Source organism: Lycium barbarum, chromosome 7 (assembly GCF_019175385.1).
Source record: "Lycium barbarum isolate Lr01 chromosome 7, ASM1917538v2, whole genome shotgun sequence".
Classification (NCBI taxonomy): domain Eukaryota; kingdom Viridiplantae; phylum Streptophyta; class Magnoliopsida; order Solanales; family Solanaceae; genus Lycium; species Lycium barbarum.
Window position 1 is genome coordinate 42,366,241 of NC_083343.1, and position 72,089 is coordinate 42,438,329.

At 40.7% G+C, this 72,089-nt stretch overlaps 1 long non-coding RNA gene across 1 annotated transcript; it reads left to right on the plus strand.

Moving 5' to 3' along the window:
* The first annotated feature begins 37,106 nt into the window (after positions 1–37,106).
* Positions 37,107–39,126, plus strand: LOC132602258 (uncharacterized). Its single transcript, XR_009567694.1, has 3 exons — positions 37,107–37,346; positions 38,097–38,220; positions 38,938–39,126. It is a non-coding gene; the product is annotated as an uncharacterized LOC132602258 (long non-coding RNA).
* Positions 39,127–72,089: the final 32,963 nt, after the last annotated feature.

Sequence of the window (72,089 nt, forward strand, 5' to 3'; positions counted from 1 at the left end):
TTCATTCAAACTTCACAATACCAAACTAATGTCCACATTATTGTATTCATTTACTCATTCAAGGTTATCCAAACATATCCCAATTATGTTCCAAACAATATACATAAATTCAAGAAGTTCATCACTTTCCATATTTCCATCCGAAACGTCGACAACTCCGACGAACATACTAACTCGTATTGTTTCATCCACATTCATTAGCAACAACCATAATTCACATTTAAAGTCTTAATGTCATATTTATACAACAATATACATGAATATACAAAAGTCATATACTTTCCCATAATAATCCACAACCATTTTCCAACGCCAATTCAACTCATTAAACATTCATTTACATTATAAATGTCACAACGACGCAACTAACGAACTAAATAGAATTCAATTCGCCTTCCCTTCCAACCCACCTAACTCACGGCCACTACACCATATTCACACACACCCACGGTTTCATACACATATCAAAACTACGAAATTCTCGTCTATTCTCAATCCTTAACATATTCATACAAAATTCCATAACACTAAAAGGGCAAAAATTCTTACCTTTTCTTAAAAATCCGACTCGTCGCAAACGTGCTCCTTTCGACAAACTAATTATTTCCCGTTAAAGAGCGTCTTGAGTACACTACAAATATGGGAGGAACAAGATTTTTGAGACACAAACAAAAGTTAGAAATTTTTTCTTTCTTTCCCAAAGGGGTTCGGCCGAGAGAGCTTCAATGCTCAAAGTTGAGTTTGATTTTTCTTGTTCTAGATAATTCTAAGGATAGGTATGTATACATACATGATTAGTTGGTCACATGGTGGTGACATGACCACTTAAAAATGGGTTGGGCCTTGGCCTCTTGGCCGACCACCCCAAAGACTTGGGCCTCAATTTTTGTTCCAATTTTTTCTTGGACCAATTCGATGAAGGCTCGTTTTGTAATTCCCGAAATTAATTTCCGAAATTCCAAATTTACCCTCGGCTTTCCCCAATGTATTTACGCCAATAATTTCATAAACGACATAAGCATAATGACTAAAATCAATTTATCTCCTTATAACATACAAGTCTTAATTATTTTTCTAGATTTCCAATTATGCGAAAACACGGGACATAACATTCTCCCCCCCTTAAGAACATTCGTCCCCGAATGTTAAATTAATCTTATAAAGTCTTATGATCATGGCGGGGGAGTCCCTTTTAATAATGGCATACTTAATTCATTTTGTCAATCAACATGACAAACTGAAAAGTTTAAATTACCTGTGGACGTCGGGAACAAGTAGGGGTATTTCTTCTTCATCTCGTCCTCCGCCTCCCAAGTCATCTTTTCCCGGTTATTGTTGCGCCACAGGACTTTAACGGAGGTCACTTCTTTAGTGCGTAGTCTCCTCACCAGTCGATCCAGAATAGCTATAGGCTGCTCGTCATAAGACAAATGCTCCGTTACCTGAATGTCATCCACTGGGAATATCCTTGAAGGATCACCAATACATTTTCGCAGCATAGACACATGAAATACCGGGTGTACGGCCTCCAAATCGGATGGTAAGTCTAGCTCGTAGGCGACCTCGCCTATCTTTCGAACAATCTGATACGGCCCAATATACCGCAGGCTCAACTTACCCTTCTTACCGAATCTCATAACACCCTTCATGGGCGACACCTTCAGAAACACCCAGTCGCCAATCTGGAACTCTAACGGTCGACGTCGTCTGTCTGCATAAGCTTTCTGTCGACTCTGAGCAGCCAATAATCGCTCCCGAATAAGTTTTACCTTATCCACTGCTTCCTGGATCACATCTGGCCCAATTAGCTTAGTTTTGCCTATGTCAAACCAACCAATAGGAGATCTGCATTTCCGACCATAAAGGGCTTCGTACGGTGCCATCTGAATACTGGAGTGATAACTATTATTATAGGCAAACTCAATAAGTGGCAAGTGATCATCCCAGATGCCCCTGAAATCAATAACGCAGGCCCGCAATATATCTTCCAGCGTCTGAATAGTGCGCTCAGCTTGCCCGTCGGACTGGGGATGAAAAGCTGTACTGAGGCTTACCTGAGTCCCTAATCCCTCCTGAAATGACCTCCAGAAATTTGCCGTAAACTGGGCACCTCGGTCAGTAATAATAGATACAGGGACTCCGTGAAGTCTAACTATCTCTCTGATATACCATCTAGCATAGTCCTCAGCCGAATAAGTAGTCCGGACCGGAAGAAAATGGGCTGATTTCGTCAATCCGTCAACAATAACCCAAATAGAATCGTACCTGCGTGGAGTGCGCGGTAACCCAACAACGAAGTCCATATTAATCATCTCCCATTTCCAGGCTGGAATTTCCATCTCCTGTAGTAATCCACCGGGCTTCTGATGTTCAATTTTAACTTGCTGGCAATTCGGGCACTGACTAACAAACTCGGCAATATCTTTCTTCATACCGTCCCACCAATACAAATACCTGAGATCATGATACATTTTAGTGGAACCAGGATGAACAGAATACCGTGCATTATGCGCCTCGCCCATAATCTGCCGCTGTAACCCTGCAACGTCCGGTACTCAGAATCTGCCGTCATATAATAATACCCCTTCAGGAGAAATTTCAAACGGAGTCTTTGCTTTATTAAGGGCCACATCTCTGTACTGAATAAGAATAGGATCTTCGAACTGACGCTGCTTTACCTCCTCTATAATAGATGATTCAGCAACTGCACGAACAGGAATCCCAGAATCTCCAGAATCTGCCAAACGAACTCCAAGGCTGGCCAACTGATGAATCTCACGAACCAAGTCTTTCTTACCAGATGGTACATCAGCTAAACTACCCATGGACTTGCGGCTAAGCGCATCCGCTACCACATTCGCTTTCCCAGGATGGTACAGAATATCAACGTCATAGTCTTTCAATAATTCAAGCCATCTTCTCTGCCGTAAATTCAATTCTTTCTGCTTAAAAATATACTGGAGACTCTTATGGTCCGTATAAATATCAACATGGACCCCATATAAATAGTGCCACCAAATCTTCAAAGCATGAATCACCGCGGCCAACTCAAGATCATGAGTGGGATAATTCTTTTCGTGCGGTCTGAGCTGCCGGGAAGCATAGGCTATAACTCGACCGTGTTGCATTAACACACAACCTATCCCAATACCAGAGGCATCACAGTAGACAACATACCCATCTGATCCTTCTGGAAGAGCTAAAACCGGTGCTGTAACTAATTTTTCTTTCAACATCTGAAAGCTGCGCTCGCAGGCATCGGTCCACTGAAATTTCACTGCATTCTGAGTAAGCTTCGTCAGTGGTGCTGCTATGGAAGACAAATTCTCCACGAACCTCCGATAATATCCGGCTAATCCCAGAAAACTGCGCACCTCTGTCGGAGTAGTAGGCCTGGGCCAATCCTGTACAGCCTCGATCTTCTGCGTATCGACTCGAATACCATCTGCGCCGATAATATGGCCCAAGAATGCCACAGAAGTTAACCAGAATTAACATTTGGAGAATTTAGCATATAATTTCTGTTGACGGAGAATACCAAGTACCGTCCTCAAATGATCCGAATGCTCCTCGGCTTATCGCGAGTAAATCATAATATCGTCAATGAACACAATAACAAACATATCCAAGAAAGGCCGAAATACCCGATTCATGAGATCCATAAATACCGCTGGAGCATTAGTCAACCCGAAAGACATAACTCTGAATTCATAATGCCCGTACCGGGTCCTGAAAGCAGTCTTCGGGATATCTGATTCTCGCACTCACACCTATAACCTGAGCGCAGATCTACCTTCGAAAAATATTTAGCACCCTGCAACTGATCAAACAAATCATCAATCCGGGGAGGGGATATTTATTCTTTATAGTCACCTTATTTAGTTGCCGATAGTCAATACACATCCGCAGTGACCCATCTTTATTTCTCACAAATAATACCGGCGCTCCCCAGGGTGATGTGCTGGGTCTAATGAAGCCTTTATCTAACAAATCTTTCAGCTGCTCCTTCAACTCCTTCAATTCAGCCGGTGCCATTCTGTACGGAGGAATAGATATAGGCTGCGTATCTGGCACCAACTCTATAGTAAAATCGATCTCCCGCTCGGGCGGAAGGCCAGGAAGCTCCTCAGGAAATACATCTGGGAATTCATTAACGACCGGAACAGACTGAAGGGTAGGTGTCTCAGCTGCAGTATCGTGCACACGAACCAAATGATAGATATAACCTTTCTGGATCATCTTCTTAGCCTTGAGGTACGAAATAAACTTACCCCTCGGCGATGCTGTAGACCCGAACCACTCTATAACTGGTTCCCCTGGAAACTGAAAACGGACTACCTTTTTCTGGCTGTCGACATTAGCATAACAGGAAGCTAACCAGTCCATACCCATAATGACATCGAATTCCAGCATATCTAATTCTATCAAATCAGCTTTAGTGCAGCGATCACATATAGTCACAGAATAATCCCTATATACCAGCCTTGCAATAATACAATCCCCGACTGGTGTAGCGACCTCAAATGGCTCTATAGGCTCAGACACTATCCCAATTTTACTAGCCACAAGCGGGGAAATATATGATAATGTAGAGCCAAGATCAATCAGTGCATATACAGATCTGGAGAAAACCAGTAATGTACCTGTGACGACGTTCGGCGAAGCCTCCTGGTCCTGGCGGCTGGCCAATGCGTATATGCTGTTCGAGGGACCGCTAGAACCTGAAGCACTGCCACGACCTCGACCGCATCCCGCCGGTGCAGGCATACCTCGCCCCGCAGGGCGTGCAACTGATGGAGCAGATGATGAACCAGCGGCTGATCCTGTCGGCTGAGCTACACTACCAGAACCACTCGCCAACAGACAATCTCGCATAATATGGCCCTGACCGCCGCATGAAAAAAAGGCTCCAGTAAGTCGATAACACTCTCCCGGGTGCGACTTCCCGCAATGGGAACAATGAGGCCTGGGTGGTCTGGGCTGACTGGGACCTCTGGATACCTGTGAACCTGACGCTCTGGAACTCTGACCGGCCCCAGACGGTCCTGCACTGTCAAATCTCCTACCGGCCGGCTGTGTACCCCGGCCTGACGGAGGAGGATGTCTGCCTGACTGCTGCTGCTGAGGCTGTCCTCCTCGAGAATCTCCAGAATAGCCTGCGGATCTGGCCCTCTTGGGCGGCCTCCTGTCCCGATCTCTGCTGGAATAATCAGCTCTATGTCGGTCCTCCATACCCAGGGCATAAGCCTGTAGTTGGACAATATCCATGTCTGTCTGCAATGCCACCGCCATACAACCATCTATCAAATAGCGGTCTAACCCCATCACGTATCTGTGCATCCGATCGGCCATATCTTCTACTATGGTAGGTGCATACTGGGCCAAAGAATCAAACTCCATATTATACTCACGGACGCTCGGACCCCTCTGCTGCAGATGCAAAAATCGGTCAACCCGTGCCCGCCGTAACTCTGGAGGTAAAAAGTGACGGGTGAAAGCAGTCACGAACTCGTCCCAAGTGGCTGGGGAAGCACCCTCACCCCTGGATAGCTCCCACGACTCATACCAGTGAGCAGCAACATCCCGTAGTCTATGCGAAGCCAGCTCAACAGACTCAGTCTCTGAAGCCCTGACCAAGTCTAGTGAGCGCCGCATCCCCCGAATAAAGTCATGGGGGTCCTCGTCGGGCTTAAACCCAAAAACCTCTGGGGGGCCACATGATAGGAACTCTCGAACCCTCAGGCTGTCACGCCTGTCGTCATCATCATCATCTCTCCGCCCGCATCTGCGAGCCTGCCCCGCTACCAATGTGGTCAGCAACTGCACAGCCTCCCACAGGGTCCTGTCCTCCGCCCCTGGCTGCGGAGCTGGAGTCTCAAGAGCGGGTACTCGGGCCTCTGGAGTTGCTGATGGACCTGCTCCAGGCTGTACCAATGGTGGTATAGCGGACCCCTCTGAGTGGGGCACGACCTCAGGCAAATCATAAACACGAGCCCGGGTAACTCGCTATGCCTGACTAGTGCCTGCCATCCCTGCCTTGCCCTTCTGGGCCACCGTTGCCTTCTTCGGAGGCATCACTGGAAACACAATAACGAATCAGATCAGAATCACCTTAATAGCACAGCTCTACCGCACGATCTAAGATTCCAAAGAAAGGTAACACCCTAAATGCCCTGTAGCCTCTAGTTTATAGATGTGGTGCACAACACATCGATAAACAAGACTCTACGAGACACGACCTGTAGACATTCCGAGGACAAACTGCTCTGATACCACTTTGTCACGACCCAACCCCGTAGGACGTGACTAGTGCCCGATCTAGGCACCCAAACCCATCTATCAAACGCATTCAAATATATAGCAGAAGCCGACAAGGCTATATTCCAAATTTAGACAATTTCCAGAAATATTTCGGCAGAGTTTCCTTTGTTTATCGAACTATCCAGAATAATCCTGCACACAGCAAACACCAGCAAAGGCCACCCAGGGCTAACAAAGCAACATATAAACATATGCGGACCGGCCGCCTCGGCGTATGGGATCGCCCAAACAACATATACACATATCCGAACAGAAAGACCATAACCCACAGACATGTCCACAGACCTCTAAACTGACCGACAGAATCATATGACGGGACAGGGCCCCGCCGTACCCAAATAGTCAAATATGCAGAAATATATATATGGCGAAAGATATATATATATATATATACCAAAAGTGGACTCCGAATCAAACGGAGTACTCCGAAATAGCAGAAGTGGAGCCTACAGTGGTGGATCACCGGCGTCTGTACCTGCGGGCATGAAACGCAGCCCCCGAAGAAAGGGGGTCAGTACGAAAGATGTACTGAGTATGTAAAGCATGGAGTACAAAAACATAGGCCACAACTGAAAGCGAACAGAATACAAAAGAGAGAAATGCCGAACAGTATATCAAAATGTTTATCAAAATCATATATATATAATGCAAACAAAATCATGCAAAGTTCAGGAACGTGGTCACCACTCCGACGCTGGTGCCACACACAGCATAACACCAGAAGATTCAAATCTCCGTACATCCCCGAGCACACACATATCAGCATATCATACCACCAGCCATATCACAACATAACTCCAAACGGAACCCGGCCCTATGGCGAGGTCTCGGGAACCGTAACACAGCATACGGCCGAATTTATCAAAGTGCGCACGAATCATAACCGGGCCGGGAACCGGTGAACGAAGTCATAATAAGGCACGAGCGGAGTCGTGAGCAAATAATGCAATTTATATATCAAAATAGCCTTTCAAAACTTGATTACTTCATAAGTCAATTCATTAATCAAAATAGTCGAATAATTAGTTAGTACAGAAGTTCATTTCACCAAAATGTTTCCAAAGTGGTACGTATGGCTCAAAACATAGCTTAGTATATTATAATAATCAAAACATTATTTCATAGAGGACAATTTCAACATTGAAGACCCCTTGTCAAGATTTTTCTAAAAAGGAGAGCCTAATAGAACAAACAAGGCATCTCGGGGTTAGCGGGCCCAACTCGGGTCAAGTCGAAGTGGCGAACATAATTTACGGACCTTTAGGGTCTATGGGATCATACATAAAGGTTTCGAAGTAATCCGATCACATTTACATAAGTTTCGGACGTTGATTGCTTTCTAGCCAAAATAGGGTGATTAGGCTTCAATTGAATTGAATGAATAGTAGCCGTTTTCCAATTCGGATTTCGAGGAGCAGGATTGCTCCCGGGGTTCCGATATAAACCTAGCATACTAAGACATGCCAAAAGAAGAAGTGGGCAGCCTTACATACCTTATAAACGTCTTATGCTCACCCCAAACTCAGATCCCGTTTCGTCCAGAATCTGCAAATGGTCAAAGTTACCAATTAGAGATTTTAAAGCTTAAGAATTCCTTTAACTTCATTTTTGTCTACCGAAATTTTGGCAGCACTTCCCCTATATATATAACACCCCCGAGACTTAGCTCGGCTCAATAAACATCAACACAACAACCCAAACATCATAAACAACATAACCCAAAGCTAACTCACTTTAACTTCAATATTCTTCCTTTTTATATAAGTTGACAACTTTCATTCAAACTTCACAATACCAAACTAATGTCCACATTATTGTATTCATTTACTCATTCAAGGTTATCCAAACATATCCCAATTATGTTCCAAACAATATACATAAATTCAAGAAGTTCGTCACTTTCCATATTTCCATCCGAAACGTCGACAACTCCGACGAACATACTAACTCGTATTGTTTCATCCCACATTCATTAGCAATAACCAAATGTTATGTCCCGTGTTTTCGTATAATTGGAAACCGAGAAAACAATTACGACTTGTGTGTTATAAGGACATAATTTGATTTTAGTGAATATGACTATGTTGGTTATGGAATTATTAATGTTAAGACCCCGGGGAAGGCCGAGGATAAATTTGGAATTTCGGAAATTAGTTTCGGGAATTACAAAACGGGACTTTTCTCGAATTGGGCCAAGAAAATTCAATACAAAATAAGCCCAAGAGTTGTAGGGTGGCCGGCCCCTTGTCATTGGCCCAAACCCATTTTAAAAGGGTCATGTGCTATGCACATGACCCCTAAGTGGATATATATGAGAATACACTTAGTAATATTCAAGGAAAAAAAATCACAAATCAAGAACACCCCAAAGAAGGGCTTCGGCCAAACTCAAGGAGGAAGAGAAAGAAAAATTCCAAGCTTGTGTGGTTATTCAAAAATCCTAGTTTCTACATATTTGTGGAGTACTCAAGACGCTCTCCGACGTGGTATAATTAGTTTGGCACGAGGACGACGTTTTCGACAAGTCGGGTTTTCAAGAGAAGGTGAGAATTCTTACCCTTTTATGTTATAGAATTGATGTGAATGTGTTAAGCATTGGAAGTAGATGGAGATCCCGTAATTTTTAACGTAAATAGAAAGTCGTGGGTGTGTGTGTATAGTGTGTTTGGCCGTGAGCCATAGAGAGGAAACAATGATGTGAATTGATTTTGTTTAAGTTGGTATAATGTGTTGTTGTGACCCTTATGTCGTAAATGATTAATTGGTGAATGAAATTGGCGTTGAAAACTGATTTTGGATATTATCGGAAAGCGTATACCCTTGGTATCATTATGTATATCATTGTATATTTAGGGTGCTAGATACTTTAGATATGAACTTATAATGATGTTAATGAATTCGGAATGAAACGACGTGAGTTAGAATGTTCGTCGTGAACTTTTGATTGTTTTGAAGAATTATGGAACATAATGGATTTTGGTGTAATTTCGGGTATGGCTTGAATTGTAGTTAGGTTGTGATTGTATAAGTTTGAATGTGGAAATGAATACAATTATGTAGATGTAGAATTGGAGTTTTGAAAGTTTGAATGGAAGTTGCCAACTTAGATAACAAAGTGGAATTTTGAAGGTAGAATGGCTTGATTGTTGTTTGTGTTGTTTGTTGATGTGTGGGCTGTTGTTGTTGTTGTATTTTGAGCCGAGCTAAGTCTCGGGGATGTTAGATTTATAGGGGAAGTGCTGCCGAAATTTCGGTAGGCAAAAATTGGAGTTAAAGGCATTTTTTTAAGCCTAATAATCTCAATTGGTAACTTTGACCATTTGCAGATTTTTGACGAAACGGGACTGGACTTTTGGAAGAGCATACGACGTCTGTGAGGTATGTAAAGCTTCCCCATTTCTTTATTTGGCATATCTTAGTGTGTTAGTTGAATATGAGACCTTCCGGAGCATTTCTGCTCCTCGAAACCCGATCCACAGGAAAGTTACTATTCATTCAATTCGATTGAAGCCTAAAGGCTCCCTTTTGGCTAGAATGCCATTATTCGTCCGAAACCTATCGAAATGTGGTCGGGTAACCTAGAAATGATTATGTATGACCCTTGGCATATTACTGCTCGTAAAAATATGTTCGCCACCTCACTTCGACTCGAGGTGGGTCCGCTACCCCAAAATGCCCGATTTGCCCTTCGGGCCATCTTTGAGAATAGAGTTGAACGTACCACTTCTGATCTTTGGAACATCCTTCCACGGGGTATGTTTGGACTATTCTATGCACTAATCCAGGTTTTGAACTATATGGACCAATTTGGAATCATTTCGCAAAATGAAACCTTATGTCGACTAAGTATTCGACTATTTTGTAATAGGATATGATTTATGAGTTTACTTTGTTTTGAAACACTATTTTGAAATACGATTTGCATTTGTTTGCTCACGACTCCGCTCGTGCCTTATTATGACTTCGTTCACCGGTTCCCGGGCCGGTTTTGATTCGTGCGCCTTATGACAATTCGGCCGTATGCTGTGTTACGGTTCCCGAGGCTTCGCCATAGGGCCGGGTTCCGTTTGGAGTTATGCTGTGATATGGCTCGTGATGCGATACGCTCACCGATGATTACGATTATGTTCGGGGATGTACGGAGATTTGAAACCTTCTGGTGTTATGCTGTGTGTGGTGCCAGCGTCGGAGTGGCGACCACGTTCTTAAGCGTTTGCATGATTTTATTTGCATAAAATATATGTATATGATTCCGATACAGATTTTGACATACCAGTTTGTACCCCACTTTGACATTTGATTTGCTTTCGGTTTTGATCCATAATTCTGTACTCCGTGCTTTACATACTCAGTACATATTTCGTACTGACCCCCTTTCTTCGGGGGCTGCGTTTTATGCCCGCAGGTGCAGATATCGGTGATCCTCCGCAGTAGGCTTCACTTCTTGCTATTCCGGAGTTCTCCTATTTGATCCGGAGTCCACTTTTGGTACTGACTCTTTTTGCTTTGTATATACTTTGTATATTTGACAGTTTGGGTACGGCGGGGCCCTGTCTCGCCTTATGTTATGTTTTGAATTCGTAGAGGCCTGTAGTCATCTTTGTGGGGCGAGGGTCCTATGTGTTTATTGTCTGATTTTGCTTTCGGGTCTTAAAGCGGTCTGTTTGATATGATGGCCCCAAATGGCCCTTTTGTATATATTTGTATTTTGACCGGCGATGTCTATTCCGCCGCTTTGTTTGAGTTTGATTTGATATGACCGCTTAAGACATATTTTCGATATAAATTATGTTTGATATAGCTTCTTGAAAATTCTGAAATAAGTATGGATTCGGAAATGAATATGCGATTTGGTCTGGGTACCCAGGTAGGGTGCCAGTCGCGGCCCACGGGGCTGGGTCGTGACAAAAGTGGTATCAGAGCGGTTTGTCCTCGGAATGTCTACAGGCCGTGTCTCGTAGAGTCTTGTTTATCGATGTGTTGTGCACCACATCTATAAACGGGAAGCTACTGGGCATTTAGGATGTCACTTTCTTTGAAATCTTAGATCGTGCGATAGAGCTGTGGTATTAGGATGATTATGATCTGACTTGCCTTTGTGTTTGCAGTGATGCCTCCGAAGAAGGCAACGGCGGCCCAGAAGGGCAAGGCGAGGATTGGAGAGACTAGCCAGGCACAGCGAGCTACCCGGGCTCGTGTCTATGATTTGCCTGAGGATGTGCCTCATTCTGAGGGGTCTGCTACACCCCCACTAGTACATCCTGGAGCAGGACCTTCAGCAGCTCTAGAGGTCCGTGTACCCGCACCTGAGACTCCAGCTCCTCAGCCAGGGGCGGAGGATAGGACCCTGAGGGAGGCTGTACAGCTGTTGACTACACTGGTAGCAGGACAGGCTCGCAGGCGCGGGCGGAGGGATGACGATGATGATGACAGGCGGGACAGCCTGAGAGTTCGGGAGTTTTTGCTATGTGGCCCTCCAGAGTTCTTCGGGTCTAAGCCCGACGAGGACCCCCACGACTTCATTCGGGGGATGCGACGCTCACTGGGCTTGGTCAGGGCTTCAGAGACCGAGTCAGTTGAGCTGGCTTCGCACCGGCTTCGAGATGTGGCTACCCACTGGTACGAGACTTGGGAGCTGTCTAGAGGAGAGGGTGCCCCTCTAGCCACTTGGGATCAGTTTGTGACAGCATTCACCCGCCACTTTTTGCCACCAGAGTTACGGCGGGCACGGGCTGATCGATTCTTACGTCTGCAGCAGAGGGGTCGGAGTGTTCGCGAGTATAACCTTGAGTTTGATTCTCTGGCCCGATATGCACCGGCCGTGGTAGCAGATATGTCCGATCGGATGCACAGATATGTTATGGGATTGGACCGGTATTTGGTTGATAGCTGTATGGCAGTGTCATTGCAGGCAGACATGGACATTGCCCGACTTCAGGCCTATGCGATGGGTATGGAGGACCGTCGCAGGTCTGATCCTGCTGGCAGAGATCGAGATAGGAGGCCGCCCAAGAGGGCTAGGTCCGCAGGTTATTCTGGAGATTCTCGAGGCGGACAGCCTCAGCAGCAGCAGTCAGATAGGCATTTTCCTTCGTCCGGCCGGAGTACTCAGTCAGGCAGCCGGAGATTCGATAGTACAGGACCGTCTGGGGCCGGTCAGAGCTCCAGAGTAGCAGGTTCACAGGTACCCAGGGGTCCCAGCCAGGCCAGACCACCCAGACCCCGTTGTCCCCATTGCGGGAAGTCTCATCCCGGGGAGTGTTATCGAGCGACTGGAGCTTGCTTTTCGTGTGGTGGTCAGGGCCACTTTATGAGAGACTGTCCTTTGGCTAGCGGTTCTGGTGGTGCTGCTCAGCAGACAGGGTCAGCCGCCGGTTCGTCATCTGTTCCATCTGTTGCACGCCCCGGAGGGCGAGGTATGTCAGCACCGGCAGGACGCGGTCGAGGCCGCGGTGGCGCTTCAGGTTCTAGCGGTCCCTCGAACCGCATATATGCTTTGGCCAGCCGCCAGGATCAGGAGGCTTCGCCAAACGTCGTCACAGGTACATTGCTGGTTTTCTCCAGATCTGTATATGCATTGATTGACCCTGGCTCTACTTTATCATCTATTTCCCCGCTCGTTGCTAGTAAGATTGGGATAGTGTCTGAGCCTATAGAGCCATTTGAGGTAGCTACGCCAGTTGGGGATTTTATCGTAGCGAGACAGATTTATAAGGATTGTTCTGTGACCATTTATGATCGTAGCACTAAGGCTGATTTGATAGAGTTAGACATGCTTGAGTTTGACGTCATTATGGGCATGGACTGGTTGTCTTCCTGTTATGCTAATGTCGACTGCCAGAAAAAGGTAGTCCGTTTTCAGTTTCCAGGGGAACCAGTCATAGAGTGGTTCGGATCTACAGCATCGCCGAGGGGTAAGTTTATTTCATACCTCAAGGCTAAGAAGATGATCCAGAAGGGGTATATCTATCATTTGGTTCGTGTGCACGATACTGCCGCGGAGGTACCTCCCCTTCAGTCTGTTCCGGTCGTCAGCGAGTTTCCAGATGTTTTTCCTGAAGAGCTTCCTGGCCTTCCGCCTGAGCGAGAGATTGATTTTACTATTGAGTTGATGCCAGATACACAGCCTATATCTATTCCTCCGTACAGGATGGCACCAGCTGAGTTGAAAGAGTTGAAGGAGCAGCTGAAAGATTTGCTGGATAAGGGTTTTATCAGGCCCAGCACATCACCCTGGGGAGCGCCGGTATTGTTTGTCAGGAAGAAAGATGGGTCATTGCGGATGTGTATCGACTACCGGCAGCTGAATAAGGTGACTATTAAGAATAAATATCCCCTCCCCCGGATTGATGATTTGTTTGACCAGCTGCAGGGTGCTAGACATTTTTCAAAGATAGATTTGCGTTCTGGTTATCATCAGGTGCGAGTACGGGAGTCAGATATCCCGAAGACTGCTTTCAGGACTCGGTACGGGCATTATGAGTTCAGAGTTATGTCTTTCGGGCTGACTAATGCTCCAGCAGTATTTATGGATCTGATGAACCGGGTATTTCGGCCTTTCCTGGATATGTTTGTTATTGTGTTTATTGATGATATCCTGATTTACTCGCGATCAGCCGAGGAGCATTCAGATCATTTGAGGACGGTACTTGGCATCCTCCGTCAGCAGAAGTTATATGCTAAATTCTCTAAGTGTGAGTTCTGGTTGACTTCTGTGGCATTCTTGGGCCATATTGTCGGCGCAGATGGTATTCGGGTCGACACGCAGAAGATTGAGGCTGTGCAGAATTGGCCCAGGCCTACTACACCGACAGAGGTGCGTAGTTTTCTTGGATTGGCTGGGTATTACCGTAGGTTCGTGGAGGATTTCTCTTCTATTTCAGCACCACTGACAAGGCTTACCCAGAAAGCAGCAAAATTCCAGTGGTCGGATGCCTGCGAGCGCAGCTTTCAGATGCTGAAAGAGAGATTGATTACAGCACCAGTTCTGGCTCTTCCAGAGGGATCTGACGGGTATGTTGTCTATTGTGACGCCTCTGGTATTGGGATAGGATGTGTATTGATGCAGCACGGTCGAGTCATAGCCTATGCTTCCCGGCAGCTTAGACCGCACGAGAAGAACTATCCCACTCATGATCTTGAGTTGGCCGCGGTGATTCATGCTTTGAAGATTTGGCGGCATTATTTATATGGGGTCCATGTTGATATCTATACGGACCATAAGAGTCTCCAGTATATTTTCAAACAGAAGGAACTAAATTTGCGGCAGCGGAGATGGCTTGAGTTACTAAAGGATTACGACGTTGATATTTTGTACCATCCGGGGAAAGCCAATGTGGTAGCTGATGCGCTTAGCCGCAAGTCCGTGGGCAGTCTGGCTGATGTTCCATCTGATAAGAGAGATTTGGTTCGTGATATTCATCAGCTGGCCAGCCTCGGAGTTCGTTTGGTGGATTCTGGAGATTCTGGGATTTCTGTTCGTCCAGTTGCTGAGTCATCTATTATTCAGGAGGTAAAGCAGCGCCAGTTTGAGGATCCTCTTTTGATTCAGTACAGAGATGTGGCCCTTAGTAAATCAAAGACTCAGTTTGAGATCTCGCCTGACGGAGTATTATTATATGACGGCAGATTCTGTGTACCGGACGTTGCGGGCTTACGGCGGCAGATTATGGGCGAGGCCCATAATGCACGGTATTCTGTTCATCCTGGTTCCACTAAAATGTATCGGGACCTCAGGTGTTTGTATTGGTGGGACGGCATGAAGAAAGATATTACTGAGTTTGTTAGTCAGTGCCCGAACTGCCAGCAAGTTAAGATCGAGCATCAGAAGCCCGGTGGATTATTGCAGGAAATGGAAATTCCAGCCTGGAAATGGGCGATGATTAATATGGATTTCGTTGTTGGATTACCGCGCACTCCACGCAGGTACGACTCCATCTGGGTTGTTGTTGACAGGCTGACGAAATCAGCCCATTTCCTTCCGGTTCGGACTACTTATTCGGCTGAGGACTATGCCAGATTGTATATTAGAGAGGTAGTCAGACTTCACGGAGTCCCTATATCTATTATTACTGACCGAGGTACCCATTTTAGTGCAAATTTCTGGAGGTCATTTCAGGAGGGATTAGGGACTCAGGTGAGTCTCAGTACAACTTTTCACCCCCAGTCCGACGGGCAGGCCGAGCGCACTATTCAGACGCTCGAAGATATGTTGCGGGCCTGCGTTATTGATTTCAGGGGCAGCTGGGATGATCATTTGCCGCTTATTGAGTTTGCCTATAATAACAGTTATCACTCCAGCATTCAGATGGCTCCGTACGAGGCCCTTTATGGCAGGAGATGCAGGTCTCCTATTGGCTGGTTTGACGTGGGCGAGACTAAGTTGATTGGGCCAGATGTGATCCAGGAGGCTGTAGATAAGGTAAAGCTTATTCGAGAACGATTATTGGCTGCTCAGAGTCGACAGAAAGCTTATGCAGATAGACGACGTCGACCGTTAGAGTTCCGGATTGGCGACTGGGTATTCCTGAAGGTGTCGCCCATGAAGGGTGTCATGAGATTCGGTAAAAAGGGTAAGTTGAGCCCCCGGTACATTGGACCGTATCAGATCGTGCGAAAGATAGGCGAGGTCGCCTATGAGCTAGACTTACCATCCGACTTGGAGGCCGTACACCCGGTGTTTCATGTGTCTATGTTGCGGAAATGTATTGGTGATCCTGCCAGGATATTCCCAGTAGATGACATTCAGGTGACGGAGCAGTTATCTTATGACGAGCAGCCTATATCTATTCTGGATCGACAGGTGCGGAGACTACGCACTAAAGAGGTGCCCTCCGTCAAAGTCCTGTGGCGCAACAATAATCGGGAGGAGATGACTTGGGAGGCGGAGGACGACATGAAGAAGAAATATCCCCACTTGTTTCCGACATCCGCAGGTAATCTAATTTCTTTTTCAGTTTGTTGTGTTGATTGATAAAATGAATTATGTATGTCATTATTAAAAAGGGACACTCCTGCCTTGATCATAAGACCTTATAAGATTAATTTAACATTCGGGGACGAATGTTCTTAAGGGGGGAAGAATGTTATGTCCCGTGTTTTCGTATAATTGGAAACCGAGAAAACAATTACGACTTGTGTGTTATAAGGACATAATTTGATTTTAGTGAATATGACTATGTTGGTTATGGAATTATTAATGTTAAGACCCCGGTGAAGGCCGAGGATAAATTTGGAATTTCGGAAATTAGTTTCGGGAATTACAAAACGGGACTTTTCTCGAATTGGGCCAAGAAAATTCAATACAAAATAAGCCCAAGAGTTGTAGGGTGGCCGGCCCCTTGTCATTGGCCCAAACCCATTTTAAAAGGGTCATGTGCTATGCACATGACCCCTAAGTGGATATATATGAGAATACACTTAGTAATATTCAAGGAAAAAAAATCACAAATCAAGAACACCCCAAAGAAGGGCTTCGGCCGAACTCAAGGAGGAAGAGAAAGAAAAATTCCAAGCTTGTGTGGTTATTCAAAAATCCTAGTTTCTACATATTTGTGGAGTACTCAAGACGCTCTCCGACGTGGTATAATTAGTTTGGAACGAGGACGACGTTTTCGACAAGTCGGGTTTTCAAGAGAAGGTGAGAATTCTTACCCTTTTATGTTATAGAATTGATGTGAATGTGTTAAGCATTGGAAGTAGATGGAGATCCCGTAATTTTTAACGTAAATAGAAAGTCGTGGGTGTGTGTGTATAGTGTGTTTGGCCGTGAGCCATAGAGAGGAAAAAATGATGTGAATTGATTTTGTTTAAGTTGGTATAATGTGTTGTTGTGACCCTTATGTCGTAAATGATTAATTGGTGAATGAAATTGGCGTTGAAAAATGATTTTGGATATTATCGGAAAGCGTATACCCTTGGTATCATTATGTATATCATTGTATATTTAGGGTGCTAGATACTTTAGATATGAACTTATAATGATGTTAATGAATTCGGAATGAAACGACGTGAGTTAGAATGTTCGTCGTGAACTTTTGATTGTTTTGAAGAATTATGGAACATAATGGATTTTGGTGTAATTTCGGATATGGCTTGAATTGTAGTTAGGTTGTGATTGTATAAGTTTGAATGTGGAAATGAATACAATTATGTAGATGTAGAATTGGAGTTTTGAAAGTTTGAATGGAAGTTGCCAACTTAGATAACAAAGTGGAATTTTGAAGGTAGAATGGCTTGATTGTTGTTTGTGTTGTTTGTTGATGTGTGGGCTGTTGTTGTTGTTGTATTTTGAGCCGAGCTAAGTCTCGGGGATGTTAGATTTATAGGGGAAGTGCTGCCGAAATTTCGGTAGGCAAAAATTGGAGTTAAAGGCATTTTTTTAAGCCTAAGAATCTCAATTGGTAACTTTGACCATTTGCAGATTTTTGACGAAACGGGACTGGACTTTTGGAAGAGCATACGACGTCTGTGAGGTATGTAAAGCTTCCCCATTTCTTTATTTGGCATATCTTAGTGTGTTAGTTGAATATGAGACCTTCCGGAGCATTTCTGCTCCTCGAAACCCGATCCACAGGAAAGTTACTATTCATTCAATTCGATTGAAGCCTAAAGGCTCCCTTTTGGCTAGAATGCCATTATTCGTCCGAAACCTATCGAAATGTGGTCGGGTAACCTAGAAATGATTATGTATGACCCTTGGCATATTACTGCTCGTAAAAATATGTTCGCCACCTCACTTCGACTCGAGGTGGGTCCGCTACCCCAAAATGCCCGATTTGCCCTTCGGGCCATCTTTGAGAATAGAGTTGAACGTACCACTTCTGATCTTTGGAACATCCTTCCACGGGGTATGTTTGGACTATTCTATGCACTAATCCAGGTTTTGAACTATATGGACCAATTTGGAATCGTTTCGCAAAATGAAACCTTATGTCGACTAAGTATTCGACTATTTTGTAATAGGATATGATTTATGAGTTTACTTTGTTTTGAAACACTATTTTGAAATACGATTTGCATTTGTTTGCTCACGACTCCGCTCGTGCCTTATTATGACTTCGTTCACCGGTTCCCGGGCCGGTTTTAATTCGTGCGCCTTATGACAATTCGGCCGTATGCTGTGTTACGGTTCCCGAGGCTTCGCCATAGGGCCGGGTTCCGTTTGGAGTTATGCTTTGATATGGCTCGTGATGCGATACGCTCACCGATGATTACGATTATGTTCGGGGATGTACGGAGATTTGAAACCTTCTGGTGTTATGCTGTGTGTGGTGCCAGCGTCGGAGTGGCGACCACGTTCTTAAGCGTTTGCATGATTTTATTTGCATAAAATATATGTATATGATTCCGATACAGATTTTGACATACCAGTTTGTACCCCACTTTGACATTTGATTTGCTTTCGGTTTTGATCCATAATTCTGTACTCCGTGCTTTACATACTCAGTACATATTTCGTACTGACCCCCTTTCTTCGGGGGCTGCGTTTTATGCCCGCAGGTGCAGATATCGGTGATCCTCCGCAGTAGGCTTCACTTCTTGCTATTCCGGAGTTCTCCTATTTGATCCGGAGTCCACTTTTGGTACTGACTCTTTTTGCTTTGTATATACTTTGTATATTTGACAGTTTGGGTACGGCGGGGCCCTGTCTCGCCTTATGTTATGTTTTGAATTCGTAGAGGCCTGTAGTCATCTTTTTGGGGCGAGGGTCCTATGTGTTTATTGTCTGATTTTGCTTTCGGGTCTTAAAGCGGTCTGTTTGATATGATGGCCCCAAATGGCCCTTTTGTATATATTTGTATTTTGACCGGCGATGTCTATTCCGCCGCTTTGTTTGAGTTTGATTTGATATGACCGCTTAAGACATATTTTCGATATAAATTATGTTTGATATAGCTTCTTGAAAATTCTGAAATAAGTATGGATTCGGAAATGAATATGCGATTTGGTCTGGGTACCCAGGTAGGGTGCCAGTCGCGGCCCACGGGGCTGGGTCGTGACACCATAATTCGCATTTAAATTCTTAATGTCATATTTATACAACAATATACATGAATATACAAAAGTCATATACTTTCCCATAATAATCCGCAACCATTTTCCAACGCCAATTCAACTGATTAAACATTCATTTACATTATAAATGCCACAACGACACAACTAACGAACTAAATTGAATTCAATTCGCCTTCCCTTCCAACCCACCTAAATCACGGCCACTACACCATATTCACACACACCCACGGTTTCATACACATATCAAAACTATGAAATTCTCGTCTATTCTCAATCCTTAACATATTCATACAAAATTCCATAACACTAAAAGGGCAAAAATTCTTACCTTTTCTTAAAAATCCGACTCGTCGCAAACGTGCTCCTTTCGCCAAACTAATTGTTTCGCGTTAAAGAGCGTCTTGAGTACACTACAAATATGGGAGGAAAAAGATTTTTGAGCCACAAACAAAAGCTAGAAAATTTTTCTTTCTTTCCCAAAGGGGTTCGGCCGAGAGAGCTTCAATGCTCAAAGTTGAGTTTGATTTTTCTTGTTCTAGATAATTCTAAGGATAGGTATGTATACATACATGATTAGTTGGTCACATGACCACTTAAAAATGGGTTGGGCCTTGGCCTCTTGGCCGGCCACCCCAAAGACTTGGGCCTCAATTTTTGTTCCAATTCTTTCTTGGCCCAATTCGATGAAGGCTGGTTTTGTAATTCCCGAAACTAATTTCCGAAATTCCAAATTTACCCTCGGCCTTCCCCAATGTATTTACGCCAATAATTTCATAAACGACATAAGCATAATGACTAAAATCAATTTATCTCCTTATAACATACAAGTCTTAATTATTTTTCTCGATTTCCAATTATGCGAAAACACGGGACATAACAGTCGGGCAGTAACACACCGCACCTACGTGGTCGGGCAGTTTACTTGAGATTTCTATATGTTATTTCTAGAGGTAAAGTTAAGTTGTATAATACCTGCCTTAAGAGGCAAACAGAGGTACAGGTTATATCCTTTCTCTATGTCGTGTCTCATGTCTTTTATTATGATCTTATGTTACTATTCATGCCTTACATACTCAGTACATTGTTCGTACTGACCCCTCTTCTTCGGGGGCTGCGTTCATACCACGCAGGTACACCCAGACGTATTGAAGCTGTTATAGAAGATGTTCCAGCGAAGTTGGCGAACTCCATTTGGCCCTGGAGTGTAGCCGAGTCAGCGTGCTATGCCATGATGTTTTGTTCGATGTTAGAGACTTTGCAGACAGAGTCGTGGGTATAGAGTGTCAGCGTTGTAGATGGCTTTGTCAGTCAGCATGTTATTATGTCTCATGTCACAGGTCCCACATGATGATAGACTTTACCTACAAAAAGAAAAAAAAAATTCTGAAGGTTTTACTATGTTTTCATTTTTATTAACTAAAGGATTTAAGGAAACTAAGTATATATACAAGAGTCAGCGGCTTCGCTCGGCTCCAGGTATGGGTCGGGTGCCCATCACACCCTAGTAAAGTCTGGGTGTGACAAAGTGGTATCAGAGCAGGTCGGTCTAAGGGTTGTCTGCAAAGTCGTGTCCGGTAGAGTCCTGTTTATGGGTGTGAAGCCGGCCACATTTATAAACAGGAGGCTGCGGGGCATCTAGGAAATGTTGACCTTCTTTCAGTCTCAGATCGTGCGATAGAGCCAAGTCATAGGAAATAAGATTCCTTATACTAACCGTCGATTTTTGCAGACGTCTAGTAGCGACGGAAAAAGGCGAATGACGATGTGGCAAGTCGTTGAGGTAAGACTGGATATTTGTTCTGTTACCCGGAACTGGAAGTCCTGGACGGCGGGAATATGTCATATAGCTGTATATTCTATAAGGCATTGTAGATATTTGTTACGCACAGATCTTAAATAGTAGGAATGGCAAAGGAGATTCTACTAGAATGGATAGGCTTAATAAAAGGAAACATGGAAAGGAGGATCCACAAACAGGCAATAAACGGGATGTGTGGTTGTAGAGGACCTATGGGTCTGGTGTGGTGATGAAGGTGCGATCACTACTATCGGGAATCTCGAAGGCCAGGACGGACAGTAGTCATAGGCACAGATGAAAAGTGAGCATTGGGAATCGAAAGGGGTAAAATAGTAATTATAAAGGAAAGGACGTGTTACGAAAATGTCTCGGGACCTGTAAGACTTCGACTCGCCCAGAACATGTGACAAAGGTCATCTGAGGAAGCGGACGCGAAAATATCAGTATTAAGGCATCGAATTTTATCGAAGTTTCGAGGTTAAGCGTGCTCAGGCGGGAGGATGGGTGACCCCCCTGGGAAGTATGCAAGAATTTTATATCTCCGGACAGAAGAGACAAATGAATAGTTAGAGTAACCTAAGGAAAACTATAGTATACGGGACGGCTGGAAACCTTAAGAGGACGCGTGAGACGAGGTGGATTAGCTCGGTAAAGAGAGACAGAGAGTACATTACAGCCCTAGAATTAGGATAGGCTTGAACAGCATTTGGACGTACTTTGTGGGGTAGCTGATAGTAATTATATACATATATATGTGAAGATGTAGAATATTCTAAAATAATTGCATGGGTGAATCTCAGAGTTCCAGTAACCGGCACTGTGACAAGGAGGGCATTAATCAAACAAAGGAATCGAAGCCCGAGTGATAGCGAAAGTAAATTGTACTGGTGCTATATGGTAAGCTGTTAGTGCCTCTGCGACAGATTAAGACTGGAGAATGTAATACAGTAATAATTGGAAAGGAAAAGGAGTGAGCTAATGGAAAATAAGGAGACCAGAGGGCACGGAAGGGTGAACGATAAGAAATCGCAGTGAAAGAAAAGTAGGAAAATCTAGTGAGGGGAAACCCCGAGAGAAGCTATCGACAAGACACGAGACTACTTGGGCCAAAAATTTAAAAGATAGGTGTGAGAAGGGATAGAGTGTGGCAATATGGATGAAAAGGAAAAAATGTGGAGTCTGAGGACCGATTCCAATAAGTAGGGCCAAAGGAATAGCTCACGAGCTTTAGAACTCATATGAAGAAATAGCAAGAAAAGGAAGGTACTCGAAGGCGGTTAGTATATAAGGAGCCCCCAAAAGGGGGGGAGACCATATTATATTAAGACCTAAAAGGAAATTGCAACACTATCAAGTGTCAGAAAAGGAAATTTATTAGCTTGGAATCAGAGTTTAAAATATATCGGCATGTCGCAAGAATACTTGAGAGAAGAGTAGAAGCGAAATAACAATGAGTATACTAAGAGATAGACCTGAGGATAAAGAAATAACCTACGGCTACATTGAATCGTTAAGTAAGGATTGTGTACTAAGACATGGCCTCCATTAAGGTGCAGTGACGAGACGATAATAGAAAAGGAAGGACCCGGAAAGAACAAGGATAATGAGGTGACACAGTGAGTTAGAAAAACCTACGACATGGAACGGTGACTCATGAAAGGCCAAGGAGTTCGATTATAAGGAAAATAAGGTAAAGGATAAGGAACGGGCATAATGGAAAGAGTAGCTATAAAAATAAACCCATGACATGGAATGAGAACTCATGTAAGGATCCAGGAGTTTGATAGTAAGGAAAGTAAAATAACGGATATGGAGTGGACATGGAGAAAAGGGTAACTATAAGGGAACCCCCTCCCGAAGTGCTAAAAGACCCCACAAGGTCAGTTGAACATTCGAGGACGAATGTTCTAAAGGGGGGGAGGATGTTATAGCCCGTATCTTGTGTGTTTGGAAATTCCAGGTCGTCGTGGAAAGTTAAGGGCGAGACCATTTTCAAAACTTATTTTTGTATACAAGTTGGTTATGAATATTATTGGACGGAAATATTGAGAAAGGTTAAGAGCAAAAAGGAGAAATTACAAAATGGTAAATGGTGGACAAAATAAAAATAAGACATATGGATAAAGCTTATGAGATAAGCTAAGTGGTCATCTTTTTATTTAAGAAAATTTCAAGAAAATGAAGGAAAACTCTAGGCAAAGAAAGAAAGGGAGGCATGTGGTTATTTCATATTAAGTGGGGACTAAAGTGTAAAATATAAGACACTTGGTCTTCTTTGACCAAGTGAGAAAATTCAAGAAAAATCAAGAAAAAAGAAGAAAATTCTAGAGAGGGAACAAGGGGACATGTGAACATACTTGAGGGACCTAAGTACAAATATATAAAGGTGGTGGAGGATATATATATATATAGTCATCTTTTAATTTACCAAATTTGGAAGAAGAAAGAACAAAAAAAAGAAGAAGAGAAGAGGAGAATGGGTTCGGCCATGGCTTCAAAATTTAGCCATGGAAAATTGATGAAGAAAAATTATTTTCTCCTAGTTTTCCTACCTAATGGAAGGTCCTCTACAACATGGAAGAGTTGTTGGAGCAAGAAAATCCTCCACTTGGACAAATCCATAACCTTGACTAAGAGGAAACTTGGAAGGAAAAGGTAAGAATTTAACCTTCTTTTATATGTTATGGGTGATTATGAGTGTTGTAGAATGAAGAAATCCATGAAATTCATGAAATATGCATATGTATGGTGTTTGGCCGAAAATGTGTTGCATGGTATAGAAATGATGAATTAATTTTATGTAGTATGTTGGTTGTTGTTATAATGTATAGAAATGGATGAAAATTCATGAGGATATGTGTGTAGTTGTTGTGGCCGAGAATGATGTTGTTTGGTAGATTCTATGATGAATGAAGAGGATTTAAGGGGTTAGAAATGAAGTTGTGCTTGTTTGAGGATTATGGAAAAAGTTAGTGTGATATTGGTATGGTTTCTTATATGTGATAATGTGTAGGATATAAATGTAATGCATGAACTTGGAAGTGAGGCATTTGTTTGGAAGGTTGTAAGTTGAGTTGTGGTGATTAAATTTGAAAGATGGAATTAAGTTGTTATTGTTTTAGTTAAATTTTGAAGGTGTTGGATGAAGTAGTATGTTGATTGGATCGTTTTGAATATCATATGAATTGATTTGAATTGAATTGAATTGAATAGAATAGAATTGAATATTGAAGTGTTGCTAGAATACTTGTTGGTATTGTTGTTGGTAGTTTAGCCGGGTTGAATTCCCGAATTGTTTTTGATTGAAATTGGCCAAGATAGATTCTTGGGGACGATGTATTTACAGGGGAGATGCTGCCGAAATTTCGGCAGACAAAGTGTTACTTTAAGAATTCAATCCTAAATGCTCTAATCAAGTTTGGTAAATGTGACCAAATTGTAGATTTTGGCGAATTTGCAACTTAAATTTGGAGGAGCAGAAGGAGCGGAAAAGGTATGTAAGGCTTCACCCTTCCTTCTATGGCATGTCTTAGACGTAATATGTTGGATATGAGCCTCGGGGATAACTCTACCCTCCAGAATCCGCACCTAAAGTTTCCCCTTTTTCATTCAGAGGAATTGAATTAGAAATTGTGTAAAATGTTGAAAGAACTTCCTAAATCTCTAGAACTCGCTTAAATAGGACCCGACTAACCTAAAACCCTCACAAGTAATGTCATGACATGTAACATATATAAATTTGGTACGCCGCCTCATTTGACCCGAGGTGGGCCCATTGTTCCCGAATTTTCCTTATCGTTCCGTTTATCAAGTGACAGGTACTATGACTATTCTAATGAGAATATTTCTATGATAATAATGATAATGATGATGTAAGGAAAAGAATATGTCCATGATAAGTATGACAAGAATGATTCCATGACTAAGAGCCTTAAGTCGAGAATTCAAGGTGAGTATGAAAGTGTCCAACTAGTTCTATTCCTTGGTTATGACACTATCTTCTAAAGATTCCAAAGCAGATGAATTGATTTCCATGACATCCATGATTTCATTCTATGTTTCTTTCAGCACTATCTTCCGTTGATAGTCTCGCCTTAAAATACTCGTTCCTTCAAGGTGAGACAAAGCGATCCCGGTTATTCCATAATGCAATCGGAGGTCACCGACCTTACGTCACTCCGATGGATACATGATTTTCTTTGGGTTCTCATGCATGCTTTATACTTAAGTATTTTTTTTTATATAACACCGCGCCGCCCAATGGACGGACGGGCAGATATACACACCACTATAGTGGGCAGCTTATACCCCGGACGCGGGAGGCCTGGACGCCGGCTCACACACCGATTCTACATGGACGGGCAGCATTACACCGCACCTATATGGTCGGGCAGTTTACTTACACATATTTACTTGTTTTTTTGAAAGTTAGCATGCATGGCATCCGCCCTAAGGGGCATTCAGATGTATAGATTACCCCTTTACCCCATGATATGCTCAGATAGAGTTACACCGTACCTATACGGTCGGGCAGCATTACACCGTACCAATATGGTCGGGCAGTAACACACCGAACCTACGTGGTCGGGCAGTTTACTTGAGATTTCTATATGTTATTTCTAGAGGTAAAGTTAAGTTGTATAATACCTGCCTTAAGAGGCAAACAGAGGTACAGGTTATATCCTTTCTCTATGTCGTGTCTCATGTCTTTTATTATGATCTTATGTTACTATTCATGCCTTACATACTCAGTACATTGTTCGTACTGACCCCTCTTCTTCGGGGGCTGCGTTCATGCCGCGCAGGTACACCCAGACGTATTGAAGCTGTTATAGAAGATGTTCCAGCGAAGTTGGCGAACTCCATTTGGCCCTGGAGTGTAGCCGAGTCAGCGTGCTATGCCATGATGTTTTGTTCGATGTTAGAGACTTTGCAGACTGAGTCGTGGGTATAGAGTGTCAGAGTTGTAGACGGCTTTGTCAGTCAGCATGTTATTATGTCTCATGTCACAGGTCCCACATGATGATAGACTTTACCTACAAAAATAAAAAAAAAATTCTGAAGGTTTTACTATGTTTTCATTTTTATTAACTAAGGGATTTAAGGAAACTAAGTATATATACAAGAGTCAGCGGGTTCGCTCGGCTCCAGGTATGGGGTCGGGTGCCCATCACACCCTAGTAAAGTCTGGGTGTGACACCCCACTCTTCATCTACAAGAAAAAAAAAAGGAAATCAAAGATCAATATCAAGAATTCAAGTGAATCAAGTGTATGAAATTCATCAAGTTCATCCAAGCCAAGAAATTCCAAGAGAAGTGAACTAGGGTTTTGGTGCAAGAAGAGTAATACCACTCAAGGCTTGTTCCTACAATATCTAAGGTAAGTTTTATGATATTATCATAATGTTTGAGATATTGTGAAGTTGAAACACTTGGATTGTTGAAGAATATAGAAAATAGGTCATGAAAATGTGAATAGTGACATTGTTGAGCAGTAGTTGGAATGAATCATGAAAATGGATATGTTGAGATTGTAAATATGTTATGAATGTCATGTAGAACGTGGAATAAGTAATATATGTGAGAAAATGCAATAATGAATTATGACCATGATTATGGGGAAATTGAAGAGGAATTGTGAAAAGCGGATATGGTAAATGAATGATGATTGTTGGCTAATATAATGTGAATGTTGTTATGAACGTTTGAGAGTTGATATAGAATATGGGAAAAGTAGTAGAAACAAAGGAAATGCTGCCCAATTTTCCCTAGAAATAGTAACACGTTCTTATTGTCGATTAACTAACGTTAATGCCAATTCTCTCTTGAAGGTAGAAGCGTGGATATTGAAGAAGAACGAGCAACCGATAGATTAGATAAACGTAAAAGGTATGTAAGGCTAATCCCTTCCTTCAAAGGCATGAATCTTCCAAGTTTTTCCATGATCCTCCTATATGATAGAGCTTATGAGTTCGTAAAGATACCTAACTACATTCGAGCATGATAATGATGATGATGAGTTAAAGTATAGAGATTCGAGAGTTCATGGTATGATGATTCGATAAAGTTAATGATGTCATTATTGTTAACACTCACCTTATACACTATTTCCTTCAAGGTGAGGCAGAATACTCATAAATATTCATAATATAACCGGGGGTTCACGACCTTACGTCACCCCGACATAGCCATGGTTGCCTTCAAAATCTAATGTAAGCTGCTAATGATAAATGTGAAATGATATTAAGTCATGATATGTCTATAAGATGATCAATAATGCTAGCCTGTAATATGCCTACGTTATGTATAGAAATGCCAAGCTATGATAAGATTATGATATGTTGATGAGATGTGTATTAATGATGGGTTATGATTGATTACGTGACGATACGATCCCACCTTGCCTAAATGGCCGGGCATGTCACCGCTATCCGGGCTGCGTATGATTCCACCATTCCTAAATGGGCGGGCATGTCACCGCTAAGGCGAGCTGCTATGTTTACACGTAGCCTAGAGGGTCGGGCATGATCACCACTAGTGGGCGGCATATGATGGTTACCCGGATGCGGGTTAACGATTAGGATTAGGATGTGATGATATATGTGATGTGATGACATATGTGCCATGATTATGTAAAATATGATATATGTACGGAATGTATTCGCCTATGAAACTTATGCAGGTTATATCTTTCTCTTATGGCTCATGATCCTTCTATTATATTTGTTTCATTCCTGTCTTACATACTAAGTACAATGTTCGTACTGACGTCCATTTTTTTTGGACACTGTGTTCATGCCCACAGGTAGACAGGGAGGTAAGCTCGACCTAGACTCGTAGGAGTGGTTAGCTGATTGAAAGCACTCCTTTGTTCCAGAGGTGCTTGATTATTCTTTTTTGTACATTTATGTATGTTGGGCATGACGGGGTCCTATCCCGTCCTTATGTCTAGCACTCTAGTAGAGGCTCGTAGATACGCAGTGTGGGTTGTATGGTCTCATGAGGTTGCTAATATGTATATATATTAGTTTGATGGCCGAAAGGCTTATGCATAAAGTATTTAAGTTTTCCAAATGAAAGATGATTTTCTTATAATTTTAGTATGAATTTGATACAAGAACGATAAATGAGCATGATAAGTAGTAGAGTGAGCGGTGCTCGGTGGTTAGCCCAGGGTACCCGTCGCGGCCCTAGTCGGGTCATGACAAAAGTGGTATCAGAGCAGTTCAGTCCTTGGAAGTGTCTGCGAGCCGTGTCTAGTAGAGTCTTGTTTATGGTGTGTTGCGCGCCACATCAATAAAAAGGAGGCTACAAGGCATTTAGGAAAAATGACCATCTTTCTTCTTATGAGATCGTGCGATAGAGCTATGTATAAGATTTTATCCTCCCTAATAGTGTGTTGTGATTTCAGAAAGGTCGCCAAAGGGAAAAGCTACAGCAGCCCAGAAGGGCAAGACAATGACAAAAAGACCGGTAGAAAGAGAGCCTCCGATGAATATAGAAGAGGGCGAATCACATAATGATGCCTTATCTAATTCTTCTTCCACCCCGCCTAATGTGGAAGGAAAATGAGGAGCTCCAGCTCCAATTCCTCCACCAGTTACTTCGGGACAACAAGTGTCCGAGGCCATACATCTATTGACACAGTCGGTTGCCGCTCAGGCACAGCGGCAGAATGCGGGCCCAAGTGATCGGTCAGCTAGTACCTGAGCTCGTGATTCAAAATCCTCCGGAGTTTTTCGGGTCAAAGCCGGATGAAGACCCGCAAGGTTTCATAGATGAGATGTTGAGGACATTGAAAATTATTCATGCCTCCGAGACTGAATCCGTGGAGTTGGCATCGTATAGACTCCGAGATGTGGCGGTGTTGTGGTATAATAATTGGATAGCATCGAGACAAGAGAATGCTTCTCTACCCGTATGGCAAGAATTTGTAGATGTTTTTATCCGTCACTATTTACCACCTGAGGTCCGCCGAGCTAGAGCGGATAGATTTATAAATTTGAAGCAAGGAAATATGAGTGCCTGGGAGTATAGCATGCAATTTAATACTTTGGCTAGATATGCCCTGACTATGGTGGCCGACATGGGAGATCGGGTGCATAGATTTGTTAGTGGCTTGGGCCACATCTGTTTAGAGATTGCTTGTAACACCCCAAAATTTTCTTTTTTTGAAAGTAACACCTTAAATATTTTTAGAAGAAAAAAACAATTTAGTTATGTTTCGGGTGATCTGACTTCGGGAGGTCGTAACCCCATCCGAATTTGGGAATTTGGGAAAACTCCTAACATGAAAGTTGTAGATAATTGAAATACCTTTCCAACAATATATTATGGGCTTATAGGTGACATCTGGATAAAGAGTTATGGACATTTTAATACAGAAAGGTCAAGCTGGACAGCAAAATTCGGCCCAACACGATTCCAAGTCGGGTCAGGCCCAACTCCTTAGCCCATTAAGGGATATTTTCAGCTCCCTTCTTCATTTCCAGACCAAGAAATGTCCAGAACCTCCTAGAGAAAGAGAGAGAAGAGAGTAGAGAAAAAAAACAAACAAGATTTGATCAAAATCTGAACTCCGAATCCCAAAGCTCGTGAAGAGAAAAGTGTAGTACGAGTTGTCATCGTCATTTTAAGCTAAATATTGACCTTGGGGAAGGAGATTTTCGTGGTTGAGCTACTGCTAAGGTATGTATAAGATTTATTTTATGTTATTAAAGTGTTTATTTGGAGTTTTAACGGATTAGAACAGAGAAAATAGCATTATAAACTCGTTTGTTGCCTTATTGCAATTTATGGAATGGGGGCTGTTTTGTTGGATTTAAATGGGTGGAATTAATGGAGTTATGGTGTATAATAATTGTTGATGTTGTTATTGATGTTTTTGATAAGTTGTTGTTCTTGAATTTGGGAGAATAAAGTGTATGAAGATATTGTATACAAACCCGGTTTTTGATTGGGACTGCTGTTAGTGTTTTTAGCATAACCCCTTGTATACAGCTCCGTTTTGAGTGATTCAAGATGTTCTGGAAAGATATTTCATAGACCTAAAACTTTCATCAAGGCTGTAAAACCAGTTTTTCCTTTAGCTACTCGATATATATCTACAACTTTCATTGAGGACACAAAGTCCAGTTTTTTCATTTACCCCTTCGAAACTGAGCAACAATACAAGACAGTAGCGCTGTCCAGAATTTCTGTTTTGATAGTTTGGGCTGATTTTCGTTGATTTCGTGTTTAGTTGTGATGTGCTGGAACTTTTGAACTTAAGTAGATATTTTATTGTGTATTTAAGGTATATATGCTCTTGTACAAGCTAAGAGGAATTATTTGATGAAGTGGACTTTGGTTGGTCTATGGCGTAGATGATTTGAACTCCTCGAGTTGTGGTAGAACTTGTTATGTGATAAAACGCCAAGGTTTGTGTATAAACTTGAACTTAAAATATCTTTATTTTTCTGGAATTTTGAAGTATCTTGATGAGTTATTTCTTTACTCTTTATTTTATATTATTGTATGGTTATTGTCTCAAGTATTGCAAAACTTTTGCTAAGTCGCCCACTTGTACGAATTGCTTGATCATTTTTCATTCTTGTTGGGACTTGGTCCTTCTAGTTATGGTGACTAGTCATCGATATTGGCATGCCCCTCGATTCGGATCTTGCCCATCTTGACTTTGGATTTACATTTCGTCTTGACGATGGATTTTCGTCCATTTTCGAGTACGAGTGGAAAGCCACTTTCAACATGGTTCTTGATTCTCTTGATATTGGGTGACGACCCTTCTTGATATGGGCTTTGGTCCTTCTTGATTTCGGGGCTTCAGCCTGTCTTGATATTGATTTTTCTTAGTGTGATGGCATCACGTACATATTGGGCGAAATTGATTATTTGAAAATTCTCTTGAATTGAATTATAAGCTTTCTTGATACTTGAGCCTTAGTATATTAGTAATGATATTTCTCCAAGGTTTGTATTCGATACTTTGATATACTTGTGCACTTGGGCTTATTGTTACCTTATTGAGTCACCTACGGTAAACAAGGGAATTGGAGAATTTAATGGCTCCAAGCCCAAAGTTTATACACCACTAAGCTTTATGCTTAGCGATAGTTGTTTTCTATCGTAGGTAATGTGCGAGATGAGGTATGAAGATGGCCATTTGGAGTAGACTTTTTGGGAGCCCTTGTGAAGATCACATCTGCATATGCATCTAGTTTTTTTGTAAATGTTTGGGGACTTGTACATGATACATGTGTGGTACTTATGTATGAAATTTTGAAGGCTTGTGGAAAACAAGACCATGTGCTTTTAACTTAAACTTGGTGACTGGTTTTGCTATTTTAGGGTGTGTTTTTAACTCAAGTCATGCCATATATTGAATTTGTATTTTGTCTTGTAATTATGCACAAAGGAAGATAATAGTTTTGTGATAATTACTAGTTTGAGTTTTGTGTATTTTATGAACCGCAATGGTGTAGAATTGGAAATAAAATTTCAAAGCGAAGTTTCTTAAATGTGTTGACTATTTAAAAAGGGAATTACCGTTTTAAAATGATACTCTAATATTGTATTTCATCTAAGAAATTTTGGACGGCGCAATAAAAAAAATGCCGCACTTTCAACTTTTTTTGCATGACCCTTTTTCCGCTATTAAATATATTTGTGTATATCTTTTGGCATAGGTTCGTCTAAACGACGTAAGTGTAAAATTAGGTTTTGTTTCGTAAGTGGTATCCTCCCAAAGGGGATGCTACAAGTGTTGGTATCAGAGCCTAGGTTTGTGATTCTAGGATTTTTGTTGTGATTTGTTGGTATACTGTTCCTTTTTGTCATATGTTTTTTTTTTTTTTTTTTTTTTTTTTTTTTTTTTTTTTTTTTTTTTTTAGTATACAGCTCATATGCATCATGTACATGTCCCTAATGCAATGTGATCTTCCCTTATGTAGGCATCAAGTCGTGGCATCTTCTACTTCTAATAGACTTATGGAAGCCGCTCGTGAGAGTTTAAATAACTCCAATGCCCAACCTCACCTACAAGAAGGGGTTGGAGAACATTTTGCTAATTCTAATCCTCCTAGTGCAAGTGGATCTGAAGCGGGAAATAATCAGGGTAAAAGAGTTGGGCCACACCCTCAGATGAGTCATAGTGCTCCTGCTGTTGATCCCCCTTTTCAACAAATGGCTGATTTCTTTCGTCACATGGCTAGAAGAATGCCTGCCTCTGATGAAATGAACTTTGAGAAAATGAGAAAAATGGGTGGAGTTGAGTTTGAAGGCACTGTTGACCCTACAGATGCCGAGCAGTGGTTGGAACGGATTGAAAGAGTTTTTGAGCAATTAGAGTGTTCAGACGCTGCCAAATTTAAGTATGCTGTCTCATTGTTACAAAAAGATGCCTATGATTGGTGAGTAAGTGTACCAAATGCCAGGGCAAAACCTCCTGTTCTTACTTGGAATGATTTTGTGAAAGAATTTCATATGAAGTATGTCCCACCTGCTTATCATGATGCAAAGAAAAATGAGTTCTTAAATTTAGAGCAAGGGAGTATGTTTATCTCTGAATATCAGCAGAAGTTTCTCAGGCTATCTCGTTATGCTGGGGGTATTATTAATAACGAAAAAGATAAGTGCAGGCGATTCGAAGACGGTTGAATAATTCTATCAGAAAATCTGTGGCGGTCCTACAACATGAAAACTTTTATAAATTAGTTTCAGCTGCTCTCACATGGGAAAGGGTCGACAAGGAACAAGCTAGTAGAAATGAACACAAGTTCAGGAAAGCTGATGTAGATTCAGGAGGTCCATCAAAAAAGGGAAGGTTTGACAGTTCCAAAGCTAACACTGTTCGCAAGTTAGCCCAACATAAGCAAAATAGATCAAGTTCCTCTACTGCCAGCACTCCAAGCTATGGCCAAGGCGAGACTCGTATACCCACTTGTGCACAATGTGGAAAGAATCACTTTGGTACTTGTAGGAGAGCTTCTGGTGCTTGTTTTAATTGTGGGAGCTTCGATCATAAAGTGAAGGATTGTCCTAATCCTAATCCCACTTCTTCTCCGCGTACGGAAGGCTCGGTTCAAAAACCTATTACCACTCCCTCTCAAGGGAATAGAGGTGCAAGATCTAGAAACACACAAGCAACAGGTGCAGGTGGAGCCAACCAAGCTAGTGGGTCAAGAGCTACAACACGAGCTTATGCGATGAGACAGAGGGATGACCAAGATGGAGCAGATGTGGTTGTTGGTAAATTTCACTTATTCGGCTTATGTGTTGTTACATTATTGGATCCTGGTTCTACACATTCCTATGTTTGCTCATCATTGGCTTTTCCTAACAACGTGAAATCTGTGAGACTTTATTGTGGTGTGCTTGTCCAAAGTCCTTTGGGTCAACAAGTCGTTTGCGATCAAATCTATCGGGATTGTCCCTTGGTGATTCAAAATCTAGTCTTCCCTGCTGATTTGATTGAAATGCCTTTCCAAGACTATGATGTCATTATCAGTATGGATTGGCTTTATAGATATCATGCGGTAGTTGATTGTAGATCAAAGCATGTGACCTTTAGAGCTCCTTCACTTTCACACATCATTATTCAAGGTGAAAGATCATTGACATCTAATATTATCTCCGCGGTTGTGGAAAGGAAGATGATCAGACAGGGTTGCGAAGCTTATCTTGCTCATATATTTGTTACACACCTGGAAAGTCCAAGCCTTAAGGATATACCAGTGGTGTGTGAATTTCCTGATGTCTTCCCTGAAAATCTCCCTGGACTGCCCCCGGAAAGGGAGGTTGAATTTCCTATAGAGGTTATTTCTGGAACTACTCCTATTTCTATAACGCCTTATCAAATGGCTCCAGCAGAATTGAAGGAGTTGAAAAATCAATTGCAAGAACTCTTTGAGAAAGGTTTTATTCGCCCGAGTGTTTCTCCCTGGGGAGCTCCTGTTCTATTTGTGAAAAAGAAAGATGGGACTCTTAGGCTTTGTATTGATTACCGACAACTGAACAAGGTAACAATTAAGAATAAATACCCACTGCCTAGAATTGATGTTTTATTTGACCAGTTAAAAGGTGCTAGTTTGTTCTCAAAAATTGACTTGAGGTCTGGGTATTACCAACTGCGGGTAAGGGAACAAGATGTCCCTAAAACTGCCTTGAGGACTCGATATGGCCATTATGAATTTTTGGTGCTGCCATTTGGGTTGACGAATGCTCCTGCGGCATTCATGGACCTGATGAATCGCGTGTTTAAACCTTATCTTGATCAATTTGTGGTGGTCTTTATAGATGATATCTTAATATATTCAAAGAATAGTGAAGACCACAGAAAGCACCTTCGAATTGTTTTGCAAACTTTGCAAGAGAAAAAGCTTTATGCTAAGCTTTCCAAATGTGAATTTTGGCGTAGTGAGGTGGCTTTTCTGGGACATATTGTGTCGGCGGAAGGTGTGAAGGTGGATCCTAGTAAGATTCAAGCTATTGTTGAATGGAAACCACCTAAAAGTCCAACTGAAGTAAGGAGTTTCTTGGGCTTAGCGGGATACTATAGAAGGTTTGTCAAAGGCTTCTCCATTATAGCCTCTCCTTTGAGTAAACTCTTGAGAAAGGATGTCAAGTTTGTATGGGATGACAAATGCCAGGAGAGTTTTGAAAAGCTCAAATCCTGATTGACACAAGCTCCTATACTTACTCTAACAACGGAAGGAAAAGAATATGTGATATATAGTGATGCTTGTCATCATGGTTTGGGTTGTGTCCTGATGCAAGAAGGGAAAGTGGTTGCGTATGCCTCTCGAAAATTGAAACCACATGAATTGAACTATCCTACTCATGACCTTGAGCTCGCTGCCATAGTGTTTGCTTTGAAAATTTGGAGGCATTACTTATATGGCGAAAAGTGTCACATATTTACTGATCACAAGAGTTTGAAGTACTTGGGTACACAGAAAGAGTTGAATTTGAGGCAACGTAGATGGCTTGAACTCATTAAAGATTATGACTGCACGATTGATAATCATCCGGGTAAAGCCAATGTGGTAGCAGATGCTCTAAGTCGTAAAGCCCTTGCTAATTTATCTCTAAGTCACTTGCCTTTGTTTCTTAAATTAAGAGCCATGAATGCTTGCCTTGCATTTAACTCTGATGGCTCTATTGCTGCTAGTTTGCAAGTCAAACAAGTTCTACTTGAACAGGTGAAAGAAGCACAAAAGTTAGACGAAAAGCTTGTGAAATTGATCAAAGAAGTTCAGACTGGAGAAAAGCTTGATTTTAAATTGAGGGAGGATGGTGTTCTACTTTATCAAAATAGGTTATGTGTCCCTAAAGATGACAACTTGAGAAAGGAAATTGTGAATGAAGCACATACTTCACCGTACGCAATGCATCCTGGAGGTACTAAACTGTACCAAACTATCAAAGAACACTACTGGTGGAATGGTATGAAGAAATACATTGCGGAATTTATTTCTAGATGTTTAGTTTGTCAACAGGTAAAGGCCGAGCATCAAGTCCTAACTGGGTTGTTACAACCGGTGTCGATACCTGAGTGGAAATGGGAAAGAATAACTATGGACTTTGTTTCCGGACTTCCACGCACTCAAGGAAATCATGATGCAATTTGGGTTATAGTTGATAGGCTAACCAAAAGTGCTCATTTCTTGGCTATCAGAATGGACTACCCACTTGAACGTTTAGCAGAATTGTACGTTAATGAGATTGTGAGGCTACATGGTGTCCCTGTTTCTATTGTATCTGATCGAGATCCAAGGTTTACATCTATATTTTGGACTAGCTTGCAAGAAGCTTTGGGCACTAGGTTGAACTTTAGTACTTCCTTCCATCCTCAGACAGACGACCAGTCTGAGAGGGTGATTCAAATCTTGGAAGATATGCTTCGAGATTGCATTATGGAATTTGAGGGTAGTTGGGACAGACACCTAGCCTTGATAGAGTTCGCTTACAATAATAGCTACCAATCAAGTATTGGTATGCCTCCCTATGAAGCCTTATATGGGAGAAAGTGTAGAACTCCCCTTTGTTGGAGTGAAGTCGGTGAAAGGAAATTGGTTGGTCCTGAGATTGTCCAACGAACTGAGGATAAAGTAAAAGTCATCAAGGATCGTCTAAAAATTGCTTCGGATAGACAAAAGTCTTATGCTGATCTAAAAAGGCGTGAAATTGAGTATCAAGTGGGAGATAAAGTATTTTTAAAGGTTTCTCCATGGAAGAAGATTATGAGATTTGGCCAAAAAGGAAAACTTAGTCCTCGATTTATTGGGCCATATGAAGTACTAGAGCGGGTTGGACCAGTTGCGTATAAATTAGCTCTTCCACCGGAGTTGGATAGGATCCATAATGTCTTCCATGTTTCTATGCTTAGAAGATATCCCTCAGATCCATCTCATGTTCTTCCTGTTGAATCCATAGATGTCTGCCCTGACTTGACATACGAAGAAGAACCCATCCAAATCTTGGCGCGTGAGACAAAAGAGCTTCGAAACAAGAAAGTTCCATTAGTAAAAGTCCTTTGGAGAAATCATTCTGGCAAAGAGACTACCTGGGAGCGAGAAGAGGATATGCGAATTCAATACCCACAGTTGTTTTGAGGTAAGTATAAAGTAAATTTCGGGACGAAATTTCTTAAGGGGGGGAGAGTTGTAACACCCCCAAATTTTCTTTTTTTGAAAGTAACACCTTAAACTTTTTTAGAAGAAAAAAAAATATATTTTTTTTAGTTATGTTTCGGGTGATCTGACTTCGGGAGGTCGTAACCCCATCCGAATTTGGGAATTTAGGAAACATCATAAAATAAACGTTGTAGATAATTGAAATACCTTTCCAACAATATATTATGGGCTTATAGGTGACATCTGGATAAAGAGTTATGGACATTTTAATGCAGAAAGGTCAAGCTGGACAGCAAAATTCGGCCCAACCCGATTCCAAGTCGGGTCAGGTCCAACTCCTTAGCCCATTAAGGGATATTTTCAGCTCCCTTCTTCATTTCCAGACCAAGAAATGTCCAGAACCTCCTAGAGAAAGAGAGAGAAGAGAGTAGAGAGAAAAAAAACCAAGATTTGATCAAAATCTGAACTCCGAATCCCAAAGCTCGTGAAGAGAAAAGTGTAGTACGAGTTGTCATCGTCATTTTAAGCTAAATATTGACCTTGGGGAAGGAGATTTTCGTGGTTGAGCTAATGCTAAGGTATGTATAAGATTTATTTTATGTTATTAAAGTGTTTATTTGGAGTTTTAACGGATTAGAACGGATAAAATAGCATTATAAACTCGTTTGTTGCCTTGTTGCAATTTATGGATTGGGGGCTGTTTTGTTGGATTTAAATGGGTGGAATTAATGGAGTTATGATGTATAATAATTGTTGATGTTGTTATTGATGTTGTTGATAAGTTGTTGTTCTTGAATTTGGGAGAATAAAGTGTATGAAGATATTGTATACAAACCCGTTTTTGGATTGGGACTGCTGTTAGTGTTTTTAGCATAACTCCTTGTATACAGATCCGTTTTGAGTGATTCAAGATGTTCTGGAAAGATATTTCATAGACCTAAAACTTTCATGAAGGCTGTAAAACCCAGTTTTGCCTTTAGCTACTCGAAAAGGGGCCATGAAGTGCAGGAGGAGGTGCTGTCCATATTTCTGTTTTGAACATTCTACATGGACTGTTGTTAGTATTTTGAGCATATCTTTTTGTACAAAATTGCTGTAGGGGTGATTCGAATTTCTATGAGACCCTAAGACATATATCTACAACTTTCATTGAGGACACAAAGTCCAGTTTTTCCATTTATCCCTTCGAAACGGAGCAACAATACAAGACAGTTGCGCTGTCCAGAATTTCTGTTTTGATAGTTTGGGCTGATTTTCGTTGATTTCGAGTTTAGTTGTGATGTGATGGGACTTTTGAACTTAAGTAGATATTTTATTGTGTATTTAAGGTATATATGCTCTTGTACAAGCTAAGAGGAATTATTTGACGAAGTGGACTTTGGTTGGTCTATGGCGTAGATGATTTGAACTCCTCGAGTTGTGGTAGAACTTGTTGTGTGATAAAACGCCAAGGTTTGTGTATAAACTTGAACTTAAAATATCTTTATTTTTCTGGAATTTTGAAGTATCTTGATGAGTTATTTCTTTACTCTTTATCTTATATTATTGTATGGTTATTGTCTCAAGTATTGCAAAACTTTTGCTAAGTCGCCCACTTGTACGAATTTCTTGATCATTTTGCATTCTTGTTGGGACTTGGTCCTTCTCGTTATGGTGACTAGTCATCGATATTGGCATGCCCCTCGATTCGGATCTTGCCCATCTTGACTTTGGATTTACATTTCGTCTTGACGATGGATTTTCGTCCATTTTCGAGTACGAGTGGAAAGCCACTTTCAACATGGTTCTTGATTCTCTTGATATTGGGTGACGACCCTTCTTGATATGGGCTTCGGTCCTTCTTGATTTCGGGGCTTCGGCCCGTCTTGATATTGATTGTGCTTAGTGTGATGGCATCACGTACATATTGGGCGAAATTGAATATTTGACAATTCTCTTGAATGGAATTATAAGCTTTCTTGATACTTGAGCCTTAGTATATTAGTAATGATATTTTGAAACTCTCCAAGGTTTGTATTCGATACTTTGATATACTTGTGCACTTGGGCTTATTGTTACCTTATTGAGTCACCTACGGTAAACAAGGGAATTGGAGAATTTAATGGCTCCAAGCCCAAAGTTTATACACCACTAAGCTTTATGCTTAGCAATAGTTGTTTTCTATCGTAGGTAATGTGCGAGATGAGGTATGAAGATGGCCATTTGGAGTAGACTTTTTGGGAGCCCTTGTGAAGATCACATCTGCATATGCATCTAGTTTTTTGTAAATTTTTTGGGACTTGTACATGATACATGTGTGGTACTTATGTATGAAATTTTGAAGGCTTGTGGAAAACAAGACCATGTGCTTGTAACTTAAACTTGGTGACTGGTTTTGCTATTTTAGGGTGTGTTTTTAACCCAAGTCATGCCATATATTGAATTTGTATTTTGTCTTGTAATTATGCACAAAGGAAGATAATAGTTTTGTGATAATTACTAGTTTGAGTTTTGTGTATTTTATGAACCGCAATGGTGTTGAATTGGAAATACAATTTCAAAGCGAAGTTTCTTAAATGTGTTGACTATTTAAAAAGGGAATTACCGTTTTAAAATGATACTCTAATATTGTATTTCATCTAAGAAATTTTGGACGGCGCAATAAAAAAAAATGCCGCACTTTCAACTTTTTTTGTATGACCCTTTTTCCGCTATTAAATATATTTGTGTATATCTTTTGGCATAGGTTCTTCTAAACGACGTAAGTGTAAAATTAGCTTTTGTTTCGTAAGTGGTATCCTCCCAAAGGGGATGCTACATTGCTTGACGACTTCGTTGCAAGAAGGGGTGGATATTTCCCGAATACAAGCCCATGCCCAGAATTTAGAGGGGCGACAACAACAACAAAGGGGTGATCGCGACATTGATAGAAGGCAAAGCAAGCGGGCCAGATCTATGGGGACCGGTAGAGACTATAGAGGGGGATCGAGGCAGACTTATTCCCGACATTCAGGCCAGTCAGTGACTAGTGCGCCTCCACGATTTGCAGATAGGAGATTTGACCGCTCCTTTCCTTCAGGACAGGGTCAGAGTTCGAGAGCTTCGGGTTCTCAGTTTGGGGGTGATTATAGTCAGAGGAGACCACCAGTTCCACGATGTAGCCGGTGCCGGAAATTGCACTCAAGGCCATGTCGCCAGGACACAGATGCTTGTTATGTTTGTGGACAGACTGGGCATTTGATGCGAGATTGTCCCTCGCGGTATGGTAGAGGTGGGGTTCAGCCTACAGGTTCGGCTGCTGGTTCTTCCTCAGTACGCCCGATGGGGAAAAATCCCAAGATGTCAGCAGGTCGAGGTAGAGGCAGAGAGGCAGCATCTACTTCAGGTGCCACTCAGTCCCGTGTATATGCTTTAGCCGGACGACATGATCTCTAGTCCTCCCTGGATGTGGTTACAGGTATATTGTCTATATTCTCCCGTGATGTGTATGCATTAATAGATCCGGGTCTACATTTTCTTATAGTACTCCATATGTTGCTGGTTGTAATGGGGTGAAACCTGAGCCAATCAAACCTTTTGAGGTATCCACTACGGTTGGTGATCCTGTGATAGCTAGACATGTGTATAAAGATTGTGTAATTGTGATATATGATCACCAGACCAAAGCTGATTTGATTGAGCTGGAAATGTTAGATTGCGAAGTAATTATGGGTATGGATTGGTTGGCCTCGTGCTATGCTAATGTTGATTGCCAAATGAAAATAGTTTGATTCCAATTTTTACGAGAGCCCATGCTTGAATGGAAGGGTAATGCAGCATCTCCGAAAGGTAGGTTTATTTCCTACCTTAAGGCAAGAAAGATGATAGCCAAGGGCTATATTTATCATCTAGTCCGAGTTCATGACACCGAGGCAAAGTCGCCAACTTTCCAATCAGTTCCGATAGTGAATGAATTTTCGAATGTATTCCCAGATGAACTTCCAGGCCTTTCTCCAGAAAGAGAAATTGATTTCGCCATTGATGTGTTGCCGGAAACCAAGCCTATTTCTGTTCCTCCTTATCGAATGGCTCCGGCAGAATTGAAAGAGCTAAAGGCACAGTTGAAAGATTTACTTGAGAAGGGGTTTATTAGACCCAGTTCATCACCGTGGGGAGCACCAGTCTTGTTCGTGAGAACGAAAGACGGTTCTCTACGAATGTGCATCGACTACAGGCAGTTGAACAACGTGACGATAAGAACAAATATCCTCTTCCAAGGATTGATGATTTATTTGATCAACTACAGGGTGCCAAATGGTTTTCTAAAATAGACTTGAGGTCAGGTTATCATCAAGTAAGAGTTAGAGAAGAAGATATTCCCAAAACATCCTTCAGAACGAGATATGGCCATTATGAGTTTCGGGTGATGTCGTTTGGGCTGACTAATGTTCCAGCCGTGTTTATGAATTTGATGAATAATGTGTTCAGGCCACTCTTGCACTTATTTGTGATAGTATTCATTGATGATATTCTGGTGTACTCTCGCACAGAATCAGAACATGCAGATCATTTGCGAATTGTTCTTGGCATTCTTCGAGCCCGGGAGTTATATGCAAAATTTTCAAAGTGCGAGTTTTGGCTGAATTCCGTAACATTTCTAGGCCATGCTATTTCAAATGATGGTATTCGAGTCGATACTCAGAAAATTGAAGCTGTAAAGACTAGGCCAAAGCCTACGACGCCTACAGAAGTTCATAGTTTTCTGGGATTGGCAGGTTATTATAGAAGATTCGTAGAGGGCTTCTCATCTATTTCAGCCCCATTGACGAAGCTAACCCAGAAGTCGGCTAAATTTCAATGGAACGATGCTTGTGAACACAGCTTCCAAGAGTTGAAGGATAGATTAACCTCAGCTCCAGTCTTAACACTTCCAGAAGGGTCAGATGGTTACGTGGTGTACTGTGATGCTTCCGGTGTTGGGCTAGGATGTGTGTTAATGAAACATCGTAGAGTCATTGCTTACGCTTCGAGACAGCTGCGGAAACATGAAAAGAACTACCCAACTCATGATCTTGAATTGGCTGCAGTCATTCATGCGTTAAAATGTGGAGACATTACTTGTATGGTGTGCATGTTGATATTTATGCAGATCACAAGAGTCTTCAGTATATTTTTAGGCAAAAGGAGTTAAATCTGCGACAGAGGCGGTGGTTAGAACTGTTGAAAGATTATGATGTGAATATTTTATACCACCCCGGAAAGGCAAATGTAGTAGCTGATGCACTTAGCCGCCGATCAATGGGCAGTTTATGCGAAGTTCCTCCAGAAAAGAAAAAGATGGTTCACGAGCTCCATCAATTGGCTAATCTTGGAGTACGTGTGATTGATTCGGGTAGTGCAGGGATTGGCATTAATGATCCCACAGTCTCGTCCTTGAATATGGAAGTGAAAGAGCATCAGTATGAAGATCCTAAACTATGCCATTACAGAGACACATCTCATGAAAAAGAGAAGTCTCCATTTGATGTTTCTATGGATGGAATTCTTAGGTACCGAGGCAGTCTGTGTGTGCCGAATGTGGCAGAATTGCGTCGTTGAATTCTAGAGGAAGCCCATTATTCTCGGTATTCTATTCACCCAGGTGAAACCAAGATGTATCATGATCTTACACTAATATATTGGTAGGATGGCATGAAGAGAGCCATAGCAGAATTTGTAGCTCAGTGTCCAAATTACCAACAAGTAAAAGTCGAACATCAAAAGCCAGGAGAATTATTGCAAGCAATGGAAATCCCTACTTGGAAATGGGAGGTGATCAATATGTATTTTATCGTGGGGTTACCCCATTTCCGAGGCAAGTATGATTCCATATGGGTGATTGTGGACAGACTCACGAAAGCAGCTCATTTTCTTCCAGTTAGAACTACCTACTCAGCAGAAGATTATGCGAGATTGTATCTCAAAGAAATTGTGCGCCTTTATGGTATTCCATTATCCATTATCACAGATAGAGGAGCGCAATTTACAGCCATGTTCTGGAAGTCCTTTCAAGAAGGTCTAGGTACCCAGGTGAGGCTTAGCACGACATTTCATCCGCAAACCGATGGACAGACCGAACGTACTATTCAGACATTAGAAGATTGCTGCGGGCATGTATACTAGATTTTGGTGGTAGCTGGGATGATCATTTGCCTCTAATCGAATTTGCATACAACAATAGTTATCATTCAAGTATTCAAATGGCTCCATATGAAGCTTTATATGGAATAAAGTGTAGGTCCCCAATTGGATGGTTCGAAATAGGAGAAGTACAACTAATAGGCCCTGAATTGATTCAGCGAGCAGTGGAAAAAGTCAAGGTGATCCGAGATTGATTGTTGACAGCCCAAAGTCGCCAAAAGTCTTATGCGGACAACCACCGGTGAGACTTGGAATTTCAATTCAATGATTGGGTATTTTTAAAGGTGTCTCCCATGAAAGGGGTGATGAGATTTGGAAAGAAATGAAAGTTGAGTCCTCGATACATCGGACCCTATAAAATTATCCGTAAGGTGGGTTATGTAGCTTATGAGTTGGACTTGCCTTCAGAGCTTGAATTAGTACATCCAGTTTTCCATGTTTCGATGCTCCACAAGTGTGTTGGAGATCCTACGAGGATTTTTCCGATCGATGATGTCCAAGTGACAGAAAAGCTATCATATGAAGAGGTGCCTATTGCTATCCTAGATAGGCAAGTGCGAAGACTTCGAAATAAGGAAGTAACTTCAGTCAAAGTTTTATGGCGACACAACAACCGGGAAGATATGACTTGGGAGGCAGAAGAGAAGATGAATTCCACATATCCGCACTTATTTCAATCCCAAGTGGAAATTCGAGATGAAGCCCCAACAATATGAGGTATGTAAGCTTACTTTTCATGCTTTTGGTCGTGTGTGGCCATAGATATGTTACTATTATGTTGTGGCCCTATGAGGTAATGATATTATGGGATGTTGTGATAGGATTGTAGTGCCATATTATAGGGGAAACTCTGGCAAAATTCTTATAGAATTCCCGATGACTTAACATTCGCGGACGAATGTTCCAAAAGGGGGGAAGAATGTTACACCTCGGAAAAGTTCCCATCAGTATACAGTGAATAGGCCAACAAAGGGTATGACGTATACGATATTTTTATAAGTAAGAAATAACATTTGAATACCCTAATCGAGATTTCAAAGACATTTAAGTTAAGGGAAGAAAGTTGTTAATGAAAAAAGGCTAAATGTTGTGTGTCGGGCAAGAATTTCGAGTATTGAATTATTGAGAGTTTAAATACATTTTGGAGAAGAGTTATAACGACCCTTAGATTGTTAATGAAGTGCTAAACAAGTGTTAAGAAGGTCCCATAAGGAACGGAGATAGAATGAAGTGACAAGAGAAAGATCAGTGAAAAGGTGGGTTATACGGTCGATTATATGGACCGTAGAAGTGCCACAAAATGAAGTTGCTGAAGGGTTGATTTCACGATCGATTATACGGCCCGTATAATGCGCTGTCAAATTGACACAGGAATGGGTGATCACTGGAACAGTTTTACGGTCAATTATACGGACCGTATAATTGCCCGACGGATCAGATTTTAAGTCATTAAAAAGGGGACCCAAGTTCATTAATTCATTTCATTTGCACACCACTTCTCTCTAGAAACCTCTAGAATATTCCCCACTCCTCATCCACAAGAAAACAAAGAAAATCAAAGATTAATATCAAGAATTTAAGTGAATCAAGTGTATGAAATTCATCAAGTTCATCCAAGCCAAGAAATTCCAAGAGAAGTGAACTAGGGTTTTGGTGCAAAAAGAGTAATATCACTCAAGGCTTGTTCCTACAATACCTAAGGTAAGTTTTATGATATTCTCATGATGTTTGAGATATTGTGAAGTTGAAACACTTGGATTGTTGAAGAATATAGAAAATGGGTCATTAAAGTGTGAATAGTGACATTGTTGAGTAGTAGTTGGAATGAATCATGAAAATGGATATGTTGAGATTGTAAATAGGTTATGAATGACATGTAGAACATGGAATAAGTAATATATGTGAGAAAATGCAATAATGAATTATGACCATGATTATGGGGAAATTGAAGAAGAATTGTAAAAAACGGATATGGTGAATGAATGATGATTGTTGGCTATCATAATGTGAATGTTGTTATGAACGTTTGAGAGTTGATATAGAATATGGGAAAAGTAGTAGTAACAAAGGAAATGCTGCCCAATTTTCCCTAGAAATAGTAACACGTTCTTATTGTCGATTAACTAACGTTAATGCGAATTCTCTCTTGAAGGTAGAAGCGTGGATATTGAAGAAGAACAAGCAAGCGATAGATTAGTTAAACGTAAAAGGTATATAAGGATAATCCCTTCCATCAAAGGCATGAATCTTCCAAGTTTTTCCATGATCCTCCTATATGATGGAGCTTATGAGTTCGTAAATATACCTAACTACATTCGAGCATGATAATAATGATGATGATGAGTTAAAGTTTAGAGATTCGAGAGTTCGTGGTATGATGATCCGATAACGTTAATGATGTCATTATTGTTAACACTCACCTTATACACTCTTTCCTTCAAGGTGAGGCAGAATACTCATAAATATTCATAATATAACCGGGGGTTCACGACCTTACGTCACCCCGACATAGCCAAGGTTGCCTTCAAAATCTAATGTAAGCTCCGAATAATAAATGTGAAATGATATTAAGTCATGATATGTCTATAAGATGATCAATAATGCTAGCCTGTAATATGCCTACGTTATGTATAAAAATGCCAAGCTATGATAAGATTACGATATGTTCATGAGATGTGTAGTAATGATGGGTTATGATTGATTACGTGACGATACGATCCCACCGTGCCTAAATGGCTGGGCATGTCACCACTAATACGGGTTGCGTATGATTCCACCATGCCTAAATAGGCGGGCATGTCACTGCTAAGGCGGGCTGCTATGTTTACACAGAGCCTAGAGGGTCGGGCATGATCACCACTAGTGGGCGGCATATATGTGATGTGATGACATATGTTCCATGATTATGTAAAATATGATATATGTACGGAATGTATTCGCCTATGAAACTTATGCAGGTTATATCCTTCTCTTATGGCTCATGATCCTTCTATTATATTTATTTCATTCCTGTCTTACATACTCAGTACAATATTCGTACTGACGTCCGTTTTCTTTAGAGGCTGTGTTCATTCCCACAGGTAGATAGGGAGGTGAGCTCGACCCAGACTCGTAGGAGCGGTTAGCTGATTGAAAGAACTCCTTTGTTCCGGAGGTGCTTGATTATTCTTTTGTGTACATTTGTGTATGTTGGGCATGACAGGGTCCTGTCCCGTCCTTATGTCTAGCACTTTAGTGGAGGCTCGTAGATACGCAGTATGGGTTGTATGGTCTCACGAGGCTGCTACTATGTATATATATTATTTTGATGGCCGAAAGGCTTATGCATATAAAAGTATTTAAGTTTTCCAAATGAAAGATGATTTTCTTATAATTTGAGTACGAATTTGATACAAGAACGATTAATGAGCATGATAAGTAGTAGAGTGAGCGGTGCTCGGTGGTTAGCCCAGGGTACCCATCGCGGCCCTAGCCGGGTCTTGCCACAGTCGCAGAGGACTCCTACATAGTCTTGTGGTCGAGATGGTGCTTCTCAGAGAGGCAGTGCTCAGTTGGCCGCGGTGGTTCTCAAGGTTCTAGAGGTGGATCCCAGGCAGTTAGAGGAGGGTCCCAGAGTGCGAGAGAGGGATCTCAGACTGGACGTGGTGGGGCCCATTGTTACTCATTTTTTGGTAGGTCGGAGGCAAAGGCCTCAGATGTTATTGTTTCAGGTACCATTTATGTCCGTCATAGAGCAGCATCTGTGTTATTTAATCATGGATCCACTTATTCGTATATGTCTACATATCATGCCGTTGTTTTGGATTTGTCTTTTGATAGCATAGTTATACCTGTTCATGTGTCTACTCTGGCTAGAGATTCTGTTATCGTGGATTAGGTTTATTGGCCATGTTTGGTTACTTTTATGGGGTATGACACTTGGGTAGATTTGATGATTCTTGGTAAGGTGGACTTTGATATTATCTTAGGTATGACCTGGCTTTCTCCTTACCATGCGATCTTGGACTGTCATGCCAAGACAATCACCTTAGCCATGCCGGGGATCCCTAGAATTGAGTATAGTGGTACTCCTAGCCCCGCTCCGAAGAAGATCATTTCCTTCCTTCAGGCGAAGAAATTAGTCAATAAGGGGTGTTTATCTTATCTGGCTCATGTGCGTGACACGACTGTTGCATCTCCACCCCATTCCTATTGTGATCCAGTTCGCAAAGGTATTCCCATCTGATCTATCGAGCATGCCACCCGACCGCGACATTGATTTCTGTATTGACTTAGATCTGGGCACTTGCCCTATTTCTATTCCACCATATGGGATGGAACCTGGCGATTTGAGAAAGATTAAGAAGCAGTTACAGGATTTATTGAGCAAGCGGTTCATTAGACCGAATGTCTCCCCTTGGGGTGCTTCTGTGTTATTTGTGAAGAAGAAAGATGGAACCATGAGGATGTGCATTGATTATTTCCATTTGAGTAAGGTTACTATTCGGAACAAGTGCCCTATGCCTCATATTGATGATCTATTTGACCAACTTCAGGGTGCTTCAGTGTTTTCGAAGATTGACTTGCTTTCAGGCTACCATCAGTTGAGGATCACGGTTGAGGATATTCTAAAGACAGCTTTTCGAAGTTTCTGTTTATGTCATTTGGGCTTACGAATGCCCCGGTGTCAGGACCCGTCTAGAGGGCCACGACGAACGCCCGGTCCTAGCCCACCCGGGCACCCCTTGGCTTACACTTATACTTACATCTAGGTGAGCCACATAATTAAGCATACATTTCTATTCATCATTCATGCCAGTCCCATTGGACGACAATGCTTTTATATCATGGTTGACATCTATACCACGTCAATGTACATGAGCCGACAAGGCTATAAAAATGATATACGAAATATAGGCTGACAAGGCCAGACATATATACCCATATACACATGTATACGAGCCTCTAAGGAGAGTATAACATATCATATAGGCGGGACAGGACCCCGCTATTCCCATAATTATGTACACAAAAGAATAAGTTGTTATAGCCCGTATTTTGTACATTCAGATATTTCAAGATAATTACGAGAAGTTAAGGACAAGACTATGTTACAAAGTTAATTTAATATACAAGTTGTTTATTAGTAAGGAAATATTGAGAAAGGCTAAGGGTAAAAAGGAAAATTCACAAGATGATTCATGGTAATATTGTGAAAGGCTAAGGGAAAAATGGGAATTTCACAAGAAGTCTTGAAAGTTCTTGAAAGGGCCATGTTGGCCGTGTGGTGTGTGAGAGTGGGACCCACCCATGGCTTGGCCAATGGTCTTGAGCCATGAGGTGGGGCATGTGTCCAACCTCTTATATATATATATATATATATATATATATATATATATATATATATATATAAGAAAGTTTACAAGGCAAGACAAAAAATATTTCATCTTCCAACTTAGGAAACATGAAGAAAGAAATATGGCAGTGTTCGGCCGTGGCTCAAAAAATTGAGGCCATGGAAATTGATCAAGAAAAATCATTTTCTTCTAGTAATTCAACCAAGTGGAACGTCCCTAACAACATGGAGTGATTGTTGGAGTAAGAAAAGTATTCGTTGTGCAAGTTGTGGATTCTAGCCGAGTGAAGAGATGTGTGGAGAAAGGTATGTGTTCGATCTTCTTTTACTTGTGTTAGGGATGATTTATGAATGTTGTAGTATGTATAAATGGATGAAATTCATGAAATATGTGTGTGTATGGTGTGGCCGAATGGAGGTGGTGTTCTGTAGATGTGATAAATTGATTTTATTTAGTATTTTGATTGTTGTTATTGTGGATTCCATTATAATAATGAAGATTTGATGACTTGAAATGAATTTGTAATTGTTGAGGAATTGTTGAATGAGTTAAAGTGACATTAGTATGGTTTCTCATAATTATGAGGATGGAGTTGTTAATGAGTAGACTGTTAGTGTAGTTTATGAATTTGGAAGGAAAAGAAATGTGTTGTTATCGTTCTTGTTAAATTTGGAAGGTTTCGGGTGAAGTGGTATATTGGTTGAATTGTTTGAAGTGTTCTTGAATCATGTTAGAATGATTTCGGATTAAAACTTGAATGTGAAATCATCGGTGTTAGCTTGACAATATGAGGTTGAATTGAATATAAATGAAATGTCATCGAATTGTGTAGAAAGGATTGCTAGTGTTAGAATGCATTTGAAATAATTGTTGAAGTTGGAGATATGATTGTTGGTATTGTTGTTGATAATTTGGCCGCGTTGAATTCTCGGATTGTTGTTGATAATTTGGCCGAGTTAGATTCTCGGGGATGGCTGTATTTACAGGGGAAATGCTGTCGAAATTTCGATAGAATATAAGTGAATTCATTTGAAAGACTAAGACAAGTATATGTCGATGAGTCTAATGACTATGTCAATTCTCTTGAATGTAGACTAGCAAGCTTGGACAATTAAGCGTAGCTAATAGGACGTGGAACAGGTATGTAAGGCTTACCCCTTTCTTTCTTTTGGCATGATCTTTGTGAAACGAACAAACAAAGTATATGTATGATTTCAAAGAAACTCCTATTCTTAGAGCCACTAGGATGGCTAACGTTCTTGACTTCCGAAAACCGTTTTGCTATGTCTTGATACGTATGTATCGTCCCGAAAGGTTTATTTTGAGTTGGTCCATAGTGATATTCACAAGGTACGTGATATGACTATTTCTTTGATTTTTCAAAATAGCTTCTGAAATGTTCAATAAGGTTTCTGTAGTAAAATGTCCCTAACTTTCGTATACTAACTCGGATTGAGTCGAAACGTGTTTATGATCCTCAAGTGTCGATTTATGTACGTATCCATCGAGTCTTAAAAATATGTTTTAAATTGCATATAGTTTCTCACTACTCTTCTCGTGCATGTGTCATTACCTCTATCACCGAGTCCCGGACTGCTATGTATCGTGCATATGGTTCACCGAGTCCCTTCCTTGAGTGCCGGGTTCCATATATATAAATTTCGGAGTATGATGTGTCCGGTTCCTGGGTACCGTGTATATATGTCCTGTTCCCGGGTACCGTGTATATATGTCCGGTTCCCGGGTACCGTGTATATGTTATGGAGTATGATGTGTCCGGTTCCCGGGTACCGTGTATATGTTATGATGTGTTATGTGTTACGGAGATGTTACGGAGATATGAAATCTTTGGAGTATGATGTATTATGGCGCCAAAGACAGGAGTGGCGACCATGTTCCTGTGCCCTATGCATGATTTTGATATGCATCATTTGTGTTTCAAAAGTAAGCATTTCGATATTTTTGATAAGCTACTTACCTTCTGTACTTCTTCTGACATATGACTTCGGCATACATGTTTTGTGTTTGGAAAATAAGCATTTTGATATTCTGAATAATGTACTTACTTTTGTACTGCTTGTTTCGATCATGGTTCTGTTTTCTGTATTCCATGCCTTACATGCTCAGTACATATTCTGTACTGACCCCCTTTCTTCGGGGGCTGCGTTTCATGCCACGCAGGTACACCCAGATGAGTAGAAGCCACTATAGAAAATGTTCCAGCGGAGTTGGCAAGCTCTATTTGCTCCTGGAGTGTTGCTGAGTCAGAGTATTATGCTACGATATTTTGGGTCGAAGTTAGAGACTTTGCAGACATAGTCGTGGGTATAGGATGTCAGTCTTGGAAACGGCTCCATCAGCCGATTTGTCATTCTGTGTTATGCTATAAATTCCATATGATTACAGATTTTGTTTGATCTGAGAACAACGAAAAAGAACATATCTGAAAGCTCTTACTATGCATTTCTTTTTATTTGAGTTAGAAGTCCAAAATAATTATGTGTGTACTAAGGGTCAGAGGGTTCGCTCGGCCCTAGGTAAGGGTCGGGTGCCCATCACACCCTAGCGGGATTAGGGTGTGACAAAGTGGTATCAGAGCAGGTCGTCCTAGGGGTTGTCTGCAAAGTCGTGTCCAGTAGAGTCCTGTTTATGGTTGTGAAGCCGACCACATTTATAAACAGGAGGCTGCAGGGCACCTAGGGATTGCTGACCTTCTTTCTGTCTTAGATCGTGCGATAGAGCCAAGTCATAGGGAATGAGATTCATTATATAAGCCTTATATACGACGGAAGAAGGTGAGTGGAGATATGGAAAGTCACAGGGGTAAGAATTGATATCTTGTTCTTTTACCTAAAATTGGAAGCTCTGGATGGCTGGAATGTGTCGTATAACTGTATGCTCGTGAGGCATGGTTGGTGTTTGCTGTATGCAGATTCTGAATAGTAAGAACTGTAAAAGAAGACTCTGCCAGAAATCATTCAAAACCAAGTCATTTAGTTAGGTACGCCTAACAAAAGGAAGTGCGGGAAGGAAATATTGTAAACAGACGATAAGTGGGATGCGTTGTTTCGGAAGGGTTATGGACTTGGCATGGCATGAAGAATAATTGCGAGAAAGACGATTAGTAGTCCGAATGATTAAAATGGATAACATTCGAGGTTTAGTAAGAGCAAGGTCAGTTGGAGGATTCAGAAAGTCGACAATCGGTTTTGTTGTAGATTATTATGTAAGGATGGTGAAGTGGAAATTCAAACGGGCTGATAATCGAGTATGCATAAGTAACGGCGACGAAGGCATATTCGTTACCATTGTGAATCTAGGAATCTGGGACGAAGAGTAGTTATACACATAAATGAAAGGTGAATATTGAGGATCGAAAAGGGTAAAACAGTAATTGTAAAGGGAAGGACGTGTTACGAAAATGTCTCGGAATCTGTAAGACTTCGACTTGCTCCAGATCCTGTAATAAAGGTCATGCGAGGAAGTGGACGCGATTATATCAGCATTAAGGCATCGGATTTCATCAAAGTTTCGGGGTTAAGCGTGCTGGGGTGAGAGAAATCTTAGGATGGGTGACCCCCTGGGAAGTATGCAAGAATCCTATAGATTTAGACATAAGAGAAAAATGAGAAGTTAGAGTAGACTAAGGGAAACTAGAGTATATGGGATAGTTGGAGACCATAAGAGGACGCGTAGGACAGGGCATACTAGATTGGTGAAGAGACAGGGAGTGTATCACAGCTCTGGAATTAGGATAGGCTTGAATAGCGATTGGAAGTATTTTGTGGGCGAGTTATATATATATATATATATATATATATATGTATATGTATATATCTATATATATGTATATGTATATATATAGATATATATATATATATATATGTATATATATACATATATATATATATATATATATGAATGCGTAGGATATCCCACATGTGATTGTATCGGTGGGCATGTGTGTCCCAGCAACCGGTACTACAGTATAGAAGGCATCAATCGAGTAGGGGTACCGAAGTTCAAGTGACAACAAGAATAAATGGCACGAATGTTATAAGGTAAGCTGATGTTATTTTATCTACTGGTTAAGATTGGAAAGTTCTAATACAATGACACTTGGAGAAGAAAGAGAGTGAGTTAATGGAAGGCAAGGAGACCAAAAGGTCGGGAAAAGTAAAAGGTAAGAAACCCAAGGAAGGTTAAGGATGAAAGCAGAAAAGGTATAACAACAGGTTAGTTAAAGGATTCGATGAGTGAGGATAGAGAGAGTGTAAACTGTAAGGATTCTGTGCTGAGAACAAAAGTAGCGGGATGCTAAAAAAATATGGACTCACAGCTGCAACACAAACGCATAGTTAAGAGGAATTACGAGTAAGTGAGCTAAATGAGTGAAAGGACTAATAGTGGATGGAAATGTATGGGAATGTTGACAAGAATGATGATATAGACAGAAAGTAGAAGAAAAACTTAGGCTAAGAAGTTTTCGATATGTTATGCATAGAGTTGGAAAGAAAGACGAGGAATAAGGTAATTGTCATGGACAAGGATACTCGAAGACTGTTGGCATATAAGGAGCCCCTTTAAAAGGGGAGGGGGGGGGGGGGGGGCAGAGAACATATTATACTAGGCTCGAAAGGAATCACAACATTTTCAGGCTCCAGAAGAGGAAAATTTATTAGTTCGGGGCCGGAGTTCAAAACATATCGGCATATCAGAAGGATACTTGAAAGTAGTAGAAAGGAATTGACAATGAGTGTACTGTGAGGCCGACATGAAGGGAAAGGATGGAAGACACTTTAAGAGAATGCTTCATGCCGACATGAATTATGATATGGTTAGACCATAATTTGAATCCCCCGTATCGAGCAAAAATTGCGCAGTATCTAAGTAGGCGGCGACGTGTTCTAAAGGATAACAAAGAGAGCAGGAAAGGTCTACAAGCTAAGTTCACAAAGGATGATGGAGAAAATGATAAGATTCAAAGGATATTTCGGACAACAACAACTATTATAATAAAAGTATCAACAATTGGTAGTCTGGAAATTTTTGAAAGAAAGAAAGAACGCAGCGCCTGTGAGTGAAATAAAAGAGTTCACCGGATACTAGAAAATAATTCATGGACCATTAATTATACGGAGCATGAGAGTATACACTATGGAATTATATGAACCATCAACGAGAAGTTATATCCAATTATGATTGTAAGGAGTCCACATCGGAGGGCTAATAAGGAATAACGATGGACGAAACGAGCGCCAATACAAAGAAATCAAAGACAAGTGTACTTGTGTCAAGAGATATGAGGGAAGGAAGTAAAGAAAAGGTTGTAGCAAGAGCTCAAGGGTGTGGCGAACTAAGAAGTTAAGTGAACTTGGATCATAAGTTACCATAAGTGTAACTGGACTGCAATGCTGTGAATAAAATGAGAGCAAGGAACAGCCTGTGGCCGTATTGGATCGTCAAGTGAAGATTTCGTACCAAAGACATGGCTTCTGTTAAGGTGTGGTGACGAAACAATAACAGAAAAGAAATGATCTGGGGAATACAAGGATAATAAGTTGGCGCAGCAGAAAACCCATAACACGGAATGAGGACTCATGTAAAGACCGAGGAGTTCGATCATAAAGAAAAAGAACAACGATAAGAGGGACCCCCCACCCCCCCCGAAGTGTATAACCCATAAGATCAGTTGAACATTCGAGGACGAATGTTCTAAAGGGGGGGAGGATGTTATAGCCCGTATTTTGTACATTCGGATATTTCAAGATAATTGCGAGAAGTTAAGGACAAGATTATGTTCCAAAGTTAATTTAATATACAATTTGTTTATTAGTAAGGAAATATTGAGAAAGGTTAAGGGTAAAAAGGAAAATTCACAAGATGGTTCATTGTAATATTGTGAAAGGCTAAGGACAAAATGGGAATTTCACAAGAAGTCTTGAAAGTTCTTGAAAGGGCCATGTTGGCCGTGTGGTGTGTGAGAGTGGGACCCACCCATGGCTTGGCCAATGGCCTTGAGCCATGAGGTGGGGCATGTGTCCAACCTCTTATGGACTATACATATATATATGTATGTACATATAAGAAAGCTTACAAGGCAAGAAAAAAAATATTTCATCTTCCAACTTAGGAAACATGAAGAAAGAAATATGGTAGTGTTCGGCCATGGCTCAAAAAATTGAGGCCATGAAAATTCATCAAGAAAAAACATTTTCTTCTAGTAATTCAACCAAGTGGAACGTCCCTAACAACATGGAGTGATTGTTGGAGTAAGCAAAGTATTCGTTGTGCAAGTTGTGGATTCTAGCCGAGTGAAGAGATGTGTGGAGAAAGGTATGTGTTCGATCTTCTTTTACTTGTGTTAGGGATGATTTATGAATGTTGTAGTATGTAGAAATGGATGAAATTCATGAAATATATGTGTGTATGGTGTGGCCGAATGGAGGTGGTGTTGTGTAGATGTGATGAATTGATTTTATTTAGTATTTTGATTGTTGTTGTTGTGGATTCCATAATAAAAATGAAGATTTGATGACTTGAAATGAATTTTTAATTGTTGAGGAATTGTTGAATGAGTTAATGTGACATTAGTATGGTTTCCCATAATAATATGGATGGAGTTGTTAATGAGTAGACTGTTAATGTAGTTTATGAATTTGGAAGGAAAGGAAATGTGTTGTTATCGTTCTTGTTAAATTTGGAAGGTTTCGGGTAAAGTGGTATATTGGTTGAATTGTTTGAAGTGTTCTTGAATCATGTTAGAATGATTTCGGATTAATACTTGAATGTCACATCATCGGTGTTAGCTTGACTATATGAGGTTAAATTGAATATAAATGAAATGTCGTCGAATTGTGTAGAAAGGATTGCTAGTGTTAGAATGTATTTGAAATAATTGTTGAAGTTGGAGATATGATTGTTGGTATTGTTGTTGATAATTTGGCCGAGTTGAATTCTCGGATTGTTGTTGATAATTTGGCCGAGTTAGATTCTCGGGGATGGTTGTATTTACAGGGGCAATGCTGCCGAAATTTCGAAAGAATATAAGTGAATTCATTTGAAAGACTAAGACAAGTATATGTCGACGAGTCTAATGATTATGTCAATTCTCTTGAAAGTAGACTAGCAAGCTTGGACAATTAAGCGTAGCTAATAGGACGTGGAACAGGTATGTAAGGCTTACCCCTTTCTTTCTTTGGCATGATCTTTGTGAAACAAACAGACAAAGTATATGTATGATTTCAAAGAAACTCCTATTCTTAGAGCCACTAGGATGGCTAACGTTCTTGACTTCCGAAGACCGTTTTGCTATGTCTTGATACGTATGTATGGTCCCGAAATTTTTATTTTGATTTGGTCCATAGTGATATTCAAAAGGTACGTGATATGACTATTGCTTTAATTTTTCAAAAATAGCTTCTGAAATGTTCAATAAGGTTTTTGTAGTAAAATGTTCCTAACTTTCGTATACTAACTCGGATTGAATCGAAACGTGTTTATGATCCTCAAGTGTCGATTTATGTACGTATCCATCGAGTCTTAAAAATATGTTTTAAATTGCATATAGTTTCTCACTACTTTGCTCGTGCATGTGTCATTAGCTCTTTCACCGAGTCCCGGGCCGGTATGTATCGTGCGTATGGTTCACCGAGTCCCTTGCTTGAGGGTCGGGTTCCATATATATAAATTCCGGAGTATAATGTGTTCGGTTCCCGTGTACCGTGTATATATGTCCGGTTCTCGGGTACCGTGTATATGTTATGGAGTATGATGTGTCCGGTTCCCGGGTACCGTGTATATATATGTCCGGTTCCCGGGTACCGTGTATATGTTATAATGTGTTATGTGTTACGGAGATGTTATCGAGATATGAAATCTTCTGGAGTATGATGTGTTATGGCGCCAAAGACAGGAGTAGCGACCATGTTCCTGTGCCCTATGCATGATTTTGATATGCATCATTTGTGTTTGAAAAGTAAGCATTTCGATATTCTGGATAAGCTACTTACCTTCTGTACTTCTTCTGACATATGACTTCGGCATACATGTTTTGTGTTTGGAAAATAAGCATTTTGATATTCTGAAAAATGTACTTACTTTTGTACTGCTTGTTTCGATCATGGTTCTATTTTCTGTATTCCATGCCTTACATGCTCAGTACATATTCCGTACTGACCCTCTTTCTTCGGGGGCTGCATTTCATGCCACGCAGGTACACCCAGATGAGTAGAAGCCACTATAGAAGATGTTCCAGCGGAGTTGGCAAGCTCTATTTTCTCCTGGAATGTTGCCGAGTCAGAGTATTATGCTACGATGTTTTGGGTCGAAGTTACAGACTTTGCAGACAGAGTCGTGGGTATAGGATGTCAGTCTTGGAAGCGGCTCCATCAGCCGATGTGTCATTCTGTGTTATGCTATAAATTCCATATGATTACAGATTTTGTTTGATCTGAGAACAACGAAAAAGAACATATCTGAAAGCTCTTACTATGCATTTCATTTTATTTGAATTAGAAGTCTAAAATAATTATGTGTGTACTAAGGGTCAGAGGGTTCGCTCGTCCCTAGGTAAGGGTCGGGTGCCCATCACACCCTAGCGGGATGAGGGTGCGACATAAATACCCAAAAGTTATGGCTCCGAATGAAATGGAGCTCTGCTATGTAGTCCCTGAGAATGTGGCTATGCATCAAGTCTGTCTCCCTGTGAACCAGTAGGCATGACGCAGCGTCCACAAACAAAAGGACGTCAGTACGAAGAATGGACTGAGTATGTAAAGAATGATCAACATCAATATAGGAACATAGTAAGCAACATAAGAAATAACATAAGATGGGAGATAGTAATATCATCGTCACGGGCACTTACTTGCCTTTCATAAGGACTTTCCACTTCTAGCACATAATTGTGTACATACTTCCCTATCCGTACCTGTACTCATATTCGTACTCCTTTACATTTCGTATCCATAATCGTGCTCGTATACATATCCTTATTTATATTCGTATTCATGCTCGTATCTGTATCACATACATAATCATATCATACACATATCGTTTGCATTACATACCCGACCTCGAAGGTTCGGTGTTTCACGTACCCGACCCTAGCTAGGCTCGGTGATCATACATACCTGGCCAATCAAGGCTCAGTGTTACACATACCTAGCCCTACCAAGGCTCAGTGTTGTCCGTACCCAACTGCAGTGGTGCGCCCGAGTCGTCATATATATATATATATATATATATGTTCATTTGTATATTCTACCCGGCCATATAAGCTCGGGGTTTCATAATAGCCATAAATAGGCACAGATACATATTTGCTCGTAAGCATCTTTACTATTATCATCATTATCATTATCGTCATCGTCATCGTCGTCGCTATTACTATTGTAGTCATCATCAATATCATTATCACTACTATCGTCGTTCATCACATCTATCTTTATAGGCCTACTCATCATACGATGAATTTAGTACAGCGTATCAAGGATCGTGAGCCTACTACCTCGGAAGATCAAATCATTTGAAGGATATCATAGTCTCATAGAAGATTTAGACGTTGGCCAAAGAAACATGCCATATGAAAGAAGAGTTAGCCTTACATACCTTTCCCGTTCAACTACTCTACACTTGCACGTTCTCCTCCAATGCTAGCATTTCTACCTTCATTAAAGTCATACTATCATTAAAGTCAATAGCTAGCATAAATGAGTAAAACTAGAGAAAATCGGACAGCATCTCCTTTATTTATACGACATTCACAATACCGTAACATTAGTCATTATTTACCTTCAATCACCCATATCCATGGCTATAACACACGACTATGTCCATTCACGTACATTTCTCATCTCATGTTCTCAACATCATTTATAACACATTTACATCACATTACATCAAGACTCATAATTCAATTTAAGCTATTTCTCAAAATGGCACTATTCCACATTCATGACCCATTTTTCTATACCCTTGTACAATCCAAGTATTCAACTCTCAAACACCTTAAACAACATAGAAATACCATGAATCTTACCTTAGATGTCGTAGGAAAAAGCCTTGGTTGATAATACTCCACTTGAGCAAAACCCTAGCTCACCTCCATTGGGATTTCTTGACTTGAATGCTCTTTAATGGGTTTGCTTACACTTGATTCACTTGGTTTATGTTGCTGATCATTAATAATCCTTGAATTCTTGTGGAAATAAATGTAGAGAGTTGTTTTAGAGAGAAGGGGTGATATGTGGAAATGAAATAATAAACTTGGTCCCCTTTTTAATAACCCAAAATCTGATCTGAAATGAACAGTCGTGAAAAGTGCTACAGTGATCGTAAACTCAGTTTACGGACCGCATTCCAGTTTACGGTCTGTATTCTGTGGGCGTATTTAAGCATAACAGAACCAGAAAGTGAGGCTGTGACATGGTGATTTACGACTCAGTTTTCGGGTCGTATTTCAGTTTACGGTCCGTATTTCAAGTCGACTTTAACCATTCAAGCACTTGACAGAAAGTTGAAGTTATGGAAGTTGAAATACGACATGGCAGTTTACGGGCCGTATACCACTTTACGGTCCGTATTTCATTTTACGTCCAACACGCCAAAATGCAAATCCACAACTTTCCACATTTTCAGAACCTGTAATTAGTCATTATGGAGCATACCCTATCCCTTATTGCAATTGCCTTTGGAACCTTACTTAGGGTCGTCCAACGTCGTTCCCTTCTTATTAAAACATCGGATACGCTATGCCCTTTGTTGGCCTATCCACTGTACGTTCGCGGGGAAATTTTCAAGGTGTAACATTCTTCCCCCCTTTTGGAACATTCGTCCGCGAATGTTAAACACTTGGGATCCTGTGAAAATTTTTGCCAGAGTTTCCCCTGTAATTTGGCACTACCAACCTGTCACAACAACCCATAATATCGTCGCCTCATAGGGCTACATCACAATATCAACATATCTATGGCCACACACGACCAAAATCATAAAAGGAAAACATACGTACCTTATGATCTTGACGTCTCATCTTGGATTTTTGCCAAGGGCTGAAATAAATGCGTGTATCTGGGTCGTATACTTTCTTCCGCTTCCCATGTCATTTCTTCTCGTTTACTACTTCTCCATAAAACCTTAACTGAGGCTACCTCTTTGTTTCTAAGCCTCCGTACTTGCCTATCTAGTATGGCAATGGGCACCTCTTCATAAGTCAATTTTTCTGTCACTTGCACATCACTTATTGGCACGATCTTAGTAGGATCTCCAACACATTTTCGAAGCATTGAGACGTGGAAAACTGGATGGACTGACTCCAAATCCGGGGGTAGATCTAATTCATAGGCCACTTTGCCTACTTTGCGCACAATCTCATAAGGCCCTTCATTGGCGACACTTTCAAAAATACCCAATCTTTAACTTAGAACTCTAAGTCCCTTCAACGATTATCCGCATAGGACTTTTGACGACTTTGGGCTGTTAACAACCGGTCTTGTATGAGCTTGACTTTCCCTATAGCTTGCTGGACCAAGTCTGTTCCATCAATCTAGCCTCTCCTGTTTCAAACCACCCAATTGGGGATCTACACTTTCGCCCATATAAAGCTTCATACGGTGCCATTTGAATGCTAGAATGGTAACTATTATTGTAAGCAAATTCAATGAGTGGCAAATGCTCATCCCAATTACCTCCAAAAACTAGCATACATGCCGGCAACATATCCTCAAGAGTCTGAGTGGTGCGTTCAGCTTGCCCATCGGTCTGCAGGTGACATGCCGTGCTAAGGCTCACTTGGGTCCCTAAACCCTCTTAGAAAGACTTCCAAAAATTGGCTGTAAACTGAGTCCCTCTATCAGAGATAATAGATGTTGGAACACCTGGGAGTCTCACTATCTCCTTAACATAAAGCCTTGCATAATCTTCTGCCACATAGGCCATCTTGTCTGGTAAGAAATGGGCTGACTTTGTGAGCCTATCTACAATCACCCATATAGAATCGTACTTGCATTGAGAACGGAGTAAACTTGTAATGAAGTCCATGTTAATTACTTCCCACTTCCAAGTTGGGATTTCTATAGCTTGCAACAATCCACTCGACTTTTGGTGCTCGATTTTCACTTGTTGACAATTAGGACATTGAGCTACGAATTCCGCTTTATCTTTCTTCATTCCATTCCACCAATATACAGACTTAAGATCCTGATACATTTTCGTCGCACCGGGGTGAACAGAGTAATGGGAACAAGGAGCTTCTCTTAATATTTGGTGGCATAGACCTGCCACATCGGGAACGCATAACCTGCCTCGACATCGGAGAACCCCGTCTCCTGAAAGCTCAAATGATGACTCCTGTTTCTGAGGGAGTGTCTCTCTGTAATGCCTTAGCATGGGATCTTCGTATTGTCGCCCTTTCACTTCCACTACGAGCGACGAGACTGTTGAGTTCTGAATAGTAGTTCCATTGCTGCCGGAGTCCACTATTCGAACTCCTAGGCTGGCTAACTGCTGGAGCTCACGAGCCATTCCTCTCTTTTCTGGTCGTACATCACACAAACTTCCCATAGATCTGCGACTAAGAGCATCAGCTACAACATTTGCCTTTCCGGGGTGATATAAGATATCAACATCATAGTCTTTTAGCAATTCCAACCATCGCCGTTGCCGTAAATTCAACTCTTTCTACTTGAAAATATACTGAAGACTCTTATGATCTGTATAAATATCCACATGGACGCTATATAAATAATGTCTCCATATGTTTAATGCATGAACCACTGTAACCAATTCTAGATCATGGGTCGGATAATTCTGCTCATGTTTTCGTAATTGCCTTGAAGCATACACAATCACTTTATCAAGTTGCATCAATACACAGCCTAGCCCAATGCCTGAAGCATCGCAGTAAACAACATATCCTTCCAATCCCTTTGGAAGTGTCAAGACTGGGGCGGAAGTCAATCTACCTTTAAACTCTTGGAAGCTACGTTCACAAGCATCTGTCCATCGAACCTTTGCCAATTTCTGGGTCAACTTTGTGAGTGGGGGAGAAATAGAAGAAAAACCTTCAACAAATATCCTGTAATAACCTGCTAAGCCCAGAAAGCTCCGAACCTGTTATACCCCGCATTTTGTACATTCGGATAATTCAAGATAATTGCGGGAAGCTAAGAGCAAGGCAATATTTTTGATCTTGTTTAACATATATGTTGGTTATGAAAATTTTTGATGTGGAAATATTAAGAAAGGTTAGGGGTAAAAAGGGAAATTCGCAAGATGACTAATAGAAATATGGAGGAAGGCTAAGGGCAAATTTGGAATTTGGAGAATAATTTTTCATGAATTACAAAAAAAAAAAAAAAAAGTTGGGCTTAACTAAAGGGCCATGTGGCCGTCCAAACTAATTGGGCCAAAGCCCAAATGGATGCTAAGTGTGTATAAATGAAATATGGCCCATTGATTATTATTCATCTTCTCTTTATTTCAAGAAACATGAGGAAGTTTCAAGAAGAGAGGAGACATAGTAGTATTCAGCCATGGCTCCAAAAATTGAGCCATGGAAAATTGACCAAGAAAAATTGTTTTCTTCTAGCTTGTGTATCATTTGGAACGTCCTTATCAACATGGAGTGGTTGTTGAAGCAAGCAAACCATTCATTGGTGCAATATACACCCTAGCAGAGTAAAGAGATATGTGGAGGAAGGTATGTGCTTAATCTTCTTTTCATGTGTTATAGATGATTTGTGAAGTGTTGTAGTATGTAGAAATGGGTAAAGTTCATGACAATATTGATGTAGTATTGTGGCCGAATGGAAGTGGTATGGTGTAGATGTGATGAATAGATTTTATTTAGTAATTTGATTGTTACGTTGTGAATTCCATGATGTAAAATGAATGAAAACCATGAATTTAGTGTGGTGGTGTTTGGCCGTGTATATGCCATGTTTGGCCGTGTGTGTGTGTTGTGTTGTAGGGAGATGATGAACTAATTTTATCTAGTATTTTGGTTGTTGTTGTAATGAATTCTATGATGAAAGTGAAAGTTTAATGACTCTAGTGAAGTTGTAATAACTGGAGAGTTGCTTTAGAAGTTAATGTGATTTGAATATAGTCTTCTTATAATTATGGAAGACGATGTTGTTAGTGTATGAATTGTTGGTGTAATTGATGAATTTGGAAATGAGACATGTGGTTGGAAGATTGTAAGTGGGTTGTTGTGTTTGAATTTGAAAGAGGGAAATATGTTGAATGGGTTGTTTGGGATATTATGTGAATTGTTTGAAGTATTCTTGAATTTTGCTAGTAAGGTCTTGGGCAAGTACTTAAATGTGAGATCATTGGTATTGGTTTGATTTCATGTGATTGAATTGAATATACATGGAATGTCGTCGGATTGTGTAGAAAGAAGTTGCTAATGTTAATATGCGTTTTGAACCGATTGTGGATATTGTTAGAATAATTGTTTGTATCGTTGTTGATATTTTGGCCGAGTTGAATTCTCGGATTGTTGTTGATAAAATTGACCGAGTTAGATTCTCGGGGATGGTGTATTTACAGGGGAAATGCTGCCGAAATTTGGGTAGAATATAAATGAATTCATTTGAAAGACTAAGACAAGTGTATGTCGACGAGTCTAATGATTATGTCAATTCTCTTGAATGTAAACTAGCAAGTTTGGATGAATAAGCATACCTAATTGGATGTGGACAGGTATGTAAGGCTTACCCCTTCTTTCGTTTGGCATGTCCTAGAGCTAAGTAAGGTATGATATGATATGCACTTTGAGGTAACTCTACTCTTCGATTCCGAGTTCGTTTATGATTCTTATGCACTTCTTGATATAGCTAAATTTAATATGATTATGTTTATTATATGATTGGACAACGAGATGAGTATGAAGAATTTTGTTCCTAAAAGAGTTCTGTATGTGTTAATGTCCGAAGTTCTATTTGATACGTTTCCGTGTAGCATTCGAGAGATAATTGATATGACTAATGTCTTGATTTTCAAAAGATTGCGCGTTTGATTATTCCAATGAGTCTTTGATATGTTCTGGTACGTACATATGGTTCCAAAAGCTCTGTCCGATTTGATCCATAACGACATTCAAACGGTACCTAACATGATTGTTGCTCGGTTTTCCAAAAATGGCTTCTGAAACGTTCGTAGAAGGTTCTGTACTTCAAATGCGCATAACTTTCGTATACTAATTCCGATTGACCCGAAACATGTTTCTGAGACATCAGATCTCGGTAAGTATACTTGTCTGTCGAGTCTTGAGTTATGTGCATAGGGTTTCTCGCTACTCTGCTCGTGCACGCCTCAATGCATCTTTCACTGAGTCCCGGGCCAGGACACGTTATCGTGCGCATTCCTCTGCATCTTTCATTGAGTCCCGGGCCAGGACATGTTCTCGTGCGCACTCCACTGCATTGTTCACCGAGTCCCGCATAGGCGGGCCGGGAAACGTTATATGAATATGTATGTGATGATGTGATGATACGGGGATGACGGCCAGGATGGCATATGATAACTCTATTCACCGAGACCCGCACTAGAGGGCCGGGACACGTTATATATATATATATATATATATATATATGATACATGATGTTGCATGCATGATTCTATCCACTGAGTCCCTCACTGGAGGGCCGGGACACGTTACATGCATATATGATATATGATTTTTGCATATGATGATTCTGTTCACCGCGTCCCTCACGAGAGGGCCGGGATCTGTTATATGCATATATACGATATATGATTCTGTCATATATGATTTCTGTTTTGAAAGTAAGCATTTTGGCATTCTGATATACGATATCGGCATACATGATCTGTGCCTGGAAAACAAATATTCTGACATTCTGGATCCGTTCTCCTTCTGACATATGACTTCGGCATATATGATCTGTGTCTGGGAAACAACTATTCTGATATCCTGGATCTGCACTTTGTCTGACATATGACATCTGCATACACGATTTGTGATTGGAAAATAAGTGTTTTGGTAATCTGGATAATGTACTCACCCTTGTACTGTCTGTTTCGATTATAGATCTGTTTTCTGTGTTTCATGCCTTACATACTCAGTACATATTCCGTACTGACCACTCTTCTTCGGGGGTTGCGTTTCATGCCGCGCAGGTACACCAGATGAGTTGAAGCTATTATAGGAGATGTTCCAGCAGAGATGGCAAGCTCCATTTGCTCCTGTGGTGTTGCCGAGTCAGAGTTTGTATGTCATGATTTCTGGATTGATGTTAGAGACATTGCAAACAGAGTCATGGGTATAGAATGTTAGTTTGTAAGCGGCTTCATCAGCCGATGTGTCATTCTGTGTTATGTGATAAATTTCATATGTTTACAGATCTTGTTTAATTTGAGAATAACTAAAAGAATATTTCTGAACGGTTTATTATGTATTTCATCCTTAACTAAAGGGCCATGTGGCCGTCCAAACTAATTGGGCCAAAGCCCAAATGGATGCTAAGTGTGTATAAATGAAATATGGCCCATTCATTATTATTCATCTTCTCTTTATTTCAAGAAACATGTGGAAGTTTCAAGAAGAGAGGAGACATAGTAGTATTCAGCCATGGCTCCAAAAATTGAGCCATGGAAAATTGACCAAGAAAAATTGTTTTCTTCTAGCTTTTCTACCAATTGGAACGTCCTTAACAACATGGAGTGGTTGTTGAAGCAAGCAAACCATTCATTGGTGCAATATACACCCTAGCAGAGTAAAGAGATATGTGGAAGAAGGTATGTGCTTAATCTTCTTTTCATGTGTTATAGATGATTTGTGAAGTGTTGTAGTATGTAGAAATGGGTAAAGTTCATGAAAATATGGATGTAGTATTGTGGCCGAATGGAAGTGGTATGGTGTAGATGTGATGAATTGATTTTATTTAGTAATTTGATTGTTACGTTGTGAATTCCATGATGTAAAATGAATGAAAACCATGAATTTAGTGTGTTGGCGCTTGGTCGTGTATATGCCAGGTTTGGCCGTGTGTGTGTGTTGTGTTGTTGGGAGATGATGAACTAATTTTATCTAGTATTTTGGTTGTTGTTGTAATGAGTTCTATGATGAAAGTGAAAGTTTAATGACTCTAGTGAAGTTGTAATAATTGGAGAGTTGCTTTAGAAGTTAATGTGATTTGAATATAGTCTTCTTATAATTATGGAAGACGATGTTGTTAGTGTATGAATTGTTGGTGTAATTCATGAATTTGGAAATGAGACATGTGGTTGGAAGATTGTAAGTGGGTAGTTGTGTTTGAATTTGAAAGAGGGAAATATGTTGAATGGGTTGTTTGGGATATTATGTGAATTGTTTGAAGTATTCTTGAATTTTGCTAGTAAGGTCTTGGGCAAGTACTTAAATGTGAGATCATTGGTATTGGTTTGATTTTATGTAATTGAATTGAATATACATGGAATGCTGTCGGATTGTGTAGAAAGAAGTTGCTAATGTTAATATGCGTTTTGAACCGATTGTGGATATTGTTAGAATAATTGTTGGTATCGTTGTTGATATTTTGGCCGAGTTGAACTCTTGGATTGTTGTTGATAAAATTGACCGAGTTAGATTCTCGGGGATGGTGTATTTACAGGGGTAATGCTGCTGAAATTTCGGTAGAATATAAATGAATTCATTTGAAAGACTAAGACAAGTGTATGTCGACGAGTCTAATGATTATGTCAATTCTCTTGAATGTAGACTAGCAAGTTTGGATGAATAAGCATACCTAATTGGACGTGGGACAGGTATGTAAGGTTTACCCCTTCTTTCTTTTGGCATGTCCTAGAGCTAAGTAAGGTATGATATGATATGCACTTTGAGGTAACTCTACTCTTCGATTCCGAGTTCGTTTATGATTCTTATGCACTTCTTGATATGACTAAATTTAATATGATTAAGTTTATTATATGATTGGACAACGAGATGAGCATGAAGAATTTTGTTCCTAAAAGAGTTCTGTATGTGTTAATGTCCGAAGTTCAATTTGATACGTTTCAGTATAGCATTCGAGAGATAATTGATGTAACTAATGTCTTGATTTTCAAAAGATTGTGCGTTTGATTATTCCAATGAGTCTTTGATATGTTCCGGTATGTACATATGGTTCCAAAAGCTCTGTCCGATTTGATCCATAATGACATTCGAACGGTACCTAACATGATTGTTCCTCGGTTTTCCAAAAATGGCTTCTGAAACGTTCGTAGAAGGTTCTGTACTTCAAACGCGCATAACTTTCGTATACTAATTCTGATTGACCCGAAACTTGTTTCTGAGCCATCAGATATCGGTAAGTATACTTGTCTGTCGAGTCTTGAGTTATGTGCATATGGTGTCTCACTACTCTGCTCGTGCACACCTCAATGTATCTTTCACTGAGTCCCGGGTCAGGACACGTTATCGTGCGCATTCCTCTACATCTTTCATTGAGTCCCGGGCCAGGACATGTTCTCGTGCGCACTCCACTGCATTGTTCACCGAGTCCCTCATAGGCGGGCTGGGACACGTTATATGAATATGTATGTGATGATGTGTTGATACGGGGATGGCGGCCAGGATTGCATATGATAACTCTATTCACCGAGGCCCGCACTAGAGGGCCGGGACACGTTATATGTATATATGATACATGATGTTGCATGCATGATTCTATCCACCAAGTCCCTCACTGGAGGGCCGGGACACGTTACATGCATATATGATATATGATTTTTGCATATGATGATTCTGTTCACCGCGTCCCTCACGAGAGGGCCGGGATCTGTTATATGCATATATACGATATATGATTCTGGGATATATGATTTGTGTTTGGAAAGTAAGCATTTTGGCATTCTGTACCTTTTGTACTTCTTCTGATATACGATATCGGCATACATGATCTGTGCCTGGAAAACAAATATTCTGACATTCTGGTTCCGTTCTCCTTCTGACATATGACTTCGGCATATATGATCTGTGTCTGGGAAACAACTATTCTGATATCCTGGATCTGCACTTTTTCTGACATATGACATCTGCATATACGATTTGTGATTGGAAAATAAGCGTTTTGGTAATCTGGATAATGTACTCACCCTTGTACTGTCTGTTTCGATTATGGATCTGTTTTCTGTGTTTCATGCCTTACATACTCAGTAAATATTCCGTACTGACCCCTCTTCTTCGGGGTCTGCATTTCATGCCGCGCAGGTACACCAGATGAGTTGAAGCTATTATAGGAGATGTTCCAGCAGAGATGGCAAGCTCCATTTGCTCCTGGAGTGTGGCCGAGTCAGAGTTTGTATGTCATGATTTCTGGATTGATGTTAGAGACTTTGCAGACAGAGTCTGGGGTATAGAATGTCAGTTTGTAAGCGGCTTCATCAGCCGATGTGTCATTCTGTGTTATGTGATAAATTTCATATGTTTACAGATCTTGTTTAATTTGAGAATAACAAAAAGAATATTTCTGAACACTTTATTATGTATTTCATCCTTATTTGAATTAAAAGTCCAAAGAGATTATGTATGTGCTAAGGGTCAGAGGGTTCGCTCGGCCTTAAGTAAGGGTCGGGTGCCCATCACACCCTAGGGAGATTAGGGTGTGACACAGTGGTATCAGAGCAAGTTGTCCTAGGGGTTGTTTGCAAAGTCGTGTCCGGTAGAGTCCTGTTTATGGTGTGAAGCCGGCCACATTTATAAACAGGAGGCTACGGGGCATCTAGGGATTGTTGACTTTCTTTCTGTCATAGATCGTGCGATAGAACCAAGTCACAGGAAGTGAAATTCCTTATATAAGCCTTACATACGATGGAGAAGGTAAAGGATGATATGGAAAGTTATAGAAGTCTTGACATATTTGTTCTGTTATCTGAGACTGGGAGCTCTGGATGGCTGGAAAATGTGTGGTATGTATATGTATGCCCCGTGAGGCATTTTTGGTATTCGCTGCGCACAGAGTTTGAATAGTAAGAATTGTAAAGGAGATTCTGCCAGGAATGTTTCAAAATCAGGTCATTAGTTAAGTGCGCCTAACAGAAGGAAGCATGGAAAGCAAATATCGTAAATGGGCAATAAGTGGGATGTGTTGTCTTAGAGGATTTACGGACTTGGCATGGCATGAAGGATTAAAATGAATAACATCTGAGGTTTAGTAAGAGCAGGTCTGTTGAAGGATTCAGAGAAAGTCGACGATCAGTTTTGCTGTAAATTATTATGTAAGGATGGTGAGTGGAAATCCGGATAGGCTGATACCCGAAGTATTCATAAGTAACGACGATGAAGGTATATTTGCTATCATCGGGCATCTAGGAATCTGGGGTGAAGGGTAGTTATACACATAAGTGAAAAGTGGACACTGGGAATTGAAAAGGGTAAAATAGTAATAATAAAGGGAAGGACGTGTTACGAAAATATCTTGGAATCTGTAAGACTTCGACTTGCCCCATATCATGTAATAAAGGTCATGCGAGGAAATGGACGTGGTTATATCATCATTAAGGCACCGGATTCCATCAAAGTTTTGAGGTTAAGCGTACTAAGGTGGGAGAAATTTCAGGATGGGTGACCCCCGGGGAAGTGTGCAAGAAATCCTATCGATTTAGACATAAGAGACAAATGAGAAGTTAGAGTAACCTAAGGGGAAGCTAGAGTATATGGGATGGTTGGAGGCCATGAGAGGTCGCGTAGGACGAGACAGACTTGATCGGTGAAGAGAAAGAAAGTGCATTACAACTTTGGAATTAGGATAGGCTTGAATAGCGTTTGGAAGTATTTTGTGGGCTAGTTGATAGTAATTATATATCTATATGTGAATGCGTATGACATCTCATATGTGATAGTATCGACGGGCATGTGATATATGCCCCAGCAGCCGGTGCTACGGCAAAGAAAGCATTAATCAAGTGAGGGTACCGAAGTTTGAGTGACAATAAAAATAAATGGTACGAGTGTTACAAGGTAAGCTGCTATTATTTTACTACAGGTTAAGATTGGAAAATCCTAATACAACAATATTTGGAAAAGAAAGTGAGTGAGTAGATGGAAAACAAGGAGATTAAAACGTTGGGAAAAAGAGTGAAAAGTAAGAAACATGATTGAGTAAAGTCTCCAGAAGGAACGACGGGCAAAGCATGAGAAAATTTGGATAGGAATTTGGGGGTAGGCACGTGAAAAGGGTAAAGTGTGGTAATATGGAACAAAAGAGGAATTACGAGTAAGCGAGCTGAATAGGTTAAAGGACTAATTGTGGATGAACGATACGGGAATATTGACAAGAATGACAATATTGGCGCAAATGAAAGAAAAACTTATGGTATGAGATTTTCGATATGTTACGCGTAGAGTTGGAAAGAAAGACGAGGAATGAAGTATTATCGAAGACGAGGGTACTCGAAGACTGTGACGCATAAGGGACCCCTTAAAAAGGGGGGGGGGAGAACATATTATATTAGACTTAGAAAGGACTCGCAACAATTTCAAGCGCCAAGAAAAGAAATTTATTAGCTCGGGACCAGAATTCGAAACATGTCGGCACATCAAAAGGATACATGGAAGAAGTAGAAACGAAATGACAATGAGTGTACCGTGAGGCCGACATAAAGGGAAAGAATGAAGGGTACCTTGAGAGAATGTTTCTTGTCAACAGGAATTATGATATGTTTGGAACATGACTTGAATCCCTCATATTCGACTACTTTGCACCGTACTTAAGTACGCGGCGACATGTTTTAAAGAATAATAAAAAGAGCAAGAAAATGGCTACAGGCTAAGTTCACAAAGGATATTGGAGAAAATGATAAGATTCAAAGGATATCTCGGATAGGAACGATTATTATAACGAAAATACCAACGGTTGGTATTTTGGAAATTTTTGAACGAAAAAAAGAACTCAGTGCCTATGAATGAAATAAAAAGAGTTCATTGGATACTAGAAAATAGTTCATGGACCATTAGTTATACGGAATATGAGAATGTACGCTATGAAATCATAAGAATCATCGACGCGAAGCGATGCTTGATCATATTTATAAGGAATCCACACCGGAGAGCCAAGAAGGAATAACGATGGGCAAAATGAGCACCAATACAAAGAAATCAAAAACAAGTATACTTGTGTCGAGAAATGTGAAGGAGGAAAGTAAAGAAAAAGATGTAGTAGGAACTTGAAGATGTTGCGAACTGAGAAGTTAAGTGAACTTGGATCATAAGTTACCATAAGTGTAACTGGGCTGCGAAGGATAAAAATGGCAAAGAAACATTACGTACATACGTTTTTGGATGAATGTTTAGAATGAAAGATTAAAAAGGAGATAGTGACAAGGGTGTAAAGAAACAAGGAGCAAAGAAGAGAGAACACAAAAGGCCGATGGATATTTATGGCATGGTAAGCGAGACTGCAATACTGTAGAGAAAAATAAGAGCAAAGAACAGCCCGTGGCGGTATTGGATCGTCAAGTGAAGATTGCGTACCAAAGACATGGCTTCTGTCAAGGAGTGGTAACAAAACAATAACAGAAAAGGGATGATCTGGGAAAGACAAGGACAATGAGTTGGCGCAACGGATTAGAAAACCCATGACACAGAATGAGGACTCATATAAAGACCGGGAAGTTCGATTATAAGGAATAGGCATGAAGAAAAAGACAACCATGAGAAGGAACCCTCCCAAAGTATTATGACACACCATAAGATCAGTTGAACATTCGAGGACGAATGTTCTAAAGGGGGGGAGGATGTTATACCCCGCATTTTGTACATTCGGATAATTCAAGATAATTGCGGGAAGCTAAGAGCAAGGCAATATTTTTGATCTTGTTTAACATATATGTTGGTTATGAAATTTTTTGATGTGGAAATATTAAGAAAGGAGAGGGGTAAAAAGGGAAATTCACAAGATGACTCATAGAAATATGGAGGAAGGCTAAGGGAAAATTTGGAATTTGGAAAATAATTTTTCATGAATTACAAAAAAAAAAAAAGTTGGGCTTAACTAAAGGGCCATGTGGCCGTCCAAACTAATTGGGCCAAAGCCCAAATGGATGCTAAGTGTGTATAAATGAAATATGGCCCATTGATTATTATTCATCTTCTCTTTATTTCAAGAAACATGAGGAAGTTTCAAGAAGAGAGGAGACATAGTAGTATTCAGCCATGGCTCCAAAAATTGAGCCATGGAAAATTGACCAAGAAAAATTGTTTTCTTCTAGCTTGTGTACCATTTGGAACGTCCTTATCAACATGGAGTGGTTGTTGAAGCAAGCAAACCATTCATTGGTGCAATATACACCCTAGCAGAGTAAAGAGATATGTGGAGGAAAGTATGTGCTTAATCTTCTTTTCATGTGTTATAGATGATTTGTGAAGTGTTGTAGTATGTAGAAATGGGTAAAGTTCATGACAATATTGATGTAGTATTGTGGCCGAATGGAAGTGGTATGGTGTAGATGTGATGAATAGATTTTATTTAGTAATTTGATTGTTACGTTGTGAATTCCATGATGTAAAATGAATGAAAACCATGAATTTAGTGTGGTGGTGTTTGGCCGTGTATATGCCATGTTTGGCCGTGTGTGTGTGTTGTGTTGTAGGGAGATGATGAACTAATTTTATCTAGTATTTTGGTTGTTGTTGTAATGAATTCTATGTTGAAAGTGAAAGTTTAATGACTCTAGTGAAGTTGTAATAACTGGAGAGTTGCTTTAGAAGTTAATGTGATTTGAATATAGTCTTCTTATAATTATAGAAGACGATATTGTTAGTGTATGAATTGTTGGTGTAATTGATGAATTTGGAAATGAGACATGTGGTTGGAAGATTGTAAGTGGGTTGTTGTGTTT